General features: G+C 42.7%; 1 protein-coding gene and 1 pseudogene across 3 annotated transcripts; both read left to right on the top strand.

Moving 5' to 3' along the window:
* The first annotated feature begins 12,690 nt into the window (after window positions 1-12,690).
* LOC121150367 lies at window positions 12,691-12,784 on the top strand (annotated as a pseudogene).
* Window positions 12,785-14,121: 1,337 nt separating this feature from the next.
* On the top strand, window positions 14,122-69,167 carry MAP3K2 (mitogen-activated protein kinase kinase kinase 2). 3 transcript variants are annotated; one of them, XM_040971204.1, is made up of 17 exons: window positions 14,122-15,044; window positions 32,166-32,233; window positions 34,788-34,906; window positions 35,469-35,509; window positions 38,114-38,213; window positions 45,766-45,879; window positions 48,832-48,919; window positions 51,598-51,728; window positions 52,544-52,623; window positions 55,424-55,491; window positions 56,624-56,716; window positions 57,411-57,617; window positions 59,389-59,537; window positions 59,892-60,023; window positions 61,249-61,378; window positions 66,060-66,237; window positions 67,935-69,167. In XM_040971204.1, exons 2-17 carry the CDS (start codon window positions 32,227-32,229, stop codon window positions 68,158-68,160), a joined length of 1,863 nt encoding a protein of 620 aa, XP_040827138.1. In that variant the 5' UTR covers window positions 14,122-15,044; window positions 32,166-32,226; the 3' UTR covers window positions 68,161-69,167. The 3 variants fall into 3 exon arrangements, with proteins under 3 accessions (XP_040827138.1, XP_040827140.1, XP_040827139.1); XM_040971206.1 differs by lacking the exon at window positions 14,122-15,044 and adding an exon at window positions 28,507-28,722; XM_040971205.1 differs by lacking the exon at window positions 14,122-15,044 and adding an exon at window positions 28,507-28,725.
* Window positions 69,168-71,432: the final 2,265 nt, after the last annotated feature.

Here is a 71,432-nt window from a genome sequence, read left to right as displayed (position 1 = left end):
GACCCGGACGGTTCTCGGCATTCCCCCTCGGACGTCCCTCACCCTCAGCCAGCGGGGGACCTTGGGGTGTCCGGCCGCGACCCCCGGAGCAGCGTCCACCCCGGAGCCGGGGGGCGGGGCCGGGCCTGGGAATCCCCGCGCCGCCGGCCAGTGCGCAGGCGCCGCGGCGCGTCCCGCGGCCGGGCGCGCGCTCGCCGCGGAGTGACGCTCGGGGAGGACGGAGGGCTGCGCGTGCCCGAGCCGGCTCGGCGGCCGTGACGTGCGCCGCGCTACGCTCGACGTCACGGGTCCGTGTGTAGTGGCGGCGGAGCTGCCCTCGGCCGCGGCGGCGTCTGACGAGAGGGTGGTGTGGCTAGCCGGGCGCGGCGGCGCTCGGGGGTCGGCGCGGCCCCGAGGACTACCGACTGCGACGTCCGACGCGCCAGGCCGCACGGCCGCCGCTCCCGCCCTTGCTCCGGCCTCCGGCGGCGCCGGCCCTCGGCTTCCTCCTTTCCTGCCCGGCTCCCCGAGGGCCTCGGGGCTGCGGCGGCGAGAAGAGCACCTCTCGGGGCGCCGGCGGGGAGGCCCCCTCGGCCCGGCCGCCTCGGGCTGCGCGCCTGCCACCCCGCCCGGCCCGGGATCCATGTGAAGGAGGCCCGCGCCCGACTGCTCGCGCGCCCCTCCGGCGCCGGGGGGGCCCACCCGTGGCCTCCCCGGACCGGGGGCCGCGGTGACAGGCCGCGCGGGGGCGGAGGGGCGGGCTCGGGCCTGCGGCTCCCTGCGCCTCGGTGGAGCGGGCCGGTACGTGGCTGTGTGTGAGTGTGCGGGGCGCGGGGCGCGGGGCGCGGGGCGCGCTGGACAAGCCCGGGCCACCCCCCTCCCGCTGGCATCGCGAGCCGCGCGGCTGTCAGATACGGGCTCGGTGCAGGGCTGTTAGCCGCTGTCGCGTGCGGGGCAGGCAGGGATGTTAACATGGAGTGCTGTCCCCAAGTGCTGGTTCCATTGACGAGGGGTCGTTTCTCCTGGACGGAACACGTAGCGCGTGTTTCCTGCGCCCGGCCCCTGTGCATTCTCTGCTCTCATCTTCCCAGCGCGGTGGGGGTAGGGAGGAGGTGGGTGCGCTGTCGCCCCATTGCACAGATGGAAAACTGAGGCTGCCAGAGAGGAAAGCAGTTACCCAAGGTTATGCAGCTGGAGCGCATCTTCCTGTAAATCTTCGGCTTACAAGGGAGGAAAAGGAGAGGAGATGGGTAACTTTGCTCCCAGGAGGTGGATTTTGAATGTATGGGTACATGCAGTTTGCTTCTCCCTTGTGTGGGCAGTGCGATGTATTCAGCAGCCTAACTAGACCATTTTCTTTGCCTTTAGTTTTTAAAATTATAAAATGGCTTAAGGCACTTTTTTAATGTAGCAGGACTAGACAGACTTACCCTTTAACAAAAGGAAGAGTGTATGTGGTGAAATTACGTGTTTCGTGAAAAGTCACAGTGTTCATTCTGGAGTTCATTCTCGATGCAGACGAGGAACTTGCAGTTGGGTTGTTTGCTTGGGGTTTCCGTATTGCAAAATCTGTTGCTGGATTACGACACACATAATAATTTGTGCGTTGTCTTAGGTAATATTTCTGAGTTTTGGTGTCAAACTTTAATTTATAGATTTTTTTTTTTAATAATGGTGAGATTTTGTTTTTCCATTTGTGTGGCGTGCTGCCAGCCAGTGTTGTTGGTAAGCTAGCTGAAAAGTGACCATTTTGGCGTGGGTGAATGGTATTGATTTAACACTGGTCACGGCCAGAGCTTTTTTACAGAACAGAGTGTTGATGTGTTCCCTTGGGTAATGGAAGCTCCTTGGGGGGAGGTGTGAGTGTTGGAGAAACCTGTTGATGCCCAGTTGGGATACTCTGTGTCAGCTCCCTAGGACATGGGCAAGTTGAAGATTTGTTCTTAGAGTCTGTGTCTCTCTGTGGAGGACAGAGCACATCACAGAGTGAATAGGTGAATGGTCCGCAGAATAGTTATGTGAGAGACCTGGCTGTTACAGGCTTATCTTAAGTAAATAGCTGGTACACGATTGCTCTCTCACAGGCGCTGCTTGAGCTAGAGCCTTCACTCCTACTTTATTGGTACCAGAGAGGTTAAGCGGCAATGCAGTCCTGTCCGGGACTCTGCGTTGCCTGTTGCTCTTGGTCCTGGATGATGTTCTTTTTTTTCCTCGTGTAGTTGATGCTCTGAGGCCACCTATCCCCTCGACTTCTTATGATGAACCTGTTTTAAGCATTCAGGAAAATCAGCAGTAGTGAACGCTCGTGACGGATCCCTAGATGGTACATTTGCTCTGTCTGTAAATGTGTAATTTTTGGCTGAACCGTTTGAGCTGTACGCGTTGTGGTAGTTTACCCCTTACGATGTTATCTGCATTTCCTAAAGATAAGAACGCTTCTAACACGGCCAGAATGCCGCTGCATTCTCAACTGTGGGCATGGAATCTCCATTTACACGGAAAGGGTTCCATGATCTGTTTTCCCTCCTACACACCAGGATCACAACAAAATGTATTCCTCGCATCTGATAATTAAGTCTTTTTTCTTTTTTTTTTTTTTAATCTCTGCAAAAATGGCTTCATCTCCTTCTTTCTTTTAAAGTTACATAGATCTAAAATAAAAAGTCAAGGAGAGCTGTCTCATACAATGATTCGCATTGTAGATTTGTCAATTTTTCCCCCTCTTCGTGGTATCATTTAGCTCCCACTCGCCCAGCAATCTGTTATTTGTAAATTAGGTTTTACTGATGGGTTAGTTTCAGAATAGCCATATTGGGTAAGACTGCCTAGGAAGTGATGCCTTCATATCACCTCCCATGCCGACACGCACTGTGCAGCCTCATTGTCCATGATGCGGAGCTTGGTCGCTTGGCCCACGGCGTGAGGTAAAGCCTGTTTCCTGTTGTGGTCAGCGGGTCGTCCGAGGTGGGTCAGGGAGCACTGGACGCTAGCTCGTGCTGCAGTCATCCTGGACCTGTCCTGGTAGTTCTGTCGTTGACTTTTCAGTTTCTTTTCAACAATCCTTTTGTTGGTGTTTAGATGGAAACAGAATCACAGGAGTTGTAAAATATCCCGTTCAGATATATTAAGTCAGAATCTGATTTACAGTTTTTTAGTGATGAATTCAAGCTGTCTCCACTTAGGAATTGTACAAGAATCCTGGCTTGAAAATGGGGGGAAAAAAAATCAGTGTCTTTTTCTGTATTCTGAAGGAGTGTGTATTTTAAGATTTATTTATGTTCATTTGAAAGGTAGATTTATAGAGAAAGGAGAGACAGAAAAATCTTCCATCTGCTGGTTCACTCCCCAAATAGCTGCGACGGCCAGAGCTGAGCTGATCAGAAGCCCAGAACCAGAAGCTTCTTCCAGGTCTCCTGCGTGGGTGCAGGGTCCCAATGCTTTGGGCTGTGCTCCCCTGCTTTCCCAGGCCACGAGCAGGGGAACTGGATAGGAAATGGAGTAGCTGAGACATGAACCAGTGGCCATCGGAATGCTGGCGCTTGGAGGGGAAGGATTAACAATTGAGCCGTCATGCCCGACCCAGCAGTGTGTTTTTCTTAGTCAACACTTGTTCAGGGAATGGCCAGATACAATGTGAGAGCAAAAGAGGAGTGAGTCTGGTAGAAAGCATTTTGGAAAAACTGACCATTTTGTGTTGGGACAGCAGAAGCGTCACATTGGCAATCCGAAAATCTGGGTTGTAGTCTTAATTCTACCACCCTGTGAGGTTCTAGAATTACAGATTTTTAGACATTGTATTCTCATTTTGTAATGACTGTGATAAGCACTTGTGAATAATAATGAGTTTGTGATAATGAGGTGTGCTGGCTATTTAGTACCTATATATTTTTTTATCAAGTCAGATATAAATAACCAGATATATAATATATGAAATAAACCAGATATATGTAAAATGAAATGCAGTTTGTCAGTAGATTAACTGACATTTAATTGATGATTGCTTGATTTTTTTCAAAGATATACTCACTTATTTGAGAGACAGATTTACAGAGAGGAGGAAAGGCAGAGAGAGAGAGATTTTCCATCCGCTGGTTCTTTCCTCAGATGGCCATAGTGGCCAGAGCTGAGCCAGGAGCTTCTTCCAGGTCTCCCACATGGGTGCAGCTGCCCAGGGCTTTGGATCATCCTCTGATCTTTCCCAGGCTACAAACAGGGAGCTGGATGAGAAGTGGAGCATCTGGGACATAAACTTGTGCCCATATGGGATGTCGGCATTTGCAAGGAGGGAATAGCCATTTCAGAGATCATGCTGGACCCAGTTGTTTCATTTCATAATAAAATTCCTGTAGGTAATAAATTTGTGAAATATGTCTGTATGCACACACACTTAATTAAAAGAAATATGTTCTAACTCTCCCTGTCTTTGTAATTTTGCCTTTCAAATAAATAAACCTTTTTATCTTAAAAAATCATTTTGAACTTTTAAAAAAGATTTCTTTTATTTATTTGAAAGCCAGAGTTGGAGAGAGAGAGAGAGAGAGAGAGAGAGAGAGAGAGAGAGAGATCGATCTTTCTGGTTCACTTCCCGAATGGTCGCAATGGCCAGAGCTGTGCCAGTTGAAAGCCAGGAACCAGGAGCTTCATCCAGGGCTCCAGCAAACACTTGGGCCTCTTCCACTGCTTTCTCAGGGAGCTAATTCTGAAGCGAGCAAGAGGGAGTATAACTGGCACCCACTGGGATGTCAGCATCTCAGAAGGTGGCTTTACGTGCTGTGCCACAGCACTGGCCCCAGTAAAATATATCTTAAAAAAAAAAAATGTAGTTTTATGTGTCACGCAACATGGTGGAGGAATCCACGGTGGGGGGGGGGAGAGTTATGGGAGGGGTGGTGGGAATCCCAGTGCCTATAAAACTGTGTCACATAAAAAAAAATATGTAGTTTTAAAAAACAAACAAAAAAATTGTAGTTTTGTGTGCTGTCTTAGATATCCCTGGGATTTATTTGGAATATTGGTTGACTGTGTGTCCTGAGGACTAATCACAAATTTCCTTTATAATATTTATTGTATTGTTGGGCCCGGCGTGGTGGCCTAGTGGCTGAAGTCCTCACCTTAAATGCACCAGGATCCCATATGGGCACAATTTCTAATCCCAGCAGCCCCACTTCCCATCCAGCTCCCTGCTTGTGGCCTGGGAAAGCAGTCGAGGACGGCCCAAAGCCTTGGGACCCTGCACCCACGTGGGAGATCTGGAGAAAGTTCCTGGCTCCTGGTTTCGGGTGGGCACAGCACCGGCTGTTGCGCTCACTTGGGGGAGTGAATTAGCAGACGGAAGATCTTCCTTTCTGTCTGTCTTCTTCTCTGTATTTCTGACTTTGCAATAAAAATAAAAATAAATCCTAAAAAAAAATATTTCTTGTATTGTTGCCTGTATTGGAACTTAACTCTTAGATTGTTGAATTTTCTTTGGATTCCTGACTAGCATACTGCCTCAGGTATGAGTGCCTGATAGTTAATTGTGATCCATAGTGAAAAACCGTGAGACTTATGGCAGAGAATAAGAGCTCCCGTGTCAGGTCCCTGTCGGCTGGTTCACTCCCTAGGTGTTTACAATAGTTGCTAAGTGGAGCATGGGCCGGGAGCTGGGAGCTAGCAGCTGGCAGCTGCGAGTGAGCCGTCATCCCAGGTTCTGCATTAATAGGTAGCTGGATTCAGGAGCCGGAGCAAGGAGTGGAACCCAGGCGCTGTGATGTCAGAGGTGGTGTACAAACCTCCAGGCTGAACGCCTTCGTGGTATGTGCTGGATACTGATCGTATTAGACCCACTCATCCTCACGGAGTCCAGATGCTCCCCGAGCATGCTCACACCTGCCTCAGCCATCACACTTCCACAGTGCTCAGCAGTCCCCTTTGCATCCTCCAGCAGGAAGTTAGATCTGCAAGGGCAAGAGGGTTTGGCTCCTCCGTGTCTGTCCCAGTGCAGGCAGCAGGGACTTCCGCTGACTACTCTGTACAATTATTTTGAAGATGGTGTTAAAGCTGTTTAAAGAATAGCTCCCTGATTCCATCATCACTGTAACCACTGAGGATTTGCTGGTTGAGTTTCCTTTGTTTTTTTCTTCCTTAGGATAGTATGCATTTTATTTAGCAAATGTAATTTTCTACATTGTAGACCTTGACTTACGTACTACTTTAAAGGATTTCTTTTTTTTTTTTTTTTTTTTAAAGATTTATTTTTATTATTTTTTCATTGGAAAGGCGGATATACAGAGAGGAGAGACAGAGAGGAAGATCTTCCGTCCGATGATTCACTCCCCAAGTGAGCGCAACGGGCCGATACTATGCCGATCCGAAGCCAGGAGCCTCTTCCGGGTCTCCCACGCGGGTGCAGGTTCCCAAAGCTTTGGGCTGTCCTCGACTGCTTTCCCAGGCCACAGGCAGGGAGCTGGAAGGGAAGCGGGGCTACCGGGATTAGAACCGGCGCCCATATGGGATCCCGGGGGTGCAAGGCGAGGACCTTTAACCACTTGCGCCACCGCGCCGGGCCCTTAAAGGATTTCTTAAAAGACTTATTTGCGTATTTATTTGAAAGGCAGAGTGACATGGAGAGACTGAGGGGAACGTTCCATCTCCTGGTTCACTCCATTCCCTAAAAGGCCGCAGCAGCCAGGCTGGGCCAGGCACACGCCAGGGGCCTGGAGCTCCCTCTGGATCTGCCTGCCAGGCACATTAGCAGGGGGCTGCATTCAAAATGGAGCAGCCGGGAATCTACCCAAAACTCTGACATGGGATGCCGTTGTCACGGGTTGGCAGCTTAACCCACAGGCACCAACTTAACCCCTGTAACAGCATGGTTACTTAGTTGCTCTTAGTGTGTCCATACTACAGATGAGGAAACTGAAGCACTGTGATAATAAGTAATTGGCTTGTGTTCATACATCTTTCACACATCCTGTCTGTGGTACAGCTAGGACTTGAATGCACAGGCTGCCTCTAGAATCATTGCTTTTTTTTTTTTTCTTTTTAAAGCTTTATTTGTTGATTTGAAAGGCAGAGCTACACACAAGAGAGGGAGAGAGATCTTGTGTCTGCTGGTTCACTCCCCAAATGGCTACGGTGGCCGGAGATGGGCTGGTCCAAAGCTAGGAGCCAGGAATTCTCTTGGTGTCTCATGTGAGTGCAGGGTACCAAATGCTTGGGCTGTCCTGCACTGCTTTCCTGAGCACATTAGCAGGGGATGGAATTGGAAGTGAAGTAGCTAGGACTTGAACCTGTGTCTTTGTGGAATGCTGCTCCCACAGGCGGCAGCTTTTCTCTCCTCAGCACAGTCCCAGCATCAGCATCTGTGCTCCTAGCACGCTGCCTTCCTGCTTTATCTGGGCATTGCAAACACTGGATTTGTTATGCTAAAGTAGTAGTGTTCATGAAATACTTACTCTGTACCAGAGGAGAATGTTTCCAGAGTAGGCAACGATTTTGGTAAATTAGCAAACCCTCTATGTTAACTGATTGTTCTTATTTTGGAAAATTTAAACATATAGAAAAAGTAAAAGTAGTAACTAATTCAGAGTATGAACTTGGGATGCAGATCTGAATGTGGATCTCAGTTCTGCTGCTTAAACCTCTGGAAGCCTCCGTTCATTTGCCTGTAAAATGGGGATAATGGCCCCAAAGTCAGGTTTGTTATGAGTGTAAATGGGTTTATGTGTTTAGGACCAAACCTAGCAGCAGTGTATGGTGTGTCCTTAGAACATTAGCTGTTGCGCAAATCTCCAGCCATCCAAACTGATCATGTCTATTGTGATGTTTACATGGAAGTTCTTTTATTTAACGGTAGTGTTTAATTTAATACAAGATTTGTTTAAGAGAAATAAAAATGATACTTTTTACCTTAGACATGTAAACTTTAAGCAGTCTGTGATCTTTCTAAGATCGCATTTTCCTGCTTTTCTGATTCCTCTATTTGTAATTTAACATTAAAAAATCTTTTAAAATGTTTTTCATTTTCATGGAGAAAAGTCTTTACAGTCAGAACTTCATTGGTTCATGTCATATTTAGTTAAACTGTGATTCTAATTACAAAAATGTAACTGATTCTTGGTAAGCTGATGGGAACAGAAATGTATTAGTTTGATAAAAAGTAAGTTTTACTAGTGATCAGTGCTCGGCGATTTTGGCAGGCTTCATTGGGAGAGTGGAGAGTGGTGGTTAACTTGCCAGACTGGACTGTTGAGCAGTTTGGCTGTGCTTGCCTTGCCATCCAGTATCTGAGTGTAGGGATGCATGCATTGTAGATGTACACTTGGAGAATACACAGTTATATAATCATAATATTTCAATCTGTATTAGCTCCTTCAGATTGTCTCTCTTTATGCTTTTTTTTTCTTTGTATTCTGATTCTTTGTAGATAGAGTTTTTAGAGTAGATTTTAATTTATGTTTTAGTAGAACTTCCTGGGTTTAACCTTCATAGCAGCATCAGCAGTCCTGTTCTTCATACTTTCCAGGATCTTCCAAAAATGATTTTTCATCCTGTATTGCAATTTTGCATTCGAATCTATTATCTTGGCGTCCATTTCACTTTGCAGCCCGACCTGATCTCCCTATTGACTTTCTGTTCCTGTTTCATGAACCTGTGTCCTCTGGCAGTGAGTGCAACACATTGTTTCCTGTAACTTTCCAACTGTGTGTCGGGAGAAAGGAGAAGTGAAGTGATATTTGAATGTCTCTTAGGTGCCAGAAACCTCATATCATTTTTAAAGTAGATTTATTTTATTTGAAAGGCAGAATTAGAGAGAGAGAGAGAGAGAGAGACAGAAACAGATCTGTTCACTGGTTCAGTCTCTGAATGGCTGCAGCAGACAGAGCTGGTCTAGGTGAGAGACAAGTGCTCAGCGCGTCCCTGTGTGGCTGCAGGGGCTCAAGCACCTAGGCCCTCCGCTGCTGCTTTCCTAGGCGTTGGAGCAGAGCGCTGGGTCAGAGCTGGTGCAGCCTGGGATCCTCAAGGGGTGCTGGTGCTGCAGGCCATAGCATCCGCCCCACAACACACATTTTTTAACCTCATGATATTAAACTGACTTTGCAGGTGAGGAAACTGAGGGTCAGAGAGGAACTGCAGTGTTGCTCAGTGTCACTGAGGAGTTGTGTGTGTGTGTGTGTGTGTCTCTTCCAGTTACAGTACGGGATTTTTGATCGCTTTGCTGCCTCACTGTTTGCGTATTTGCATCACATGCAGCAACCTCTGTATGAATGTGTGTGCTGGAGTCTTCCGTGGATGGGCTCAACATGGCAAAAAAAAAAAATTCCGATTTATTTAAAATTGTTTGTTTATGAGGCAGAGACAAAGGCGCTCGCACCTGTTGGTTCACTCCCAGATGCCTGTAACAGGCATGGTTGGGCTGTGGCTGATGCTGAGACCAAGAACGCAGTTCAGGTCTGCTGTGGACAGCAGGAACCCAAATCCTTGAGCCATCACTGCTGCCTCCTGAGGTCTGCACCAGCAGAAAGCTGGAGCCAGGTGTCAGAATGGCTTCAATGCTTGTCTGCATGCTGCCTCCTGAAATTTAGGTGATACTTTAATCCATCTTTCACAGTCACCCAAAGAGTGCTGAAAAATACTTGAGTAAATTGAAATGGTGTCATTATTTATACTGTGTGTACAAATAAGCTGGTCAATTTTAAATAAATGGTATGGGAGATAGGTTTATTTTTCTGTCTTTAGGGAAGTAATATAGCAACGTTTAATGTCCATAAACAGATACAGTTTCTTATAAAATGAACACTAGAAATTTTTAGTGCATTTTTAAGAAGTATCAATCTGAGTATGCTGTGTAGACTAAATTCCAAATCTCATGGTCTTGAAAGAAGAGAGATTGATTTCTGCTCACTTGTGTTCAGTTGGGAGCTTCTGCTCAGTGTTGTCATCTTTCCTTTGGGTCCCACTTTGCGACCTCACTTGGCAGCAGCCAGTCTGGATCATTACTGGTTGCTAGGATGGAGAGAAAATAAAATGTGTCAACATACGCTGTGGTGTCTAAAGTCTTTACCTGGAAGGAACATCACTACTTTATGCATGAAGTTCTGTCCAGGAGAGGCTCCTGGCTGGCCCTGGGGTCAGCGGCAGGAGGGACTGAATCTTTCCTTACGCCCAGAAGGAGAAAGCAGGTATTTCTGATCAGCCCCTCATGAGAGAGAATGTTTTCTGTGAGTTGTTTGTAAAATCTACTTTAAGAATGATTAAATGGAAGCCAGTGAGAATGAGTTGAGATTTATTTTTTATTAGCCTTTGGGAATACATTGCTAGTCTAAAGTGAAGTCGGTTGTGTCTGTTAAATGTTCCCAAGTCATATTTTAGATTTGTCATTTAAAGATGCTTCCTTATCATTATTTGGTGTGTGATTACTCTGTTTTACATTTTAATGCTATTGTGGAGTTTTGATCCAAAACATCTTGTTCTTTTGTTTTGATGTGATAAAGAAATGAGATTAAGTTTGAGAAATCAGTGTGATTTAAATGCTGACTTTAATATATTTTCTAAGCAGCCTAGGCATTTTTAAATGGCCTGTTAAATCCTTAAAGTACTAATATCTTACTGTATTATGCATATAATGTATAATATAATGTATGTCAAGTAGTTTTAAAATTTTTAAGATCTCTTACACATTATAAGGGAACAAGAAGTAGGCATTTCTTAGTCTTAATATTTACAAAAATCTACTTTTGGAGATATATGATGCTAACTTAGCTAGTTAATGGTTAGTGTATGGCTGCATTCTGATGACTTAATCTCCAAGCCACTATACCTATGCATATGTAATCTTATCCTGTGATTTGGGAAAGGGTAGGTCAGTTATGTTTTCTGAGGTCAGTTAAGGTATGTTAATATCGCAAAATTATATCCCCTAGTTGTGGATTGAAGGTGATGTGCCTGAGCGGTTTCTTGACTAGAGTCTTCCTGAAAGAAATGTTGCAAGCCACCTTTTGTACTGTAATGGTGGGCAGGCAGCCTGAGCTCACTCTCTCTTCAGACTGACAGTAATTAGGAGTAGATTGTGACAGAGCAACTTCAATATTTCTGAACTTAGGAAAGTAAGGTTGCCCGGGGTGTTCTCTTGAGGATCTGTCTGTGTTGTGATTCAGTGAGACCCACGACTTAATGGTAGAGAGACAGAAGAAACCCAGGGATTTTTGTTTGGAACATGGCTGCCGTCTGTGGAAGCTGTGTGATGAGAGAGCATTTGGAAGGAGGATAAACAGCTCTGTTTAATGTGATTACTTGGAATCTGAGTGAACTTCCTTATTTAAAGGTATTTGATAATACTTTAATTGACCTGTACTTGATAGGTGGTAAGTTGTCAGTAAATGCTTCTTGAAAGAGTGAATGGGGACAGAAAGATAGTAAATGTTGAGTCCTGGAAATAAGAGAACTGAATGATTCTCATGTTATGAATGGAAAACCAGAATAGGAAAGCATGCTTTTGAAATACTTAAACCAAAGGATGGAGGATGTGGAAGATCTGTTGGGAAAAGAAAAAGGAGATACTGGAAAAATTATACAGTCTTCTGCTCAGTAGAAACTTTAAAAAAAATTTTTAAGGAGATACTTGAGTAACTCCAAAATGGCTTTTTAAAGAAGTGAAGATTCCCTACTTCATTGTGGGGGAAAAATCACATATGGGACAAACTACATTAACAAGTATTTTTTTTCTTAGAATTGTTCTTTGCTTCTCCCACTTCACATCTCCAAACAGAGCTCAGAAGGTCCTTTGCTTGTTCTTAGCTGATGTTATTCCTAAGTTTATACATTGGTACTGCCATGTGTCAATCTGACACCTCCTATAGTATTGTCTCCATTAAATCTTTACAAATGGGAAGTGATATGGTTTGTTTGAAACAAGGAATACCTCAGTTTCATTGATTGAATACGGCTTGAGGGGAGGCAATGAAAGGACTGAGTGGACAAGATTTGGTCATGCAAGAAAATCTCAAAAGGGGAAGTGGCAGAGATTTCTTGGTTAGAGGGGTGGGAGGAGGCTTGAAAACTTGCATCATTTAAAACTTTTCTCAAGGAAACAGATGCTATGATGATGTGTGACTTGTCAGCGGAATAAGACGTTACTGGGAAATTGGAGTTTGTTAGGGCAGATGGGATAAAATCACTAACCAGTTTTGGTGCTTTGCCTAGCTGGGAGTTTACAGGTGACATAATGCCGGCTGTGGGAGCTGGGGCACCTGTAGAGAGCTGGCACCTCTGCAGAGTGACCTTGTCTGGGGTTGCACTCAGGGAAGCAGACCTGTAAGCAGAGCAGGGGAAAGCAGACATGAGATGTAGCCATCATCTTCACAGCACTGCTCTCTTGGTCCACTCTAACCTAGAACCTGTGGGAAAAGGATTCTGGGAAATGTAGTTAGAACTCAACACAGTACTCACAATCACAGCAGTTAAAGGGAGAAAAGCCACAGTAGGGGATGAGAGTTCGCAGTAATGTTTTATAAGCATCTAGATTTAGCATTAATGGCAGAGAACAAATGGCCCAAGCTCCCCAGGTCCATTTTTCTGATCTCTAAAAAGGAGAGTGCCTTCCTTATAGGATTGTTGTAGAGATTAAATGAAATGCTTGCAAAATATTAGTAGAACGTCAGCCTAATACAAGTAGTAGCTTTTATTTTTAGTAGTTATTGTACAAGGAATGGAAAAGATTGAGAAATAAGAGTCTCACTTGGGCAGTACATATACTAAAATTGGAACAATACAGAGAAGATTAGCATGGCCCGTGTGCAAGGAGAAATAAAAAGAGTATGTTTTGAAAGGAGAGGGGCCTGTCAGAGGAAGATACGAGTGGACAGAAGAAGATGCAAGATGCATTGTGCTTGCATTTGAGGACACTGTGATGTTGCTGCAGAGAACACATGTAACTACACGGGATAGTAATGGGACTGTTGTTTGAGGTGATGTCTGTTAAAGATCACTTTGGCCAAGATGGGTAGAAAGATATCAAGTGCTGTCATTCCGGTGTAGACAAGGTGAAGTGAAAATGTATGCACATTGTGTGTACTATTTATTGTAAATTACACTTCAGCTTATCTCACTTCCACAAAGTAAGCATTTTATTCTCATTCTGTTGAGTAAGTGTTTGTTTAAGTTTCACCGCATTTGCCAATTTCTGGCATTTGTTCTCTAAAAATCACTTTCCTCCTTTATGAAGTGTATCTTTTTTTAAAAAAATATTTATTTATTTTTACTGGAAAGTCAGAAATACAGAGAGGAGGAGAAGCGACAAAGAGGAAGGCCTTCCATCTGCTGATTCACTCCCTAGGTGACCGCAATGGCTAGAGCTCAGTCAATTCAAAGCCAGGAGCCAGAAGGTTCTTCCAGGTCTCCCACGTGGGTGCAGGGTCCCAAGGCTTTGGGCTGTCCTCAGCTTCTCTCCCAGGCCACAAGCAGCGAGCTGGATGGGAAGTGGAGCAGCTGGGATATAAACTGATACATATATGGGATTCCAGTGCATGTTAGGTGAGGACTTTACCCACTAGATTACCGTGCTGGACCCGCAAACCTAGTTTAATGATTTTTTTTTTTTGCTTGCATTTTGAAGGTATTCCATTTGATTTTCCACGATCAGTAAGAACTAGGGAGCTATATGGTTGCTTTACTAGTTATATTTTTATACTGTTACAACATCATATGTAATTGGCTTTTGGGTAGAAGTATTCATATTGGTTTTCCCTTTTGCTTGCTAGTTTACTTTCAAAATTTGCTGAACATTTATTGAAAATCTTACAGAATATCAAAGGGTGTCAAATAAATTTTGAAGAAATTTGTAATTTAGTTGTAGATGTTCACTTTCATAATTATTACCAAAATGCTTGATTGCTTTCCGTATATTACCAGAGAAGATAAACAGATGAATTTATCAGCCATTGTGTATAATCATAGAACTTCATTGTGGCAGAAGAGTTGGACATATTAGGGTATGGCCATATAATTTACTTTTGAATGTAAACAGAGATTGTTTTAATAGTTTTTATGGGGACCAGTGTGGTTGTGTTTCAGGATAATCCTCTGCCTGTGGTGCTGGCATCCCACATGGGCACTGATTCATTTCCTGGCTGCTCCACTTCTGGTTCAGCTCCTTACTGTTCCCCTGGGAAAGCAGTAGAGGATGGCCCAAAGCCTCGGTACCCTGTGCTTGTCTGGGGAACCTGGAAACTCCTAACTCCAAAAATTAGACTGGCCCAGTTGTGGCAGTAGCAGCCATTGGGAGACTGATTCAATGGATGAAAGATCTCTCTGTCTAATGTTCAAGTAAAATAGATAAATCTAAAATTATTATGGGCCATGTATTATGCTGGTTTTTCCACAGGTATACTTATCTCCAGGCTCATCAATTCGTATACAAAATTTGTACAGCTTTTTTATGTTAACTATTCTTTAGTAAAGTTGTTTATTTTAAAAATTACCCCGAGTTAATAAGCATAAAGCGGGACTATCTTTAGCAAGCAGGAATGTGTGGATCCGCTTCACATTATATGGTAAATAAAGTGCTTACAAAGTACCAAAGATTTATTTAGCATATAAAATCTTATAAGTATATTTGAAATATTAACACCAAATACATATTAGAAGTAGCATATTCAAATACTGAAACTTTAATTAATGAGTGATAGGCAGTAATATTGTTGCTATTGTAAGGACTGAAGCGTAACTATCATTTTAGCCTAACGAATACAAGAAGTGTATAGACAGAACCCTCATTTTGACCCCCCAAAAATTTATTTTCAAGTTGGATAGGTATAAGAAATCATACCCAGAAATGAATTGCAAAGTGCTTGACGTGGCAGTTAATTGGAAATGATTTTGTGAAGAAGTTACTCACTCATTGAAAGAAAAAGAAGAGAGTCCTCATCCTCTCTCCGCCTCCTCAAATGCTCAGAACCATTGGAGGGACTGATGCTGAGTCTCCTCCGTGGGCAGCAGGAACCCAGTTGTTTGAGCCAGCACTGCTGCCTCCCAGGACCCGATGAACAGGAAACCAGGATCACGAGCCTGCGCTGACATCAAACCAGGTGCTTTGCCAGTGTGGGTTTGAACATCTTACTATACTGTAAATGCCCACCTCAAATAAGTAGGCTTGAGGTATCTGTTAAGAGTAAAGATTGTTAAAGAAGAGGCAGATTCAGGGCACAGGCAGGATCCAAGGCCCAGGAAGTGGGATCAAGCATGTTTACAAAGCAGATAGATTGAATTGACTCATTGTTAGTAGGCGAGCTATGTGAACAGTGCTGGAAGTGCTGTGGGAGAGACAAAGGTATCTCAGTAATGTTTCTTGCTCACAGTGCGCTTCCTGTATAATAAAGATAGCCAGGTGCAATAATCTTTCTACAAAGTTCGCAATAAAAATCATTATGAAAATTTATTTATGAGAATTGGCTAGCCTCCAGTTTTTATGTTAGAGTTTGAGGTCTACAGCGTGTTTGGACCTCAGAGTTCTAACTGAAAAGTACTATGGTGTGATTGGGGGTTTTGATTTATATGATAAGCAGCAGAAAGTGTTAAACTTATATCAACAAAATATAAATATGCTGTTGAAGACATTAATATTTTGGAACTTAGTGTTTTATCAGAGAGCGTATTGGTACCCAGGAGGCAAGTGTTTCTAAGGTTGAACAGTAAATGAGAAGTGATGTAATATAGTGTGTTAGAGTGTCTTCTGATCACGATTGGGTTCAAATGCTGAACTTAATAAATCTGGCCTTTATTTTTTGGAGTGCTCACTATGCTTTGGTATTATTTCAAGTGCTTTACAGGCATTTCATTTAACCCTTGTAACATATGAGGCAGGTACAGCATTCTGCAGATAGGAAAACAGGAGTTTTGTAATACTGTCAGTGAACTTTAAGTGATGGTAAGAGCAAACCCAATTATGCTATTTTTGCTTTTTTCTAGTGTTTGACAGAAATGTTCGAGCATAACACTCAGGGTGCAGATACTTTAACTTCACCAGCCTGATAAGATTTGATTTAAGAGGTTTTGTTTGTTTTGTTTTGTTTTTTTCTTCAAAGGTTTATTTATGTATAAAAGGCAGAGAGAGGAAATACAGAGGGGGTGGGGGGAGAGAGGTAGGTCTTCCCCAGATCTGGCATTTCCCAAATGGCAACAGATTGCCAGAGCTGAGCTGAAGCTGGAAGCCAGGAGCTTCTTTTGGGTCTCCCATGTGGGTGCAAGATCGCAAGGACTTCTGCTGCTTTCCAGCACATGAGAAGGGAGCTGGGTACAAAGTGGAACAGCCAGGGCCTGGCGCGATAGTGTAGCTCCTAGCGCGATAGCGTAGCGGTTAAAGTCCTCACCTCAAGTGCACCAGGATCCCATATGGGCACAGTTTCTAATCCCAGCAGCCCCACTTCCCATCCAGCTCCCTGCTTGTGGCCTGGGAAAGCAGTCAAGGACGGCCCAAAGCCTTGGGTTCCTGCACCCATGTGGGAGACCTGGAAGAAGCTCCTGGCTCCTGACTTTGGATTGGCTCAGCTCCAGCTATTGCGGCTGCTTGGGGAGTGAACCATTGGATTGAAGATCTTTCTCTCTGTCTCTCCTCCTCTCTGTATATCTGCCTTTCCAATAAAAATAAATAAATCTTTAAAAAACAAAGTGGAACAGCCAGGACTCAAACAGGCATCTGTGTGGGATGCTGGCCCTTGCTGGTGGAAGATTAGCCTGTTGACAGTGCTGGACCCTGTCATTTTTTTTTTAGGATTTTTAAATTTTTATAGAAAAATCAGATTTCCAGAGAGAAGGAGAGACAGAAAGACCTTCACTGGTTCACTCCTCAAGTGGTCGCAAGAGCTGGAGTTGGGCTGATCTGAAGCCAGGGGCTAGGAACCCTGCCTGGTTTCCCACATGGATGACGGGCTCAGCCACTTGGGCCGTCTTTGCTCTGCAGTGATATCCGCTGAAGCTGGATTGGGAGCAGAGCAGCCGGACTAACTGGCACCATAATGTGGAATGCCAGCAATGCAACTAGTGGTTTTAACATTAGCCCTGCCGCAGTGCTGGCCCCTACTCTTGTTTTTAAAGATAATCTAATGAAAAAAAAAAGCTTAAGGGTTTATAGACATTCAACAGAAATTTTTCAGCACTGTTGCCGTGGTTTAAGAACTGAGAGGGAAGGGAGACTCCCTGAGTGTATGTGTCTTAGTCTGTTCTGGGCTGCTGCCGCAGAATGCCAGAGAATGTGTGGTTTATAAGCAGCACGGGGCTGTATCTGGTTAGTGGCTTCTTGCTGCATCCTAACGTGGTGGAAGGCATCACAGCAGAGTGTACAAGAGACTGAACGTGGAGTCCCCAAGCCACTTTCACAGTGCGCACCGAGCTGTTCATTCCTGTGGTCTAATCACCTCTCAAGAATTCCACCTCTTATCACTACTGTTAAATTACACTGAGGATTACATTTCCAACATATGTTTCTGGGGACACATTCAAATCATAACAGCTTAAGAACTTTATTTTGCTTAATGAATATTTGCCTAATTATACTAAATACCATAATATATTATGTGTTACTATATTACTTCTAAGCACTTTCCAAGCATTCGCTTGTTTAATTGCCTTCCCATAACAGTCTGAAGTTCTCCAGTTTATGGGTAAGGAAACAAAGGCAGACAGATAAGGTTATTTGCCCTAAGCTCTCATACCTGATGTATCTCAGATGCAGATTTAAACCAAGTACTGTGACTCCCATCCTATGAGTCCTGTGAGTTCTTTTTCCTTTTGCTTTTTTTTTTTTTTAATTTCGTTTTATGACACAGTTTCGTAGGCTCTCGGATTCCCCCCGTCCTGTGAGTTCTTCATCATTGTGCTTACTGTCTGTTTTTGTAAGGAACATGACCCACTGGGAGAGAAAATGTGGATGACTAAGAAGGAATCTGTTACAGATTACAAATATGTTGTTTCTGTGTAATATCTAAAAAAGGAGAAAAATCAGAGCTTGATATGCCTTTAGCCATGAGTGGTTTGGAGGGAGAGGAGGGGACTGACATTTTCTGGTCCTGGTTGTTCGGCCACTGCATCTGTGTGGGAGACAGAGGTTCAAGTCTTTGCCACTGCTTTGGACCTGACCCAGCCCTGCCGTCACAGCTCTTTGGGAAGTAAACCAGGAAACGGCAGATCTCTTTGTATCTCCCCCCGCCCCGCTCTCTCTAACTCTGCCTTTGAAATGAGTGATGATAAACACTTGTCTAAATGAGGGTCTCTGTGTCCAGTGTTCATGATAGGTGTGCACTTGCTATGTGTGCGTGCACCTACATGTGATTTGTTTTTTTTTTTTAAAGATTTATTTTTATTATTTTTTTTATTGAAAAGGCGGAGAGACAGAGAGAAAGATCTTCCGTCCGATGATTCACTCCCCAAGTGAGCGCAACGGCCGATGCTATGCCGATCCGAAGCCAGGAGCCTCTTCCGGGTCTCCCACGCGGGTGCAGGTTCCCAAAGCCTTGGGCCGTCCTCAACTGCTTTCCCAGGCCACAGGCAGGGAGCTGGAAGGGAAGCGGGGCTGCTGGGATTAGAACCGGAGCCCATATGGGATCCCGGGCGTGCAAGGCGAGGACCTTAACCACTTGTGCCACCGCGCCGGGCCCATGATTTGTTTTTTAAAGATTTATGTATTTTTATTGCAAAGTCAGATTTCCAGAGAGAAGGAGAGACAGAGAGAAAGATCTTCAATCCACTCGCTCACTCCCCTAGTGGCCTTAACAGCTGGAGCTGAGTTGATCTGAAGCCAGGAGCTTTTTCCGGGTCTCCCACACGGGTGCAGGGTCCCAAGGCTTTATGGGCTGTCCTCGACTGCCTTCCCAGGGCCCAGGCAGGGAGCTGGATGGGAAATGGGCCTGCTGGGATTAGAACTTGTGCCTATATGGGATCCTGGCGCAATTGAGGCGAGGACTTTAACTGCTAGGCTACTGTGCTGGGCCCCAATTATGTATATATTTTAGAATTTATCTATTTGTGTTGGAAAGGTGAAGCTGCACCAATCCAGAGCCTCTGCTTGATCTTCCATGTGAGTGCAGGGTCCCAAGGCTTTGGGCCTTCCCTGCTCCTTTCCCAGGCCATAAGCAGGGTGGCAGAAAGGAAGTGGAGCAGCTGGGACACAAACCTACACCTTTATGGGATGCTGGTGCTTGCGATTAGAGGATTAGCTAGTTAAGTTTTCACGCCAGTCCCTAAACTGTATATTTAAAACACAATTTGGGGAGGGGGTGGCACTATAGCTTAGCGGTTAAAGTCCTCACCTTGCATGCACCAGGATCCCATATGGGTACAATTTCTAATCCCAGCAGCCCCACTTCCCATCCAGCTCCCTGCTTGTGGTCTGGGAAAGCAGTCAAGGACGGCCCAAAGCCTTGGGACCCTGCACCCACGTGGGAGACCTGGAGGAGCTCCTGGCTTTGGATTGGCTCAGCTCCAGCTATTGCGGCTGCATGGGGAGTGAACCATCGGATGAAAGATCTTCCTCTCTGTCTCTCTTCCTCTCTGTATATCTGCCTTCCCAATAAAAATAAGTAAATACTTATAAAAAAACATAATTTGGTGAATTTTATTATATGTATACCTGTGAAACCACCCATCTCAACGAAGTAAGCAATATCACCTCCAAAACTCTGTGGGCCTGCACTGTCTTGCCTCTATTCATTATTCCTAACCAAGCAATGATCTCTTTTTTGTCATCATAAATTATTTTGCATTTTTTGAATTATAATGTAGTCTTGTAGAAGATACTTTGTGTGTGCTTATAGGGAAAAGTTGGCTCCTTTCACACAGTGTCTTTGTTCTGGATCACTAGTTTATTGATATTTAGTTCCTATTGAATATTGTATATTTCATTACATGGATATACCAAACTTTGTATCTGTTTATCTAGTGATGGCTACTTGGGTTTGCAGTTTTGAACTATTGCTATTAAATATAAGAACCTTGGTGTGCAAGTATTTTTGTGGACATCTGCTTCGTTTTTCTTGAGTAAATATGTAGGAATAGAATGGCTGAGTCATATGCCAAAACTGTTTTCTTGGTTGACTGTACCATTAGCATGATTTGCTGGAGTCAGGGGTAACATCTTTGCCAACACTTCATATGGCCAGATTTTAGGAATCAGTGTTTTTTTTTTTTTTTAAGTGAACAGAGGAATTTTACTTTTTTATGACATCTATTTGTTTATTTGAAAGGCTGAGTGACATGGTGGGTTGGAGGGGACATAGAAATCTTCTGTCCACTAATTCACTGTTCCAAATGGCTGTGGTCGTTGAAGCGAGGCCATGCTAAAGCCAGAAGCCTGGAACTGCATCTGGGTCTGCCATGAGGGTGGTCAGGTGCCAGGTGCTTGGGCCTTCTGCTGCCGCCTCTACTGGTGGAGGGTGGATTGGAAGCAGAGCAGCTACGAGTGGAGCTGGTACCCAATACACGATGCAGAGTCCCACGCTGCGGCTAACTCACAGTCCTCATCTTCGTGTTTCTTCTGCTTGAGTTCATTGGACTCTTTGGGTCTTAGGTGTCTAATTTCCACAAAATTTGGAATAATCTTGGCGTTTCTTGAAATACAATTTGACTCATCTTGCTCCCTCTTGAGGAGTTCAGTTACAGGCATATTGGGCTGCTTCACATTGTCTTCATATGATTGAAGCTCTGTTCATTTTTGCCAGGTTTATTTCATTTTTATCATTTTATTATGTGTTTATCTTTCCAATGTAAGTTTTCAAAAAAAGATTTATTTAAAGGAGTTAGAGAAAGAGAGAGAAAAAGGGAGAGATCTCATTTGCTGGCTTATTCCTCGGGTGGCTGTAACTGGCCAGGGCTACGCCAGGCTGAAGCAAAAAGCAGGAAGCTCTTATGCAGTTGGCAAGGGCCTGAGTACTCCAGCCATCCCTGCTGCTTCCCAGGGGAGCTGAATCGAAAGTGGAGCAGCTGAGACATAAACCAGCATGCCCAGCGTTATAGGTGGCCATTTAACCCACTGCGCTGTAGCACCAGCCCCTCAAGGAAGCATCCATTGTTGTTAATCTCACGCAGTGTATTTTTCAACTTAAGACATTGTGTTTTTCACCTGTAAAAATTCAATAAAAAAATCTTGCATGCCTTTGTTTAATATGCCTTTGTTTATCTCTTTGAACATATAAATATAAAGTATTGCTATGATAGCTGTATAGTCAGCTTAGATACTAATTCTGTCATTTGTGTCATTTGTGGATCTACTTACTTTGATTCACATTTTCCCGCTTCGCTTCAGATATGTTGCTACTGCAAATATTAGTAATTTTACTTTGTTGGATATTTTTTGTATTCCTATAATATTTGTTCTGGGATGCAGTTAAATTACTTGGTTACAAAACTTACTGTTGTGTTAGAACTGTAATGACATCTAGTCTGCTACAATTTTATATTTAAAAAAAAAAGATTTATTTATTTTTGTTGTGAGGAGCTCCTCACTACACAGGAGCGCCCATGCTTGTCCCATCCTAGGCTAGCAGCAGGGAGATGAATTGGAAGTGGAACAGCTGGGACAGCAGCAGGCACGCACATGGGATGCTGGTATCACAGGTTGTGGCTTTACCCCTGTACCATAATGCTGACCCCAAGATTTTCCAACAAGTTTTTTTAAGTATCCTTTTTATTTCCCTCTGTAAGGTCTACTTTCAGTTTTGAGGGGTTGTATTCCTTTTTTCTGTAAAGAGAACATCGTTAAGTATCCTTTGTAAGGCAGGTTTGGAAGAGGCATATTCTTTTAACTTTTCTTTACTGTGGGAGAATTTTATTTATTTTCAAAGACAAAGGAAAGTTTTGCTGGGTGCGTTATTCTGGGCTGACAATTTTTTGCTTTTAGAATCTGGAATGTGTTGCTCTATTCTCTTCCAGTCTGTAGTTTCCTGTGAGAGGTCTCCTGTGAGCTTAATTGGCATTCCTTTTTATGTCAGTTGATTTTTTTTTTCATGTGCACATTTAAGGATATTTTCCTTTTGCTTGATTGAAGAGAGCTTGATTATCATGTGTCGTGGTGAAGATTGCTTTTGGTCAAGCCTGTTGGGAGTTCTGTGCCCCTCCGGGATGTTGTTTGCCAATTCTTTCTCTAGATTAGGGAAAATTTCCCTTATTATTTCATGGAATACACTTTTAATCCCAGCTTCTTTTTCTGCACCTTCTGGGACTCCCCTAACTCTTATATTTGGCCTTTTAATAATGTTTTTCAGTTCTTGAATACATTTTTTAGCTTGACACAGCTCTGCCTCCAGGTTTTTGCTTTTTCCCCCCTGGTGACAGGAAATATCTTCCAATTCTGAATCTTTCTTCAGCCTTCTTCATTCTATTTTGGAGACTCCATTGCACTTTTAATTTGCTCTACTGTATTCTTCATTTCTGACATATTAGCTTTCATTTGATTCATTTCCTCTATGATATCCTTAAATTTCTTGAAATTTTTATCAGATTCGCTTTAATTCTCTTAAATATATTCCTAATGATTGCCTTAACGTCTTTATTAATGTTGTCATCTGGGCTTACTCGGAGTTAATTTCTGTTTATTTTTAAAGTTTCTTTGAATTATTTATCTAACTTCTATTTATTTGTATTTGTTTGAAACGCAGCCAGAGATCTGCTCTTTTCTGGTTCACTCCTAAAGAGTCCACAGTGACAGGGCCTGGCTCAGTAGGAGCTGGGAGCCCAGAACTCATCCTGATACTCTTGCATGGGTAGCAGGACCCCAGAGACTTGAGCCATTGTGATTTCCTTCCATGGTCGGTGTTAGCAGGAAGCTGGGGTCAGGGGTGTTCCGGTGGAATGCAGGCGTCTGAACTGCTGGGCCATACCTGCTGCTGTTCGCTGCACTCTTGCACACAGACGGTACATATTACAGCAGCTCCGGGATCTGATTGCCCCTCCCTCTCCTCCCGGCTTTCATTTTAAACTGACATGGTTCTGCTTCATCTGTGGAATATGTTATTCCCGTGCTTGCCTGGGTGACTCTGGTGTTTGCTTAGTTATTTATGTTTGTTTGCTCTGCTGTTTTGTTTTTTAAAGCAGGCTTCCTGTGGGTTGCCTCTTTGGCCGCATAACTTGGTAGCCAGCCAGTAATTGTGCAGTGGTTGCACTCGTATGCCTCAAGCCTGCAAGGTTTCAGTCACTTGTCGATAGGTGTGTATGAATTGGAAAACACAAACTGAAGGCAGCTTTGAGGTGTGATTTTGTTTTTCCCGTTGCGTTCAGCACTGCTGGTGCTCCTCCGCGCAGACACATGGTTCTCCTGTGAGCCAGTGACTTGTGCAAAGCCCCTGTAGGTATTTCGTGGCTCTCCTTTTCAGACTGTTTCCATTACCATGCTGAGTGATCCGCCCATCAGATTTGTCTGCCTTTCCCCACCCCCGCTAAGCGAGGCCCTGTACTCCTCCAAACAGCACATTCCCCCCACTCATTTTCACTTCCAAAACATTGTTTTATGTATTTGACAGGCAGAGAATGGAGAGCGGAAGAGAGAGAGGGATGATGGAAGGGAGAGAGATAGTTGGTCACTCCTCAAATAACTGTAAGAGCTGAGACTGGGTGTTGCATAGAGCCGTGTGCCAAAAACTCAACCCAGGATTCCCACATGGGTGACAGAGCTCCAGCTGCTTGGGCCATTGCCTGCTGCCTTCCATAGTAGCATCAAACTGGAATTTGCGAGCAAAGGCAGAGCTCGAACTGCAATATGGTGATACGGAATATGGGGTCCCATGCAGTGGGTTTTTTTTTTTTTTTGTTAAGATTTATTTATTCTTATTGGAAAGGCAGATATACAGAGAGGAGGAAAGACAGAGAGAAAGATCTTCCGTCTGATGATTCACTCCCCAAGTGGCCACAACGGCTGGAGCTGAGCCAGTCCAAAGCCAGGAGCCTGGAGCTTTTTCCAGGTCTCCCATGTGGGTGCAGGAACCCAAGGCTTTGGGTCGTCCTTGACTGCTTTCCCAGGCCACAAGCAGGGAGCTGGATGGGAAGTGGGGCTGCTGGGATTAGAACTGGTGCCCATATGGGATCCTGGTGCTTTAACGTCAAGAACTTTAACCACTACGCTATTACGCCAGGCCCCTGTGCAGTGTTTAAACCACTAAGCCAAGTGCCAATCCCCACTTTTTACATTTATTTATTTAAGGAGTGACAGAAGGAGAGACAAGGAGAGGAAGAGGTTTTCTATGTTTACTCACGGATCTTCTGGTTTATTTCTCAAATGAAGCAATGGCTTGGGGCTTGGGCCAAGTCTCCTGCACAGAGGGTGACTCCATCCAGGTCTCCCGCATGTGTTGCAGGGTTTACCTTTGTTGCTTTCCCAGGTGCACCAGCAGGGAGTCAGAAAAGAAGCAAAGTACCTAGGCCCTGAGCGGCACGTCCATGTAGGATATTGGCATGGCAAGTGGTGGCTTACCAGGCTTCACAGTAATGTCAGCCTACTGCTTTTTACTTTGATAAACAGTTTTGTTCTGTATGGATTTCATCTCTCTCTCTCTCCAAATATAGTTAATTCCTTCTTGCAACAGAGATGCTGGCTCTCAAGGCCCATTCTGCTTGTTGGAAGTTCTTATGTAGATATAGGTAGCCGTAGTGATAGGAGCATGTCCACGTGAGAAGCCCAGAACTCTCAGGGCCTGTACCTGAAGTCCTAGTGGTTTTTTGGGAGTAAATACTTTTGTTTTCTTTGGGTAATTTCCAAATCCCTGACATAGTTTTATGTTTTTGGAGATTTGCTGACTATCATACTGAAAGCTGAACCGGTACATACTTTCCCTCCTTTGTTCCATATACACCTTGCATGCATCATTTTGCTTAATCTTCACTGCTGCCATTTTTTCTCCTTGTGTGGGACCTGAAGTAGCCTTGTAACTATTTTTTTTCTTCCTTGGTTGTCTTCTTACATTTGATTCTTTCAAATAAGCTTTTTAGTTTTAAGATTGTATTTAAGTATCTCAAAGAGTTATAGAGTGGGAAGGAAGGAGGGTTGAGGAGGGAGAGAGAAAGAGAGAGAGGTACAGAGAGAAAGAATCGGCATCCATTCACTCCTCAGATGCCTGTAATGGCCAGTCATGGGTCAGGCTGAAATCAGGAGACTAGAACTGCATTCGGGTGTCCCGTGGGGGTGCAGGGGCCCACACACTCGGGCCATCCTCTGCTGCTTCCCCAGCACATTAGCAGGGAGCTGAATTGAAAGTGCAGCAGCGTGGACACTAGCTGGTACCTATGGAGGATGCTGGTATTACAGGTAGCAGCAGTATGTGCTACACCACAATGCCAGCCCTGGATGGAGGGTTTTTCCCCATATTCTTGATATTAACCCCTTTTCAGAGAAATGGTATGCAAATATTTTCTCCTGTTCTGTACATTGTTGATATGTCCTTTGAAGCTGAAGTTTCAATTTCGATGAGCTCCAATTTGTAAATTTTCTTTTATAGTGATTTTGTTGTCATTTGTTTGGTCGTCAGGTAGCTTTACTTCCCTTGTACCTGCGATATTTCTATAGCCTGCCTTTGATTTTTATGGTGTTGTCATTTTTTTAAAAAAAAAACTTTATTTATTTTCATTAGAAGTCAGATTTACAGAGAAAAGCAGAGACAGAGATCTGCTGGCTCACTCCCCAAGTGGCCTCAGCAGCCGGAGCTGGGCCAATCCAAAGCCAGGAGCTAGAGCTTCTTCCAGTGGGTGCAGGATCCCAAAGCTTTGGGCCATCCTCTACTGCTTTCCCAGGCCACAAGCAGGGAGCTGGATGGGAAGTAGAGCAGCTGGGACACGAACTGGCACCCGTATGGGATCCTGGCACATGCAAGGCAAAGACTTTAGCTACCAGGCTACTGCGCTGGGCCCATAGTGTTGTCATTTTTGAAGAATATAATCTTTCTGATTAAATACAATGTTTCTTATTTTTGTCTGAAGTTTCTTTATAATTATGTTTGGGATCTATGTTATCAGGAAAGTGTTTAGTTAACTGTATCCTAAATGTATCACATCTGAAGATGGAAGGTCTGAAAAAAATTGCCCAATTTCTCCCTTGTATGTTTAGTGTCTGCCTTACATTTGTTTGAGTGAAATACCTTGAACAAGCCCAAGGGGTGAGGCACAGACTGGAATAAATGTACCCAGTGAAGACAAGCAGCCACTTTCCAAGAGAATAGAGTGGGGCCAGCACAGTGTGGTAGCAGGCTGTCCTCTGCAGGTAGTGTCAGCATCTCATATGGACACAGGTTCTAGTCCTGGCTGCTCCACTCTAATCTGTCTCCGTGCTGATGGTCCTAGGAAGGGATGGCCCAAGAGCTCCTGCACGCACCTGGGAGACTGAGAAGAAGCTCCTGGCTCCTAGCTTCAGCTTCAGACTGCCTGGGCTCTGGCCATTGCAGCCGTTTGGGGATTGAACCAGAGAATGAAAGATCTTTGGTTCCTTGCCTCACTATTGACACTTTCAAGTTAAAAAAAAAAAATCTATCTTAAAAAAAGAGACTAGGACCTGGCATGGTGGCCTCTCGGCTAAAGTTCTCACCTTGCACGCACCAGGATCCCATATGGGCGCCAATTCTAATCCCGGCCAGCTCCACTTCCCAATCAGCTCACTGCTTGTGGCCTGGGAAAGTAGCCGAGGATGGCCCAAAGCCTTGGGACCCTGCACTCACCTGAGAGAACTGGAGGAAGCTCCTGGCTCCTGGCTCCTGGCTCCTGGCTTTGGATTGGCACAGCATCAGCCTTGCAATGGAAGATCTTCCTCTTTGTCTCTCCTCTGTTAATCTGACTTCCTAGTGAAAATAAAATAAATCTTTAAAAAGAGAGACTATGTCACAGTTCCCATAAATTAGTGAAATGGTATTCAACATCATTAATCACACAATAAAGTAACCTGAGAATTCAGTACTGTATTAATACAAGAACTAGTGTGACTGCTGTGGAAAAACTGAAGCTTTTCGTTTGCTGGTGGGAGTGTATAAATTGGGAGCAGACACTTTGGCTGTGCCTGCTAAAGCAAACAGCAAGCGTGTCTTTGAGACCCTGCAACTCCTTTAAGGCTGTATGTCTGACAGAAATATGTGTGTGTGTTTGCCTAGAGGTGTGCTCAAGGAGATGCACGGCACCGTTATTCACAGTGGTCAGAAACGGGGAACGGCCGCCTCCATGTCCTGTGGTAGGATGGGTTACTTAGTTAAGGTATATGAACACAATGGAATGTTACACAGCAATGAAAATGAACAAAGTCCTAACGTAGATGATGTGGGAGAGTTTCAGAGATACAGTAAACATTTAGTGAAAACAATGTATGTATTGTGTAATCTGCTAGCTACAAAAAGGAAGATTGAATCTGTAATACTGAACGTCAAGAGTAACAGCTCCCCTGTGGAGAGTGGGCAGGTGTACAAGGGCATCTCCCTGAGTGCTGGCTGTCTCCTGAGCTAGTTGGTAGTTTCGCAAGCTCATATGTAAAATGTATACCTAAAATTTGTGTACCTTGCACTAAAAAAATCATCTTCGTATTAAGTAGAAAAAATTCCCACCACTTTCTCTATGTTTGAAGTATGTTATGGTTAAGAATAACAATAAGTTAATAATTTTTATTCTCAGTAATCTAAAAGCAAAATTGAATTGTGCAGGTAATTGGCTTTGCAGCATATTCTTGTTCTAGGCTTGAGATGTGATTATACTGAGAACATTCAGAAGTGGAGGAGGAACTCCATACTGCTTCTCAGATGGTCCGACGGTCCTCAGCCTCTTTGTAGAAAGAAAGAAGTCTTTTAAGGTTGCATCTTAGTTCACATTCCTTAGTGGTGAAGAGCTCAGGCTTTACTGCCTCGTTGGAAAACTCACAAGGGAGCTTTTTGTCCTTGGGCCCTCAGATTTCTCTCATGTTATATGATACCCAGATCTGTGTGTCTCAAGTGTTTAAATACATCCTGCGCTTGTTTAAAAATCAGTGATTTGGGGTGGGTGCTATCGTGCCTTTAAAATAAATAAGATAAATCTTTTTGTAAAAATCAAGTATCTGTAAAAATTCATAAATGCTGGTAATACTGGTGTTTCAGTTTCCACACTTAGGCTGTCATAAACAATGCCATGTCATTGATTGTGATTTCACAAGTGTGTTATGAATTCTCTTGGACATACCTATAAGGATAGAAAAGTATTTGTCATTGTGTTTTATGTTGTAGTCCTCCTGCTGGGTGTAAAGTGATATTTCTCTGGCGACAGATGACATATTCTCAAGTGCCTATTCACTGTATGTTGTTGGCTAAATGTCTAGTGAAATCCTCTGCCCATTTTACAGTTGGGTTAGTTGTCTTGTTGAGTTTTAATAGTTCCTTTAAATTCATTATAAATCTATCAGATACATGATTTATTATATTTTTTCCCATTCTGTGGATTGTCTTTTCACTGTCTTGATGGCATCCTTTAATACACAAAATTTTTAATATTGATATAGTCCAATTATTTTGTATTTATTATGCTTTTGGGGTCATATTTAAGAGATGACTGCTTAAATTTCTAAGACATATATATTTGTTCCTTTCTAAAAGCTTTCTAGCTGCAGCCAGTTCTGTATGTGTAGATCTACTTAAGTTTCTTTTTTGTAAGATTTAATTTATTTCAAAGGCAGAGAAAGAAAGAGAAGAAGTCTTCCATCCACTGGTTGACCTGTCTGAGGGCCACAACCACAAGGATTGGCCAGACGGAAGCTAGGAACTAGGAACATCATCCAGGTCTCCCATACAGGTGGTAAGGCTCTGAGTAAGCCATCATCAAGCATGTCAACAGTGAGCTGGATTGGAAGTGGAGTAGCCAGGGCTCGAATTGGCACTCCAACATGGGTTGTGGGCCCAGCCCTTTGGGTCACAATGCCAGCTCCTACTTTAATTTCTTTGTGGTGCTTTACAGTTTTTGGTGTGTAAAACTTGTATTTCTTGGGCCCAGTGGAGTGGCCTAGCAGCTAAAGTCTTCACCTTGAACACACCGGGATCCCATATGGGCGCCGGTTCTAATCCTGGCAGCTCCACTTCCATTCAGCTCCCTGCTTGTGCCTGGGAAAGCAGTCAAGGACGGCCCAAAGCCTTGGGACCCTGCACCCGTGTGGCATACCCAGAAGAAGTTCCTGGATCCTGGCTTCGGATTGGCATAGCATCGGCCGTTGTGCTCACTTGCAGAGTGAATCATCGGATGGAAGATCTTCCTCTCTGTCTCTCCTCCTCTCTGTATATCTGACTTTCCAATAAATAAATAAATCTTAAAAAAAAAAAAAAACTTGTATTTCTTTGTTAAATATGTCCCTAAATATTTTATTCTTTTTGATATTACTGTAATATTGCAAGTAAGTAGAATTGTTTTCTTTAAGATGTGAGGTTTAGGGCCTGTTGTGGTAGCCTAGTGGCTAAAATCCTTGCCTTGAGTCCTGGCAACCTTGCTTCCCATCCAGCTCCCTGCTTGTAGTCTGGGAAAGCAGTTGAGAACGGCCCAAAGCCTTGGGACCCTGCACCCGTGTGGGAGACCTGGAAGAGGCTCCTGGCTCCTGGCTCCTGGCTCCTGGCTTCAGATTGGCTCAGCTTCAGTCACTGTGGCTACTTGGGGAATGTATCAACGGATGGAAGACCTTCCTCTCTGTCTCTCCTCCTCTCTGTATATCTGACTTTACAATAAAAATAAGTAAACTTTTTTTTTTTTAAGATGTAAGATTTATTTATTTGAATGGTGCTGTTGGCAGAGAAAGGCAGGTGATAGAGGCATCACTTCCCAACTGTCTGGCTCATGCCGCAGATGGCTGCGATGATTAGGACTGGAGCAGGCTGAAGCTAGGAGACGGGGGCTTTTTTAGGGTGTCTCACGTGAGTGTAGAGGTCCAAGCACTTGGTCCATGTTCTGTTGCTTTCCCAGGCACATTAGCAGGGAGCCAGGTTGAAAGTGGGGCAGGCAGGATTTGAACCGATGCCTATATAGGATGCTGGTGTCAAAGGCAATGGCTTTACTAATTATACCACAATGCCAGACCTAGAATCGCTTTCTTAATTTTTCCCCAGGCTGCTCATTATTATAGAAATATTGTTGATTCTTAAAATATGTTTAGTTGAGAGAGAGTGCTCCCACCTGCTGGTTTGTGTCTCTTACCCCCCCAGTGGTGCTGCTTTCCTGGCTGGGCTCAAGTGGAGGAACCCCTTTCAGGTGCTGAACCATCATTGTAGTCTCTGCACCGCTGTGTTAGCAGGAAGTTCAGATGTGGGATGTGGACTTGCTTTTTTAAGATTTATATATTTTATTGGAAAGGCAGATTTACAGAGGAGATACAGAAAGAGATTTTCTGTTCTCTGGTTCACTCCGTAAGTAGCCACAACAGTAAGAGCTAATATGAAGCCAGGAGCCAGGAGTGTCTTCCAGGTCTCCCACACGGGTGCAGAATCCCAAGGCTTTGGGTCATTGTCTGCTGCTTTCCCAGGCCATTGGCAGTGAGCTGGATAGGAAGTGGAGCATCTGGGACATGAACTGGCACCCACACGGGATCCTGGTGTGTATAAGGCAAGGATTTAGCCATTGAGCCATCTTATCAGGTCCCAAATGTGGGCATCTTAACTGCTAAGTTGAATACTTGCCCCACGAGTAGTTTTCATTGCCAGCTCTTATATCCTGAAAATATACTGTACTTATTTACCAGTTCTAAGAGCATTTTTGTTAGTCACTTAGAATATTTCGTAATCAGGTTTTGTCACCTGCCTAGGTGTATTTTTACTTGTCCAGTCTGCATTCCTTTACTTAATTTTTTGGCCTCATCTTTGGACTAGAACCCCCTGTACAATATTAAATAGAAGTGACCAGACAGTGAACATCCTTACATTGTTTCTTTTCCTAGGGATAATGCATCCAGTCTCTCACCATTAGGAATGTGTTATTTGTGGGTTTTTCATAGATAATATTTATCAACTTGAGGAGTTCCCTTCTGTTGTTTTGTGAGTGTTAAATGATGTTGAACTCTGGCTGATGTATTTTTCTTTTTTTTAAGATTTATTTATTTTTGGGCCCGGCACGGTGGCACAAGTGGTTAAGGTCCTCGCCTTGCGCGCCCGGGATCCCATATGGGCGCCGGTTCTATCCCAGCAGCCCCACTTCCCTTCTAGCTCCCTGCCTGTGGCCCGGGAAAGCAGTCAAGGACGGCCCGAGGCTTTGGGACCCTGCACCCACATGGGAGACCTGGAAGAGGTTCCTGGCTTCGGATCGGCATAGCACCGACCGTTGCGCTCACTTGGGGAGTGAATCATCGGACGGAAGATCTTCCTCTCTGTCTCTCCTCTCTATTTAAAAAGATTTATTTATTTTTGTTAGAAAGGAAGATACACAGAGAGGAGAGACAGAAAAAGATCTTCCATTTGCTGGTTCATTGCACAAGTGGCTGCAATGGCCAGAGCTGAGCCTATCTGAATCCAGGGGCCAGGAGCTGCTTCCAGCCTACCACATGGGTGCAGGGTCCCAGGGCTTTGGGCCGTCCTGCACTGCTTTCCCAGGCAGGAAGCTGGCTGGGAAGTGGAGCACTGAGACACAAAACAGTGCCCATATGGGATCCTGGCAGGTGCAAAGCGAGGATTTAGGCACCAAGTCATTGCGTGGGGTCTGGCTGATGTATTTTCTATGTATATCAACATGGACATGTTATTCCCCTCCCCTTTATTGTAGTTTATTAGATTGATTTTTCTATGTAGAACCTACCTTTTGTCAGATATATCTCACATGGTCATGGCAGGTAATGTTTAGGATTAAATTTGCTAGTATTTTGTTGACTTTTTGCATATATGTTCACAAGTGATACTCATCTGTAGTTTTAGCTGGTGATGTATTTGCCTAACTTTGGTGTTAGAATAAATAAGCTGTGTCCAGAGTGAATTGAAAAAATATTCTTTCATTTTGGAGGAATATTTAGTATAAATTCTTTAGATCTTAGGATGTATATGATGAAAGGCTTTTATTTCTAAGAACTTTTCTGTTTGTGTTTCCAGCTATTTTTTCTAGGCCTGTCAGGGGTACCGTCCTTATCACCCCCTAATAGAAATCCCCCTCCCCAGCAAAATGTGAATTAATGTTACTTATTTATAATGACTGTGTGTGTGTGTGTGTGTGCGCGCGCACGCCTGATTTATTTCTTCCTTTAATGTGTTCTTTTTTTTTTTTTTTAACCTCCACAGGTAATAAAGAATGCTGACAGAAGAACCAGTCTCCTAATTTCAAATTGTTGAGCCAGTTGCCATGATGGGTAAGTTAAAACCAGAAGTAGTTTCAGCTTTAATTAAAGGCTAGAATGGGGTAGTGACATCTTTTCCTTGATTATTTTTTATGGTAGGTCTGTTTATAAATGCATTTTTGATGTGATGAGTTGACATTTTTTCCTAAATCAAGGTACTTTTTGTGTTCATTGTTTTCGTTTGGGGGTGCGTGTCTAAATAGGATAGTCGTTTAAAATGTGATATGAAGATGGACTTTGGTTTGCATAGAATCTTGTGTCTGAAGAGCTTAAATTTTTCTGTTTGATAGACGGAGAGGTATTTTCCTCCTGGCTCACTTGTTATATGCCCACAGCAGCCAGTGCTGTGCCAGGCTGAAGGCAAGAGCCTGGCATTCAGGTTCTGGGTGCCCCATGTACATGGCAGTCACTCAAGTCCTTGAGCTGTTGCCTGCTGCCTCCTATGGTGTGTGGAATTAAGAAGCTGGAACTGGCAGTAGAGCTGAGACGGAGACCCAGGCCCTCTGGCATCCCAAGCAGCAGGCAGCCCATCTACAATGCTGCCTGCCCTGCCCACATTCTTGACGGAAAGGAGAGCACACTGTGTCCTTGGGGCAAGTGTGTAAGTCAGAACTTCACCTGGTTTCTTTTTCAGTTTCTCTCCCACACTCTCTTTGGAAACTGTCAGAGAAGTGCCCTTCTCTCCAGTCAGCCTCATCTCTAACTCCAGACTGGATATGCTTCTATTTTTTTTTTTTAACTGAATACCTATTGGCTTTGCGTTTTGTTCACTCTCGCTTGCATTCTGGGCTACGTTTTATTCAAAGTGACATCAGTTATTCTCAAATAATACTGCACTGTAGTAAGCAACAAAGCATAATTCTTGCTTAAGAACATGTGTAAAGGTAGTTATGCACCTGGTACCACAACAGAGGACAGAGCACAGAACAAATCGATCAACTACCCCCAGCCAAGGGTTGGCAGTGAATAACTGGGCAAACAAAGACTCTATGGTGGACTGGGTCAATCAGTGACTTCTGGAGAGATTTCATTGTGCTTGGAGTGGCAGTAATTCGGAACCATTGAACTATTGAAACCTCCTGAGCTGGACCCTCAGAGCATGCCCCATGTGGGGCACCCTGGGGTGGTGTTGGGTGGCTGTCCTCCATCCCAGGGTGTAGAGGCGTTTGGGAGGCTTGGTGTGGCTTCTCTCCTTGTCTTTCCCCTTCCCCTAGATACAAGAAGGAAAAAAACAGAATGTGGAAATGGTAATCTCACCCACCTTCCTGTAGCCCTTGATCCTAAACACCCTAATCAACTATCTAAAAATCATCAAAAATAAAAATAATTTATAATTTTTAAAAGAAATGGTAGCCATGAACAGCTGGGACTATTGAAAAGTGTGAGTCACTGATAGTTGAATTTTTGATTGAGGATAATTGTTATTTTTCAAATATAATGAGAAAGTATATGAAATTTAATTCCGTGTTTTTGGCAAAATATTTTAATTTATGTCTCAGCTATTCTTTGGGATTTGTATTCAGCTGACTGTCCTTTTGTTGTATGTCAGAAATCTACTGCCTCTGCTGCGCTTTGGTCAGAGTCTGGGATCTTCTGGTGCCCTCACTGCCTTTTGGGTCAACTCAGGATCTTGAGGACATTGATTATCTGTCTGTCTGTCCTGCTTGATTGTCCTAGAACTACCACATTTTTAAAACATTTATTTGAGGGAGCCCGAAGAACTCGAGCCGAGATTCCTGTGTGGGTGGGAGGAATCCAGTTACACCTCCGCTGCCTCCCCTGCTCTGGTTAACATGAAGCTACAGGTGAACCCAGGTGCTTTGATACGGAACATGGGCATGTTAACTACTAGACTAATTGCCTGCCCCAAAGATGAGAGTTTGTTTCCAACTCTTAACATTGGTGAAGGGAAAGAATAAAATGAAGTCTCTCTTTTGTTTGCAAATGCTAAATAATATACTGAGGTAAAATTGTTCTCATCTCCCCAGTTTTTATTAAGAATTTAGATGCTTTGACTTTATTGGTGTTTTGTTTGGGAATCACAACACATTCATTTTATATCAGACCCATTTTGGTTCTTACCCTATGATGTTAAGTCATTGGAAGAATCAGAATGACTATTTTACCCTAATGGGACTCCTGTGTGGACCCCTATTCTGATACTGTGAGTCTGCACAGTTTTAGTGTTATTTGTCTTCAGAGATTTTTTTTTATATAGTTTTTAAATAAATTTTAACTTTGCTAGTATAGAATAAAAATGTTTCAGGTGTATTTTTTATTTTTTATTTTTTTTTAAAGATTTATTTTATTTTAATTACAAAGTCAGATATACAGAGAGGAGGAGAGATAGAGAGGAAGTGGAGCTGCCGGGATTAGAACCGGCGACCATATGGGATCCCAGTGCATTCAAGGCGAGGCCCTTAGCCACTAAGCCACGCCGAAAGGCCCAGGTGTATTTTTTATTAAACTAATGACTTTTTATATTAATTTTTATTTAAAATGTGCTTGAGGCCTATGATAAATGTAGAAATTTCAGTTCTGTATATGTTACTTTGAAAACCCATAGATGACCAACAGGCTTTGAACTCAATCATGCAAGATTTGGCCGTCCTTCACAAAGCCAGTCGGCCAGCACTGTCACTGCAAGAAACCAGAAAGACAAAATCTTCATCACCAAAAAAGCAGGTATTTGTTTCGTAGTATTTTTAAATTTTATTGTTTTATGAATTAATTGTCCTTTGAATCTGATTTAATTTAGAGTGAACACTCTATACTTTTGAATCAACTATTTTGTATTATATGTTTTTCTTTATAAGACTGTACATTTGGGAAGATGGTAAATTTCATTTTACAAGGTAACTGCTTTGCAAAGCCTATACTTTATTCCATTCCTCAGGCACTTAAGATTAACAGGTTGTGTTTGTTTTTTGCAAATAGAACGAGGATGATTTTGATGCTTACAAGTGAATGTAATTTGGGATTCCTGCATGAACAGTGCTAGTATAGAACTTAGGCATTCCCTGTAATAGGACCAGCAGATGCTACAGAGGCCTGATGCCTTCAGTCAGTAGGTCGGAAGATGCGTATCTTTTTGGCAGACACTGTTAGTTGATTGGAGCTGGCACTGAAAATGAAGCCTCTTTTGCCTTCTGCTCTAGAGGTGGTTAAGAAAAAAAATAACGTAGAAATGCTGGAAATTTTACATGATCTCTGAATGGTATTTGACTGTTTATTAAATTCCTTGCAGAATGACGTCCGAGTCAAATTTGAACATAGAGGAGAAAAAAGGTAAGGAAAAAAGTATTGCCTGGCATTTAGTTGATACAGTCAAGTGTATATTCTTCTCAAGCAGATTGGCAAGGGTCTTCCCAGACTTGAGTAAAATTTCATGGCTTATAAACTGATAATGAAATAATCTTTGGTGATCTTTATTGTGTACTTAGGCTTAAGATAAAATCTGTCAGAATTCAGACTCAACATTAGAAGCAATTAATGAATTTACTTTGCAATATTAGAATAGAAATAAGGTCACTACACATTTCAGGCTTTAAGTATTATAATTCTGTGTTATTTTTAATCATTGGAAATTAGATTTCTCCTTCCCAAAGTTCTATAATTTCTCTATATACATTATAAAGTTTTTGTCTGTGGATTTTATGTTCACAGTTTTGCTTATTCTCCAGTAAACTTGAGAACAGTGAATGGAACAGTGGCAGATATGTAAACCCAGTCTTCTCGGTGTCTGTGCCTCAGTGCCAAAGTGGTGGTGGTAGTTGCTGGCAACAGAATTGCTAATCAGAACTACAGGAATTAAAGAGGATAGGACTTCATGTCTGCTGCTAGTTTCCCATTAAATTAACTAAATAAAAAGCCCTTTAATTTTATATATCTAATGCGATTCACAAACCATATAACATGCAGGTTGTAAGCATATTTTACAGAGGTAAATGAAAAAGTATATAATATAATAGCTATAGAATTATCAGATCCCTTTCCTTGCTAATAAATGTTTTAATGTGTGTTTTCCGAATTCTAAAAAAGGGATTTACCACTGTTTATTAGTATTTACATGTCAGACCTGGGAGGACTAATGTGAATACAGCTAGCATGCTCTCTCCCCTTGTGGAGTGTCAGGTCTAGTATGGTTGTCTTCAGATTTTCGGCATATTCTCTTAAGGGACAGCACAGGCCAGTCTTCTGAGGTATAGGGAGAAAATGGTAGAGATTTGACTAAGAATTTTAATCACTTGAAATGTTTATTTTGGAGTTAGGCTTATATGGTATATATGCCCGAAAATGTTGAGAATAAGGACAAAATTTTAATTCATCGGCCTGGTGCAATTGCTCAATGGCCAGATCCTCACCTTGCAGGCTCCGGGATCCCTTATGGGCGCCGGTTTGTATACTGGCTAGTACATTTTGCATCCAGCTCCCTGCTTATGGCTCGCAACCTCAGTAGAGACTGGCCCAAACTCTTTGGAGCTTGTACCCTTGTGAGAGACCTAGAAAAGGCTCCTGGCTCCTGGCTTTGTTTCAGCTCAGCTCCAGCTATTGTGGCCACTTTGGGAATGAACAAATGAACCAGCTGATGGAAGATTTCTCCTCCTCTCCATGTATCTTGATTTGCCTTTCTAAAAAAATAAATAAATAAATAAAAATCTTAAAAAATAGTTTTCAAAGAATCACTTTCTTCTTTATTTTTAAAAATAACTATTTGAAGGGTTATGGAGAGAGGGGTGCCGGTTAGGGAGACTGACAAAGATGGTCTTTCTGTTGGTTTACTTCCCAAATGCCTGCAGCAGCCAGGTCTAGGCCAAGCTGAAGCTGAGAACCTGGAAGTTAGTTTGGGTCTCCCATCTCTGTGTTGCCTCCCAGGTGCACTTTGGCAGGAAGCTGAGACTTGAATTCAGGCTCTCCGATATGCAAGTGATATTTTAACTGCCTCTGCACCTAATAACCAACCAGAGAGATATCTTTCTTCTGCTGGTTAACACCCTAAATGGCTGCAGTGTCTGGGCTGGGCAAGGAACTAGATAGAAACTCCATCCAGGTTTCCTGTGGGTGACGGTGGCCCAAGTACTTGGACTGCATTGCGAATGGAGTAGCTGAGACTATAACTGGTTCTCTGGCATTCGGCGCCTGCACCAAGCACGATGGCTTGACCCACTGTGCTAGCACACCCCTCCCCATTTTCTTTTTAACAGCTTCATGACATTTTTTGTGAAGATGTGACATGGTTAAATTTAATTTCTTTCACCCTTAAAAATGTTATGTTGTAGTTTAATATCTGTGATGTAAATTAGTTATTTAGTGTAAATTAAATTCAGTAGAAATTTAAAAACTGCAAAAAATTGAAAAATTTTCTTATCAAATTTTTTATTAGAACAAACTTCAGAGTTTTTTTTTTTTTTTTTTTAGCTTTGTATTGACAATCTGTGCACTTGATTGAAAGGGCTGTTTTAGGGGATGGGTGTTGGACCTAATGGTTACCATGCCAGTTATGCCCCTGTCCCACCTCACGTGCACCTGTGTTCAGTTCCTGGCTCCTGCTCGTGATTAGCTTCTGTTCAAGAAGCTTCCGGGAGGCAGTGCTGATGACGAAAGCAGGAGCCCTGCATGGTATACCTGGTCCTAGCCTTGCCCTGGCCTGGTCCTGGCCATTGTGAACACTTGGGGAGTAACCTAGCAGGTGGGAGCTGGCTTGCTCTCTCTTCTGTCTCTCAAATGCTTACATTAGTAACACATGTTTTAAAAAGTAAGTTGTTGTGTTTAGGTAAAGTGAGCGCTTATGCAGTTTTTACTTAATTTTGTATCTCTCTAATGAATTAATTCTTATCAGTACATTATTTATGTCTAAAAAAATAAAAATACTAAAAAATTCTTCCCATACAGAATTCTTCAATTCCCCAGACCAGTTAAACTGGAAGATCTGAGGTCTAAAGCTAAAATTGCCTTTGGACAATCTATGGACCTACATTACACCAATAATGAGGTAAATACATATAATTTAACTTTTAGTACTTCTTTTGGAAAGTCATGTTTTTAAGACTGCATTTAGGATTGTTGTGTTTTCATTTGGGGATTGATTAGGATATGTGTCAGGAATTTGTCAAGTAAATTTGTAAATTTCAGCTGAGTGAAATGGATGTTAGTGTTTGTGGAAAGTAATGGAAGGTATCACTGAGCACATGATTGACTGGAGAGTCTGCTATAGGAGGAACTATATGATGTCAAAATACAGTGCAATAGGATACAGATGTTTAATTTGTACTCTGATGATGAACTGTCTTTTCCTCTCATATTCTGTACTTGGCTAGAGACATTAGAGCTTTGTCAGTCTTAGATAGTTAAAGCATAAGGGATTGTTTTAGTGTTGGTTAGGACATGATTCGTTCGTTAGTGCAAGTAATGTTGAGTGCTTGCCTGGCATGAGGACCTTTGTGTTTAGGGCAAATCCCTTTTCATCTTATATAAAATTAGTATGGGATAAGATGGTCTCCAAGGTTTCTTTCAGTTCTTGACAACCTGTGAGGTTTTGCTACCTTAAAACTCACAGAAATGATTTAATTAGTTAATTGGTTAATTTGTTTTTTGTTCTTAGAAGGTGTTCATTCCTAGTGTTAACAGATATGACATATGAATTACAGCTCTTCACAGAGGAGACATTGTAGAACTGTGCAAGAGGCAGACCACTGAGCAGTGGGCTGCTTAAAAGTAGGACATTCTTTGAAGGAAATGTAGACAGTATAATGATAAAGAATAAAGGCAAAAACAATAGATGTGCTATTTATAAGATTAAGGAAGACCTACACCGGAAATACTGGTGTGAGATAACATGCAGTGTGAGCATTTCAGCTGTCCACAGAATATAATGAAATTCTTAAATATGAAAAATCAGTCCTACAAAGAGTTTCAGAGAAAGATCCTGATTGGGAGAGTGCCTTGAGAGCAATGCATATAGAGATCGTAGGGAGGAAAAGATGTGTGTGTTTCAGGAATAGGAGAAGTACCATGGGGATGGGGTGACAATGGATAGCTTTGTAAAAATTAAAGCAAGGAAACATGTGAAGGCGCTTTGCCAGTGTTGGAACAATAGCACAGATTAAGTATCTGAATGTATTAGATTTTAAAGGATTAAAGAAAATGTTAATATAGGTTATTTAAAGAAACCATGTACTTTGCTAAGATGAATATATTTTGATAAATGAAAATTGTATCTCAAACACTATACTGCAGTGCTGTGTTGCAATTTTATCCTTTAAATGTTTTTTCTTTTAAAATTTATTTTTGGCTTTTAATTTTTAAATTTTTAAAAAGATTTGTTTACTTGAAAGGCAGAGTTTCAGAGACAGTAGAGGCAGAGAGATCTTCTACCTGTTCGTTCACTCCCCAGATGGCCACCGTGACTGGAGCTAGGATGTTCTGGGTCTTTACATGGGTTCAGGGGGCCAAGGCCTTGGGCCATCCTCCACTGTTTTCACAGGGCACTAACAGAGCTGGATAAGAAGTGGAGCAGCCAGAACTGGAACCAGTGCCCTTATGGTATGCCAGCACCACCAGCAGAGGCTTAACATACTATGCCATTGTGGTGGCCCCAAAATAGTTTGATTTTTAGTTAGGTACAAACACATTTTATTGGTCAGCCCCATCTCACCACTTGATATTTCTGTTCATGCTGCTTGATTTCCATCTGCCATTCCTTGAAATCCAAGGCTTTGCAAAAGACCTCAGGATCTGAGGATATGGGCCTCATGTATTTAGAGGTGGTGGTGCTGGTAGATGGGCCTCAGAGTTCGGGCGGGTGCTGGGGCTGCGTGTACCCCGTTACCCCGGGGGTTGGCTACTGAGGTGCATGGTCTTCTGGTCTCCTTCCTTTCTCTGTCTTCCCCATTCTCTGCTGCTGTTCCTGCATGTTTCCCATACAAATGTCCTGAACTGGAATCCGTATCTCACAATGTGATTCCAGGGGAACCTAGAGATGTTTGTACAGATTTAAAATTGTTTCATGGAACATTAAGCCTAATATCGTCTTGACCTACCCATTTAGAAATGGTTTTATTAAGAAGAATGAGACTTGTTTGACGTAGTTTGTCCCTAGAATTGCCGTTTGTTTTTGTTTTTTTCTTCTTCTTCTAAACTTTCCCAATTTGTTTATGTGATTTCTCTGGGGTTTTCTTGGGGATTGACAAAACTGTAGTTTCAGGAACCTTTCCTGTTTTTCTAAAAATTAGAAAATCTATCTTAAGTTTATTTTTCTTACGCTTTGTGAAGGATTTTTAGAAGTGATTTTGCCTTACATTTGAGTGGACTGGTGACAAGAATGTGAAAAGGTTGACATATTTCTTGCATATTTTCTGAGAGTCTGTGTGATTATGTGATTAACCATATCCTTCCTGATTGACATCAGGAAATAGTGTCCTGAACTAAATGCATGACCTTAAATGTAGAGGGAACTAGGAAAACCTTACAAAAGTTTCTAGTTTTGTGGACCTGTGGACAAATGAAAAACTCATTCATACTGCATAACATTCTGCTTAAATAAATACTTCTGGTGTTGTATCATTCACTCTGTTCAGGAAGTTTCTGTTACCCTGTGAACTTGTAGTTTGACAGAACTGAAACAACCAGGAAATTTAGGCTGACTGGTTTGATATGTTAGCTGTCTTTTGTTTTTCTAATCAGGTGCTGACTGTACTGGTTTTTGTGGGAGATTTTTGGAGACCTGCCTTGCTTTAGATGAGAACAAGAAACCCTTTCTGTGGGCTATTCTCATGCTTCACTATGTTCAGTCAGAAAAACAATTCACTCTATTGCAAAGTTTAAGTTCTATTTGTTGTGTTCTTGAATTATTTTTTCCTTTCCAGAAAGGATTTATATTAACAGGCTATTATTTATTTGTTTATTTAGATTTGTTGATTTTTATTTGAAAGGCAGCGTTCCAGATAGGCAGCGGGGAAGAGAGATCTTTGATCTTCTTTTGTACTCCCCAAATGGACACAGCAGCCAGAGCTGGGCTGTTCCATAGCCAGGAATTGGCAGGTTCTTCCAGATCTCCCTCATGCTGCAGGGATGCAAGTGCTTGGGCCATCCCCAGGCACATAAGCAAGGAGCTGGATCAAAAGTTAAGCAGCTGAGATTTGAACTATCACCCATAAGGGATACCAGCATTGCACGTGGCTACTTCAGCAGCTGTGCCACAGTGTTGGCTCCACATAAAACTGTTTTATGAAAAGTAAGCCAGAAGAAAATAGATTTCATGAATGGTGCTGGAATGAGTTTACGAAGCAGGAAAATACTGTTTTATTTAGTATAATTTAGATAAACTGCGACTTGCTCTTGACTCGCATTCTGGTTTTCATCATTTGTAATAGGTGACCTTGGAACATTGGAAGGAACAGGGCTATAAAATAAAGTATGTTGATGGGAGGAACAAGATGTGCCGGTATGACTAGTAATTGGTAGGATAAGGAATAGAATTTAGTTAAGCATGTTAGTAGATCAGACTTGTTTGTAATATCAAGTAGTTAACGATTTTTTTTTCTATTAGGAAAAATTACTTTTTAAAAAAAGGAGCATGGTGCTCGCTTCAGCAGCACATATACTAAAAAAAGGAGCTCAGTTGGTGGGTTACTTGGAGTAGTACAAAATTAGCTGTAAACAGAAATTGGGACTCAAATTGTAAAGTATAAGCAACTGTATGATGGAATTTGATGGAATTCACATTAATCCTTCCTTGTCTTTTAAGATTTATTTTGGCCGGGCTAGGCTATTCTGAAGCCAGGAGCATAGATCTTCTTCTGGTCTCCCGCATAGGTGGCAGGGGCCCGGGTACTTGGGCCATCTTTCTGTTGCATTCCCAGATTCTCAGACATGTTAGCAAGGAGCTGTATCAGAAGTGGAGCATCTAAAACTGGCACCCGTAAGGGATTCTTCTTTTGTAGGCAGTGACATAATACATTGTGCTATATAGCATTAACTTCATTCTTGTTAATTCTTAAAACAAGAATTTTTTTAATGAAGAAGTTAGTGGAGAAAAATGTATGCCGTGCTAGCTAATGGATTGGGGTACATGGATCTATCCATCTTTGGTTTACTGTTTCAAATGGTTGCAGTTGGCTCAGCCTGGGTCAGAATGAAACCAGAGCCTGGAACTCCATCTTGGTTTCAACATGGGTGTCAGGGGCCCAAACATTTGGGCCATCTTCTGTCACTTTCTCAGGAACACTATTCGGGAGTTGTCACAAGTGAAGCAGCTAGGATTTGAATTGGTGTGTGGGGGATGACAGTGTCACAGGTGACAGCTTAACCTGCTATACCCAAAGGCTCCTCTTCCCCTAGAGAACGTTGACCAAGTCTCTTCTCTTGGCTTTGCTTTGTGGTTATTGCCGGTTGGGTGGGTTTTGCTCACAAGGGATTTATACTGTAGAGTGACTCATAGGCTGTTCTAATTATGGCAAGTTAGCAAGTGTGGAATGTGTTCACTTGCAATTCTGTTTGTCTTTCACTAAAATAGAATGTACTTTGAAGTTTTTGACATCTTAAGATTCTAAGTTGACATTTTTAAAGTATTTTTGAGTTTGTTAAATTGTGTGAATCAGGCTTCTTCTCACAGACCTCCCAGGTGCCTTGTCCTCCCCAAACAGTTGATAGTGAGAGAATTGATGAAAGCAGAGTCCACATGTTTGACCTTTTTTTTTTGTGCTTTTAAAAAATTATTTTTAATATTGTCTGTACAATTGTGAAGGATGCATGTCCATGTGGTCCAGGTATGGAGGAAGGTGATTGGGATAAATATTTGAAGTTATTTTTTTCTCTCCCATGTCCACAGAAGGGGAAAGAGAGGAGGCCACTGCTTGCTGTCAAACTACAACAGCCGGGGATGGGGGATTGTCATCTGATGACACCTTAGAGACCCTGATGTAGGGAAGAGTGTTCTGAAGTGTTCCTTGAGTGGTTTTGATAGTTCTGAGACGTTGTTGGCTTCATTGAGAAAAATCTTTCTAAGGTCTATTGACTGACCAAGTCCACCTTAGTGCATCTACAGACCCAGACCCTTACAGCAAAGTTTGGCTAGGAGAATTGTCCAGCCTGTCCTGCTTTCCATCCCCCTGGCCTAGATGAGCTGCTGTCATGTCCCCTGTGTGCACCTGGGCATGCTCTCCACTGCACAAATATCAGCAATTGAGGCCCACTTCTGACTCATGCACTCCAAGGTTAGGCCACATATCTTGTGATTTTCCCTGTGGCCAGGGTTTGACTCCTCTTCTGGGGTGACCTCAGACTTGACTCTCGTGTATATCAGCCAATGCAGGGTGTCAGGTTGTTTATCACCTGTACAAGCCAGCACACACACAGGTGGATGCAGCTGCCTGGTCAGTTCTACCCCAGCCCCATCTCCCATGTGAACTGATGGGTGTTGCAGTCTAGCCCAGCCCAGCCTGACATAGGCCTGGTTCTTGTGCACCAGTGGGTGCCACAACCTAGTCAGTGTGACTCTTAGTAACCCGCACCAAGCCTGCCCCCAACTCCAGTTTTTGCATGTTGCTGGCATGTACTGTGTCCTAGCCCAGTCCATCTTGTATCCCATCTGGCTCTTGTGTACACCTGTGGGTGGTATGACTTAGCCTAGCCAGGCCCTCCCTCAGATTCTGTCCACACATATGCTGATGCCTTGTCCAACTTAGCTCACCCCCAGACCCAGTTCTCATGTGACTTAGCCCAGCCTGTTCCATACCCATTCTGGCTCTCGCAAGTATCAGCAGGTGCTGGGGCCTAGCCGAGTCTGTCCCACCCCCAGGCCCAGCCCACATGTGTGTCAAGGGGTACTGCATCCTTGCCCAGCCCTGTATGCCTCCAGCCCCAGTTCTTGCACTCACAAGTGGGAGCTGCAGCCTAGCAGGGGGATCCCTAAAGTTCCATCCCAGGTCCGTTCCCAACCCCGAACCTTGTGTGTGTTGATGGTAGGTGCCTTGACCCAGCCCATCATGTCCTACACCCTGCACTGGCTCTTGTGCCTGCGAGCTTGTTCCCAGACCTGGCCCACACACATACCAATGAGTGCTGCAGCCTTGCCTGGCCTAACCCACCCCCAGCCCTGGCTCTTGTGCTCCCCAAAAGGAGCTACAGCCTAGCAGGGCATTCTCCAAATTCCTCTCCCAGGTCCACTACCAGCCCCAGATCTCATGCGTGGTGGTGGGTGCTGTGGATGCTGCAGCCTGGCCCAGCTCGGCTTTCTCCCAGTCCAAGCTCCTGCAAGTGTCAGATAGGTTGCGTGATCCAGGCTGACTCTGCCTGTCAGCACCCCCAGCTCTCTGTAAAATGGCAGGTTCTGCAGTCCCACAGGGGTAAGCCCACAAATTCCCTATAGAATCTATGCCCAGATCCATTTCTGTTGTGTTCTGGTGGGTGCCTCACATCCCCTGTCCTGACACTTGCCCTCCGGTAATATGGCCTACCTAGCCCAGCCATGCATGCCCTCCAGCCCCAGCTTTCCTGTACCAGTGGGCCCAGTCAGATCTACCACATGGGTGTGTGTTTTGACCTGACCTAGACTTGTCCTCTGATTTTTTTCCCCCTCCAAAGCACTCCATATCAGCTCCCTCGCCTACCTGTGAGTATAGTGGCCAGATCCGTGGAAGCCCCCAGAAGTCACTTCTCCTATGTCAGATGTGCCCTCAGTGGTTCCCACTTCAATATGTCCCCCGTGACTCCCACTCGTATGTGTCTCTAGACCCCCTTCCCCAGGCAACCTGCCTTTCTCCCATGCAGGAGGTATACATTGTGCCTGGGGACTGAGGCAGCATGTCTCTTGGCCTTCCCCACGTGTCTTTAAGCGAAAATAGAATAGAATAGGCAGCTTTGCTGGCATACTGGTATAGTTAACACAGATTTGGTATTAACCAGACCCAGGATGCCTGCCAGCTATTGGCTGCTTTTTTCCCAGCAGTGTAACACTTGCCCAGGTACAAGGCAACCTAGGCAGTTTCCTACTACAGGGGACAGAGTCCACATTTAGAGTTGATGATATGACTGTTCCATGCAGTTTCTTTAGGTGTCTGGTGGTCGGGTCACCAAGGTCAGAGGGCTGTGCCCAGATGAACTGTGGATTGCATGTGTTGCTTATGGCAGCTCCTGGGTGTTGGTGTGCTGACACGCTGGAAGAGAGGATGAGCCTGTTTACTAATGGGAAAGGCACTGAGAGTTTCATCTTTGCAGATGAAGAGTTGTACTCCTTTACATCATTTGGGGATGAATAGATTGTAACAAATTTAACAGTATTGTGGAGAGATCTTAGAACATTCATTTTAAAGCATGTAATTAATAAGGGAAATGTTTTAAATGTTTAGCCTTATTTATTGAGTTGTCACTGGTGGCAGGATGGGGAGAGCTAAACAATATAGAATCATATGTTTATTTAGACTTTCATTGAAGTAAAATATCAAAGAGCAAGATATTTTGGGATTTGTAATTCCTTGGTAAGAACAGTGGAAGAACTTGATCTGGTGAGATGGTTGCATGATTCTTAATTTTCCTTTTTTGTTTAGTTAGTAATTCCATTAACTACACAAGATGACTTGGACAAAGCTGTGGAACTGCTGGATCGTAGTATTCATATGAAGAGCCTCAAAATATTACTTGTGACAAATGGCAATACACAGGTATGAGTTGGAGGGTTTTTTTTCCAATAGTAATTATAGCATTTAAGCCTGTAAAAGCCAATATTATTATTATTATTATTATTTCAGATGATGTTTACGTAGTTCATCAGGGTGGGAAGGATCTCAGGTTAGGGAGAAGTGTGTGTGATCCTTGTTTCTGAAATTTCTATTTCTTCTTTCCATTTCTGGTGTGAAGGGGGAGATAAGAGGGATAGACCATACCCAGCCTGCAAATTATCCCTGTACCCAAGCATGAGGAAAGACCACCTGATAATCAACCCAGGGTCCCAGTGTGGCACATGGTCCAAAGGTGGCGCATGCCCAGGTGGATGCGATAGTTCTGAAATGCTGTCGATCTCACTGATCTGTGGATAAGAAATCCCTTCCAGTGTCCACTGGCTGACACAGTCAACTTTATAGTCTCCATTTGCCTAGATATTTTGCTGCCATCATTTGGCTTGGATAGTTGTCCGTATGTTCTGTTCTCCATTCTCTGCTATGGTACCAGATGTCCTCTGCAAGCCCCAATCAGCTACCATGTCCTCCATGTGCACCATGGTCTGCTGCCCAGCACTCCATCTTCTATACTGTGGAGGACCACTTCTCCTAGGTGGGCTTATGGACCTGAGTCAGGTGACCTGGGCCAAGCTGGTCCCCGCACCCCTGGAGCTCATGGACCTGGCACCCACCACACAGATGGACCCAGGGACCTGGGCCAGGAGACCCAGGCCCTTCCAGATCCCCACCCCTGGGGCTCACAGATCTAGTACCCACTGTGCAGGTGTGCCCTCAGACTGGATGTAATAGCTTTTCTCTCCTCGGCATCCACCAGTGGGTACTTCAGCCTAGTTTAATCCATTCTACCCCTAGTTCCAGCTTGTGCTGTTTGGTGCTGCAACCTAGTCTTGCCCAGCTTGAGTGCGAACTGACTGGTGTTGTGGCCCTACTCAGCTCATCTCACACCCCATTGGCAATTCTTGGATCTGCCATTGGATGTTGTGAATTGACCCAGCCTGGCCCACTCCTTGACCTGACCCACGTGTATGCCAGTGGGTACTGTAACCTAGTCTGGTTTGGGCTGCTTCTTGCCTTAGTTCTTGTACTTCCTGCAGGGGCTGCAACCTGACAAAGGACTTCACCAAGCTTCTCTGTCTGGTTTCCTCTTAGCAGCAGATCTTGCACATGCCAGTGGGTCCTTGGCCCAGGTTGATTTTGTTCACCTGTTGTCATGGCAGGAACAGTGTCCTTGCCCAATTGGCCCATACCCTTTCCGGTTCTTACTGTTAGGTGTTACAGCCTAGCCACACTTGGTCCATGCCCAGACACAGCTCTCACGTGGTTCGGTGAGAGCTGAGACCTAGCCTAGCCCATTCTATACGCACCCTGACTCTCATGAGTATCAGTGGCTGTGGAGTCTAGCCCAATCTGGCCCTCTCCAGGCTCAATCCACACCTTTGCCGAGGGAGATTATAGCCATGTTCAGCTCAGCACAATGCACCAATTCTGGCTCTCGTGTTCACCAGTAGGATTCCAGTCCATCCAGGGCATCCCCTTAGCTCCCCAACCAGGCCTGTTCCCAGGCACATGTGCCAATAAAGATTGCTGTTCTACATGGATAAGCCCATATACTCTCCTGCAGATTCTACCCCCAGACCTGATTCACTCAGGTTTATCAACTTCATGGCCCAACCTCACAGCACCGTTCCCTTTTCTGACACTTGCTGGTGGGTTCCATGTTGTAGCCCTTCAAGTACAGTGCCTTGTCCATGGAAGTTTCGGAGAAATCATCCCTCAGCTGGACATGGACCCTAAGGCCTCTGACATCCCCACCTGTGCCATCTTCCAGATTCTCTGTAACCCCACAGCTCCAAGTTTCCAGAGTGCACTACCAGGCAACCCAAGGGCTTCGCCCAGCACCGTTGGCACCTGGGCCACTTGGCCCAAATTTCCCCAACTGCGGCCACGCAGCTGGGAGAGTCAAGCCCCAGTGCCTCAGCCCAGACTCACCTGAGCTCCACCCACAGCATGGCGGTGGTAGGTGGAACCAGGGTCCTGAGCATGCCTGGACCTGCTCAAGTTCCACCCACAGCATGGTGGCTGTGGAAAGAGAGATTTCTTGGGCCTCATGCCCGGGGCAGCTCCAGATTTGATCACCTCATAGCATCAGTGGATGGAGCCGTGATCCCAAGGATCTAGCCTGGCCTGGCCTGGTTTCCCCTGGCTGCAGTCACGCAGTTGGGAGAGTCAAGCCCCTGCACCTTAGTCAAGACTCACCATGCCATTGTTTAAAACATAGTTTTTATTCCTTTTTCTTTCTTTCTTTTTAAAAGATGTTTGTATTTATTTGAAAAGCAGTTATATTATATACAGAGGGAGCAATCTTTGATCTGCTGTTTTACTCCCTGAATGGCTCTAACAACCAGGGCTGGTCTGGTGGAAAGCCAGGAGCCAAGAGCTCCTTCTAGGTCTCCCACTTGAAAGCAGAGACCAGGTATTTGGGTTATCTTCTGCTGCTTTTCCAGGTACATTAGCTGGGATCAGAGCTGGATCAGAAGTGGAGCAGCTGGGATTAAAACTGGTGCCCATGTAGGATACTGGGGGTGGCTTTACCTGTCGTACCAAAGTGCCAACCTCCATAGTCATATCCTGTAACCATCGCTATATTTCCAATATAGTTAAACATAAAAATACATACTTTAATTGCTACTGTTTAATAACCTTGCTCCTCAAAACTGAAAGTCAATAATTACAAATAAATATAATATTTTGATAACATGAAGCTAATAGAAACTGATAGTTTGGGAAGAATTAGAATTAAAGTATCAGGGTATCAAATTTGATAAGACCTACAAGCAATATAAACTAGCTAGACTGTATCTATAGGGGAAAGGATTCTATTGAAAAGTCCTAAAGGGGAAGAGTAGCATTAAAGTTGTCACGTTTCCTTTGTAGGTTACTAATCTAGAACCTTTGCCATCACTAGAAGATTTGGATAATACAGTATTTGGAGCAGAAAGGAAAAAACGGCTTTCTGTAATAGGTAAGAAAGTTCGCGTCTGAATCTTGCAGTGGCTGATTCCTCACGTCTTCTCTGTCTTCCGGAACATGTCTCTGATAAACGCTATTCCATTTCTGTACTCTCTGTGACTTGTCTAAGTGAGCTACATTCTATCTAATGTCCTTTGGAAATTCATTTCAGGTTTTGCAAGATTTGCTATCTCTACTTTAAATTCTTTGTCCGAAATATTTTAATATTTGAAAAATTTAAATAAAACCTCAAAGGGGTTCTAATTGTTTAAATGAATGAAGAAAAATAGAAAGGATATAATTCCAGTGTATTAAAATTGATAATATACTAGATAGGATTTTGTTATTGCTAAAGAATGTTGTTAAATTAGCGATGGAATTTCCAGATTATGTTCCATTAGTTTATTGGTATACAGTTGTTACTTGTCACTGACAATATGATGTTGTAGTCAAACTCTTGGTTTAAGGAAATGAGTATCGTGTTTATTGTTTTTAAGGAGGGCTTGTTAATGAGGCTTGGTCTAGGCAGAGGCTCTCTAACAGTTTGCTGCTCCTCCCTCCGTTCTGTGCAGCTTCATCAATTAGTGTAAAACATTGATAATGCACATCTTATATGGTAACATTACTTCATTGGTCAAAAATAGATATATAATTTTTTTTAAAAGTATTTATTTTGAATTGAAATTTTACCAAATACCTTAATCTCAAGCTGTTGATAAATGTTCTTGTTATTTGACTTGAGTGCCAGAGTAGAAAGAAATTTGAAATTGTAAGGACATAGAATTAATAGTTTGGGGTTTTTGTATGTTTCTGGGGAGAAGCGGGGCAAGCCATTCCTCTATACTTGGAATGAAGTTGACACATAACATATGAGCGTTTCTCTTTTCCTTAATTGTTGATATTTACTCCCTTTAGTTAGTTCTTTTCATAAAAGCTAGCACGAGGAAAGCTTCTTTGGGGTGAAGGTGTATGCTGGTGTGCAGATCTCAACTGACTTACAGTTGTCATCCTAGTTATTAACAAAAGCGAGCAAAAATGGGCTGTCAAGTGAAGAGATAAAGAGGTTTTCATCACCTTATTTCTTCACTATCTCCTTTTGATAATTAAGTATATTGACGTCTTATAAATAAGGGCATCTGGAGGAATAGAAGCATTAGAGACCAATATGATCATTGTGGCTAGTTATTTACAGAACCCAAATCTATGCTGACTCAAAGTTGAGCCTCTAATCATTTGATAGAGAAGTGTAGGTGATTTCTTTTATGCACCTCTCTTGGTAATTACCATGCCATCTCTTTGCCTGTCTCACTAATAAATACTAGCATTTTTTAAAAATTTATTTTTATTGGAAAGTCAGATATAGAGAGGAGAGACAGAGGAAGATCGTTTGCCCGCTGATTCTCTCCCCAAGGAGCTGAACCAATCCAGTGCCAGGAGTCAGGAGCTTCTTTAGGGTTTCCCATATGGGTTCAGGGCCCCAAGGCTTTGGGCCACCCTCCACTGCTTTCCCAGGCCAGAAGTAGGGAGCTGGATGGGAAATGAGTCTGCTGGGATACAAACCAGCCCATACAAGCTGAGGACATTAGCCACTAGGCTTCTACGCCAGGCGCCACTAGCACTTATTTTAAATGACCCTTTTATGTAAAGCTAAAGCCTTTTAGCCTTAAATTTGTCTTGCAGTGGCATTTAGCCTATGGGTTAAAGCAGCAGTTAGTACATAGTTCAGTCTGTGTTGGAGGGCCTGGGTTTGATGCCCAATTTCAGCTTGTGATTCCTGCTCCTCATCAGTGCAGATCCTAGGAGCTGGTGGTAATAACTAAGTAGTTGGATTCCTGCCACCTACGTGGGAGACCTGGGTTGAGTTCTTGGCTTCAGCCCTGACCTCGCCTCGGCTGTTGCAGAGGGTGAATGATTAGATGGAAGCTGTCTGCTTGCTTTTAGAACAGATGTTTTGGACTTATTTATTTATTTGAAAAAGCAGCGTTAGAAAGTAGCAGAGATGGACAGAAATCTTCCGTCCGCTGGTTAACTCCCCCAATGGCTGCAGCGACCAGAGCAGGGTCTGATCAAAGCCAGGAGGCAGCAACTCCATATAGGTCTCCCATATGTGTGACAGAGCTGCGAGTACTTGGGCTGTCTTCCGCTTCCACAGGGCAGGTTGGATTGGCAATGGAGCAGCTGGGAAAAACTAGCATTCTTATGGGATATTGGCGTTACAAGCCTTAGTACAACTCTTACCTTCCATTTTTCTAAACTACTAAGAAATTTGGAATCCAGGAGTAATGTTTGCCATGGGAAAAGCCTAATTTGAAGTAACTCAAAATAAAATTAAAAATTAAAAGTTACAAATACTCTGATATGTGGTAAAATGGCTGAGAAGTAGCTTCACTTCAAATTTCTGAAGATTAAAAGTTTGAATGGAAAAAAAATACATAGCTAAATAAACATGGTGTGTGTTCAGTACGAGTGATTGTGCCGTCATGACACATGCTTGGAAGGGAGTTAGTTTTCATTTTTGGAGATGAGAAAGTGGCTAATGAAGATTGGTAATTTTCTAGTTTTACAAACATGAATGTTCTGTAAATTTTATCAGATAGTGTTTTGTTTGCTAAAATTAATGCAGTTCAGAAATATAGCCTACTCAGTTAAAAATTTATTTATAAGAGTCCACATAATTTTTTTTTCTTTGAGGTTCCACTAGTAGAGACAGAAGTTCCCCTCCCCCAGGATACATTCCAGATGAATTACACCAGGTTGCCCGGAACGGGTCATTCACCAGCATCAACAGTGAAGGCGAGTTCATTCCAGAGAGCATGGACCAAGTAAGTGGAAGCTTGATGTTCTTGTCCATCTTATTTAGGTAGGATTACTGTCAGGCACAGGGTGGCTTTTCAGATTTGTGTGAGAGAGGGGGAGAAAGAAAGATTCTTCTCCAGGCCTGTTTCTTCCTTCTTAAAGGAAGATGCCTCCTCATGTGTGCCCTGTATCAATTGATACCAAAAGAAAACTGAAATAGGACTGATTTTCTTATATTGCTCATTCACAAATGCATTATTTATAAAAGTGTTTGTTTGGGAATCCTAGGGTTAGCATTCAAGTTTTTTCTATGTTTGAAAGAGTAAAACTGCAACTTTTATGAAGTGAGAGTGTCATTTTAAAATACTTGCTTTGTTGTACTGAGCTGTCTCTATAGTTACTGTGGCTTCCTTAATTTTGTGCTGGATTCTCCAGGGCTGCAGGAGCTTCACCTGACATTTTGTAGTGCTGAGGCAATCTCCGTTATCTCCTTATTATCAGTTTTTATTTCAGTGAGCTGTGTTCAATATCAAGTGAGCAAAATTATGTGACATATTTTAATTATTTAGCTAACCGTCTCTAGAGAAAGTATGTTTTCTCTTACAAAGTTCTGAAGTCGTGGTTTACCTGGCTTTGGGGGATAGGCTTTCTTTCAGAGATAGTCAAAATGTTCCAGAACTGGTAAGGGTGGCACACTGTAAGTGTACTGGAAGCCCTTGAATTGTATACTTCAAATGGATGAGTTTTACATTACATCAATATAGTTTACAATAAAGCAGTTTGAAAAAGCCATCTTTTGGCTGTGTCAGATCAAATCATGATAATTTTTTTTTTCCCCCAGATGCTGGATCCCTTATCCTTAAGCAGCCCTGAAAATTCCGGCTCAGGGAGTTGTCCGTCACTTGATAGTCCTTTGGATGGGTAATTGATAATAGTTTTGTTTTTTTAACATATGTGAATAAATGTGCACGCATATAGTATACTGTCAGTAACTTCTGTGCTATTTCTGGGTGAATAATTAACAGCTACTTGTCTACAGGTACCTCATCTTGATAAATTTGCAAAGTTTAAAGGACTCCGTATCTTCAGTATTCTTTCTTGCCAAAAATTGCCAAGATTGTGTGATTGTTAAAGGCAAATATGCATTAAAATCTATGTGTGTTTACTATTATTATTTGAGATTTTTTGAAGGTTTATTTATTTGAAAAGTAGAGTGACAGAGGGAGAGACAGAGAAGTCTTCCTTCCACTATCTATTCCCCAAATGTCTGAAGTGGCCATGGCTGGGACAGGCTGAAGCCAGGAATCTGGTACACTATTCCGGTCTCGCACTGGACCGTGTTCTGCTGCTTTCTCTGTCACGTTGGCAAGGAGCTGGATCTGAACTGGAGTAGTTAGGCATACACCATCACCCTAGTATGGAATGCCAGTGTCATAGTGCCACAATGTCCCCCTACATTTACTTTTGGAAAGTCAGATATATAGAGAGGAGGAGAGACAGAGAGGAAGATCTGTCCGATGATTCACTCCCCAAGTTAGCGCAATGGCTGGTGCTATGCTGATCCAAAGCCAGGAGCCAGGAACTTCTTCCGAGTATCCCACACGGGTGCAGGGTCCCAAGACCTTAGGCCATCCTCGACTGCTGCTTTCCCAGGCCACAAGCAGGGAGCTGGATGGGAAGTGGAGCTGCTGGGATTAGAACCGGTGCCCATATGGGATCCCGGAGCATTCAAGGCGAGGATCTTAGCTGCTAGACCACACCGCTGGGCCCTACATTTACTTTTAAAACATGTTTGTGAAACTACTGCCAAATATTTCGTTAAATGTTTGAATTTGGAGGGTTTCTGAGTTACTGCACTTATTCAGAATTATGCTGTTTCTGATACCAGGCTCAAATAACTTAGATTCTTGATCACTGTGGCCCAGTGTGTTGCTTATCATTTCAAATATGTAAGCTTTTTGTGAGGTAGCTGTGGAAGAAAATAGGCAGCTGTGAGCTGCTTATTCAAGGTACTTCTTCTCCTGGTGTGACAAGGGTGATGTTGATTGGGGTTGCCTTGTAGCACCGCTCTGTACTAGAATCTGTGTGAAAGCAAATTCTGGAAGAGGACTAACACTCTTGATAATGTCCACTGAGCTTTTTCTTATCCGTATATATGAAGCTTCTGTGTCAAATTCCTCAAGGCATTTGACATTTGCGAAGCTCAGAGTGAAGGAGTGCCCCCCTCCATATCCTTCCCTGCAAGCACAATAGGAAAAAATAAAAGCTGAAGCCTGTATTGCACACACTTTCTTCTACACTTGACCCTTTCAGAAGCCCGCATGGGCGTGCATCCCTCTCAAGTATGTAGAAAATATTAAAAAGAATATAAACATTTTTTTTAAAGAACCTCAAACTGATGATACTACAGTTACGTGTTGAGTGCTTAATGTTTGCAAGACACTGTCCTGCACCTCTCATTGTTTACACTTGATGATGTGGACATTATGTTTTATAAGAAGCAATCTCAGGATTGCCAAGTTTACACAGTTAAGTGGCAGAGCTTGGATTGAAACACCGGTTTTTAAATGCTAGTGAATAAAAAAAAAATTCATCATTCTTACCATCCTATTCTACAAATTAATGTTTAAAGTAGCTATTTGCCTACATGGACTATGTGTTTAATGAGTTTCTCTTTAATTATGTTACCATTTCTGAGTGAGGTCTTTCTTAAACACATATCTGAGGATATAAAATAAAAGAAACCCAGCTTCATTTTCTCCTAATACACTGTCCTGACACAGAAAGTGTCTGGTGAAATGTATGGGAGTTTTTTTCTTCACAAACCAAACAAGCAGTGAGTTATAGTGGTCACCAGTTAGTAGGCTCTGATTCAGCTTTTCCCACAGTGTACCTGGAGGCTGTCAGATCCTGCAGGCTGCGGGCTGAGGTCCCAGGTTCCAAGACTGCCACTCCCACCAGGCCAGTGTAAGCCCCATCTGACAGATGAGGATTTCAGGTTCCTATGGCTCCTGTTCAGGTTCCATTAATTTGCTACATACAGCAGCTCAAAGAACTTGAGGGAAACACGTTTACAGGTGAAGAGATATGTGGGGCCAGCTATTAGGGAAGGAGGGGGAACCTCCAGGCCTTCTCAGAACACAGCAGTCTCTAGGATACTTTGTGTGTTCCCATACAGGATGCTCTCCAAACTCTGTTTCTTTTGGGTGTTTATAGAAGCTACATTTCTTGGGTAAGACTGAGTATCTAACAGACCACTGGTGGTTAATAATTTTTTTTAAGAAGGCAGGGTTACTACTATTTATTTCAGTCTGCTTGAAAGAATGACAAAGAGAAAGAGATGCCATTCTTTGGTTCATCCACAGTAACCAGGAGTGGCAGAAGCCAGGCACCTAGACCGCTCCATATTCCATCACCTGCCACTCTGCAGGGTGCGTTACAAGAAGCTGGATCAGAAGTAGAATAGCTGGGAGTCAGACTGGCACTCTGATACAGGGTGCCAAGCCAAGGGATGGCTTAACCTGCTACTCCAGGGTTCCTACCATCATTCATGTTTGTACTTCAACCCTTTTCATGGAGGTATTTGATGGGACTTACAGATCCCAAAGATTTTAGGTACTGCATTTCTGAAAATAAAGACCTAATGGAGGTATTATTTAAAGGCATTTAAAAATTATTGTATTTATGTACTTTACCCTAATGTAACATTTTTTATTTTTAGAGAGAGCTATCCAAAATCCCGAATGCCTAGGGCACAGAGCTACCCAGATAATCATCAGGAATTTTCAGGTTTGACTATTGAAAATCTATTGTTTGTACCATTGAATTATGTTTGGTTGGGAGGAAAAGGGTAGCTGTTTGAAAAAATCAAGTTTTTTTTTTTTTTTACAAACATAATTTTATTCATTAGAAACTTTTTTTTACTTGAAAATCAAAGAAATAGATAGATCTTTCTTCTGTTAGTTCATTCCTCAGAATCCCAAAACAGCTAGCAGGATGCAGTGAGGAGCCAGAAACTAGATGTGATGTTGCTAGCAAGGATCCAGCTCCTTAAGCCGTCACCTGCTGCCTCCCACGGTGTATGTTAGCAGGAAGCTGGGATAGAAATCTAGTCGTTCTGATATACATTGCAGAGGTCCCAAGCCACAATCTAACCACTGTACCAAGTGCCTGTCTCCCAAATAAAATGCAGGGTTTTTTACAGCCTTGGAAAATTGTTTTTCAAGGATAAAGTTACTTCCTTTCCTGATTTTTTTTTAAATAAGATAATGAATTTTATTTATTTGAAAATCTGAGTGACACAGAGAGATGGCCACAGTGGCTAAAGCCAGGAGCCAGTAAGCTGCATCAGAGTCTCCAACATATGTGGCAAGGGCCATCGTCTGCTGCCTTCAGGCACAGGAGCAGGGAGCCAGATTGGAAGTAGAACAACTGTGGTGCCAACTGGTGCTGTTGTATGGGATCGGCACCATAGAGCACAGCTGAACCTATTGCTCCACAACACTGACCCTGCACACACATTTTTAAAGAAAGATTCATCCATTTTTATTGGAAAGGCTAATTTACAGAGACAAAGAGACAAAGATCTCCCATCCACTGGTTCACTTCCAAGTGGCTGGAGCTGATCTGATCTGATCTGAAGCCAGAAGCAAGAAGCTTCTTCCAGGTCTCCCACATGAGTGCAGGGTCCCAAGGCTTTGGGCCATCCTCTGCTGCTTTCCCAGCCCATAAGTAGGGAGCTAGATGGGAAGTGGAGCAGCCAGGACTACAACTGGCACCCATATGAGATACCAACGCTTGCAGGTAGAAGGTTAACTAGTTGAGCCAATGTACTAGTCCCTAAAAAACTTTAAAATATGATTTTCATCACTAAAATATGTAACTTTTTGACAGCGTATAACTTTCTTATGTTTTATAACAGATTATGATAACCCCATCTTTGAGAAATTTGGAAAAGGAGGAACATATCCAAGAAGGTATCATATTTCATATCACCACCAAGAGTATAATGATGGTAAGAATATTTGCTGAAAATATCAAACTTTTAAAAATTTTTGTCCATGCCTACAATGTCAGAATACACTTAAACAGCAGAATGACAGACTTAAGATTGATTGTGAAGGACATGGGGAAAGTTTGTGGGAGGAGGGCAGGAAAATTTCGGAGACTATGGAACTGTATTATGGAATAATAAAATACATTTTTAAAAATTTTCAAAAATAGTGAAATAAATGCAAAAATTTTATCTTGTATTTGTGTGATACTGTTAGAAATAAATTTGTTACAGGGTAACTTTTTTGTTTAAAAGACATTTTTTAGAGGAAATGATAAAGCCATCATTGTAGCTTCATGTCAGCTTAACCAAAAATACTTGTCTTTCCCTTGGAAGTAAAGGAAACATTTAAAATGATTTTTTAAAAAATCATTATTGGAAATGAAAATAAATATTTTTCTCCTTTCTGTCTAAAGACATTAATGTTCTGTTTTAGTATTCTCATGTGTATACATCTTACTCTAAGTGATTGTTTGAATTTGAATAAATTCCTGTTAATACCCCACCAAACACACATCCTTGCCTTCTTCAAGCTGCTATTTTATTTTCATAGCCTAATAGAACAAATATATTTGCTATGTTATAAATTTAAACATTTAAAAAATATAGTGTATTGATGAAAGGCATATTATAATTTTTCTTCTACATTTTGTAGGCCGTAAAACTTTCCCCAGAGCCAGAAGGACCCAGGGGACCAGCTTCCGCTCTCCTGTGAGCTTCAGTCCTACCGACCACTCCCTAAGTACCAGCAGCGGAAGCAGTGTTTTCACTCCGGAGTATGACGACAGCCGAGTGAGAAGAAGGGGAAGTGACATAGAGAATCCTACTCTGACTGTGATGGACATCAGCCCCCCTAGCCGTTGTAAGTATAGCGGAGTCCTTACTCAATTGTGGCGGTAAGAGGAATGCATACCAAGCAAGTCCAGGTGAGACCAAAGTATCAAAAGGAGGTAACAGTGTTTGTAAAGGTCGTTGGAAAGTGAGCTCTAAGCATAGTCTTGCTGCTTTTATTAGGACGTTTGTTGCCAATGTGGCATTTTCTTTTTTTTTTTTTTTTTAATTAGGCATTTTCTTTTTCATCCACTCATTCTGTGTGTCTTTGTTGAGTGTCTAGTACTGAAATTTCAAACGTGACCTCATAAGACACAGTATAATGGGGAGAATGATAAGTGGAGAAATAATTATAGCCTAGCAACTTAACTAAATCCTCAAAGTGGGTAGAAATTCACCAGTTCAGGAGGTGAGGAGTGTGAGAAACTATTCCATAGTCTAAAAATGGGGAGCAGCTCATTAATAGGGACATGAATGGGAGAAATCTTGCTTGAAATTCTGGGAATGGAATTATAATGGTACCTAAGGCAGTTGCAAGAGTACTTCAAAAAGTTCATGGAAAGGTGTAATTAGAAGTTAAGATTTATTTTGGTGCAGAAAATTCTGAGATCCTTACATAATTTCCTATGATACACATTTTCCATTTTTTTCAAGCTATCATATATAAGCAGTATGTAAGCAGTGCATGTTAAAACAGAACCCGGAAACCCCTGGCCCACAGGCCTTAAGGCCCAGGAGATCATTTGGTCTGCCCTGCCAAGGCAACCTCAGGTGGGGCTTGAAATTCAATAAATCTGTAGCAAATTCATTTTTAGGTTGGAAATTTTACATGGCCCATAAGTTATAAATACCCAAATGGCCCTTGGCAGAAGAAAGATTGCCCACGCCTGAAGATCCATGCTCAGAAGTATTTACTATAGCAGCATTTGCATTTTCTGTCTTCCTTCCTTTTGTGCTAGTATTGTCATACTTTACTTTTACATCCATGACTTGATGCTGCCTTCCTATGACTTTTGCTTTAAAGTGATGAGAAAGGGCCCATCGCAGCAGACTAGAGGCTAAAGTCCTTGCCTTACATGCGCCCGGATCCCATATAGGTGCACTGGTTTTAATCCTGGCAGTCTCGCTTCCCATCCAGCTCCCTGCTTGTGGCCTGGGAAAGCAGTCAAAGATGGCCCAAAGCCTTGGGACCCTGCACCCGTGTGGGAGACTGGAAGAGGCTCCTGGCTTCTGACTTCAGATTGGCTCAGCTCCAGCTGTTGCGCTCACTTGAGGAGAGAACCAGCAGATGGAAGATCTTCCTCTCTCTCTCCTCCTCTCTATATATCTCACTTTCCAATAAAAATAAATAAATATTTAAAATAAAAAATTTAAAAAACAGAATGATGAAAAAAGTAGCAGGGTTCTATCTTTGTGTTTGTTTTATGTAAGCCTTCAGTCGATCCTTCTGTAGATCTGTGTAATGTTGGTGCAGGAGATCATCAGGTATCAAATTCTTTCTGCTTGAAAATTGCATTTAATCTTAGAAAGACTGCATCTTAAATTAGTGGCATGTTAGATTGAGTGAAAGATGCTTTTGCATTTTATAAAAAAAAATAACTAGGACATGTATGAGTCCTTGGGATATTGATACTTATTTCAGTTTAGAATCCTCAGAAAATTGAAGAGAAATTTGGGTAGTCATTATTTTTCCTTATGTCCAAATACATTTAATGAAGACCATCACTGATGCATAGTGTCATTTAATTCCTGTTCATGTGCCAACTGATTATCCCATTTTAAGAAAGTGTTGTTTTTTTCAGCACCTCGAGCTCCAACCAACTGGAGATTGGGCAAACTGCTGGGCCAAGGAGCCTTTGGCAGGGTCTACCTCTGTTACGATGTCGACACCGGAAGAGAATTGGCTGTTAAGCAAGTTCAGTTTGACCCTGAGAGCCCTGAGACCAGCAAGGTAATAACCGCTGCACAGGCTGCGAATGAACATGACAAGAAGCTGTTGTACTGAGAGAAAGCGCATACTGCAGAGTGGGACTTCAGCATTTGCTTTAGTGCACACTGTTTGCAAGCCAGCTGATTGGATGTTTTGTCATCTTTGTACTATGGATTTGTCTTTACGCTTTAGTCCTATTCCTTTTCTAACTTAACATTGTTTCCTTGTGTCTTAAAGGACTGTTGAAAAGGTTTTTGGTTTGAGATTTTAAAATACTTGTTTTGCTTCATGAAATTGGGGGGAGGGAGGGGCGGGCGGCGCTTTTTAAAATGATATAAAGGCAATGAGTTCTGTTTTGTTTTGCTTTTTTTTAAGGAAGTAAATGCACTTGAATGTGAAATTCAGCTGCTGAAGAACTTGCTGCATGAGCGAATTGTTCAATATTATGGCTGTTTGAGGGACCCCCAGGAAAAAACACTTTCCATATTTATGGAATATATGCCAGGGGTAAGTTGGTGTGTATTTTTGAAAATTTGTTTCAAGTATCATTAAGCAAAGAAATTTAAAAACTTTGATTGTCAAATGTTAATTCCAGTTAAAGACATTTTGAAAGTTTTAAATTAGACTTGGATAATATTTTCTTTTTTGTTCATGTTTTTCTCAGTTTTAACTCGCTAATGCTGAATTACTCTAAACTAGGTACAGATATTATGATAGTCTGTCCTCATTGCTCCTAATTGCCCTAATTATGGGCATTGGAGCTGACTTAACACTAACCAGACTCCACAAGCACTTATTATATTTCTTATATTCTCCAATTCTCTTTTTATTATGATGATACAGATTTAACCAAGAAATGGAGATAATGTTTCTGTTAACAGCCCCATCTCAAGGCTTTCCTAATTATATCTTCATGTGCTTTGTTCAGTTTAATCCTTCATCCCTGTATTTTCCCTAAACTCAGTTAAAGTCTAAATTAGATCCAACTTAAGCATTTTTTAATTGCTGCATGATATCCGAATCTGTATGCCTCAAGTTATATCCCATCTGAGAGACTTCCAGATATGCAACTGCAGTTATGCCATCATTTCCTGCTAAATTAGGGTGATTGGCATTCTAATTCCTATACTGTGGTTTTTTTTCTGCAGTCCAGAAAATAATGTGAGCTGTAGCAATGGCATATGTGAACATGGAGTTCCTGTTCAACCTAAGGCTGTTCAGCCTAATGTTTTGACACTGATTCAGTCATTTCATTAGGAGTTGCAAGTTGTGACCTATGATGTATCATTCCCTTTATGTTTTTCCAATCTGTAGAGTGCATTCTAATACCGATAACTAGATGGTGGCTAGTACATGAATTCCCATAATTAAATAAGTAGCATATATAAGGAAAAGAAGTTTGAGGAGAAGGTGTTTGGTACATTGGTTAGGTTGCCACTTGGGGTGTCTGCATCCTGTATTGGGGTGCCTGGTTTAAGTTCTGGCTACTCCACCCTTAATTAAGCTCTGCTACTGTTCACCTCTGAAGGCGGCAGGTGCTGTCTCACCTGCTTCCTTTCTCTTTCTGTGTCCTTCCATTTGTCTTTGCCCATCCCCTTCTGTCTGTTTCTCTCTGCCTTGGCCTTCCATATGAATAAAGTAAGTAAACAAAAAAGAAATTCAAAATAGATATTTAGTATTGCTTTTCATTTCAAGCTGTAGTGTAGTTTTTGTTGTTACTTTTTTCTCCTAGGGTTCAATTAAGGACCAATTGAAAGCGTATGGAGCTCTCACTGAGAATGTGACAAGGAAATACACCCGCCAAATTTTAGAGGGCGTCCATTATTTGCACAGCAATATGATTGTCCATAGAGATATCAAAGGTAAATTGTCGGGTATTTTTTTAAATTTGAATACATGATTCTTTGTGAATGTGAATAAAATGGGTGATATGGTTAAGACATTTAACGTTTAAATTAATCCACCTGTGTCTGCAATGCCATAGGAAAACAGTTCTGCTTTTTCATGGCCTCTCTCCCCTCCCTCAGTCCAGTGCTGGTGGCTTAGGCTCCAGATGGGTGACATTGAAAAAACCGATCAAGTGAGACTATATTTTGATTATACTGCATAAGCCTTGCAGTGGAGTAGTTAGCATAGTGGCTCTACCACCCTACTGCCTGATTCTAAGTCACTAATTGTGTGGCTTAATCTCTGTGTGTCTCAATTCTTTATTCTTATATGACAGAAATGGCAGTTTCCATCTCAGCATTCTTGTAAGGGTTAAATGAGTTAATGCTTGGAATATTCTTAGCACAGTGCCTGATACTTAGGAAATACCCAGAAGTTGGCTATGATGGTAATATACCTTGTGTTGAGATATTAGGATCGTATTTAAAGTCATGGGAATGGATGTCCTTACCTAGGGAAAGAATAAAGAGGAAGAAAGAAAAGAGCCCAAGACTGAGCTTTGGTGAGCTCCAACTTTATTAAACTTACTTTTTAAAACCTAAAAGTAGCTATTTTCAGGGATCAGGTAAATAAGTGAATGCATAAATGATGCAAGAGTGATCTGTTGGGATGTGGAAAACTTGCAAGTGCTTCAAATTCTACTGCAAACTGTATCTGCAGATTCGATTCTGAAACCTCAATTGTGACCCAGAATTTAGGAATCCTATTAGTCAATAAAAACAAAAAGGAAGAGAACCTGTGCGTGTATGTGTACACAGGAGAGAACTCCAGGAAAGTTCAGGGAAAGTGGAATTAAAAAACAAGTCTATTTTGGTGCAAAGATTTTAAGATCCATGTGCAGTTCTTTCTGAAATGTTTTTCACCAAGTTTTTGAATATTTCTTGTATCCCTGAAGCATGTATGTTGTCCTTTGATATTGCTGGGGACTCTTAGGGACTCCCAGGCTTTTACTGTCTCCTCATGGAATGACACATCCTGACTGTGGCCATGTTCAGGCCTGCCAGAACGTGCCCAGCCAGTCTCCAGTGCGACAGTGTGCAGCATGCCTGAGCCCGGCTCGCGGGTCTGAGGGGGGGTTTATCAGTGAGTGTGAAAGCATCTCCATGCTCTCCCCATCTCGGGCCGACCTCATCTGTTAGACACAAAGCCTGCTAGTGTGCAGAACCTTATCAAGAGAGTGTTTGATTAGGAATAATCTCTTTTCAAGTCAGTTTCTTTCTTTTTTTTTTTTTTTTTTTCATGGTTTCACATATATTTGGAAAAAAGAGCAACCAAATTAACACAAACAATAAAAATTGTAGCTACAGAGGCTGGGGATTGAGTGGGAAAATTATGCTCAAAGAGTACAAAATCTCAAATGGAAGAAGTAAGGGGTTTTTTGTTTGTTTTTTTAAGGCCTAGTGTGCAGCATGGTGAATATAGTTAGCAATAGAACATTTAAAAGGGCTACAAAATAAATATCATTTAATTATTGCAAGTTATATTTATAGGGCCCAGCAGAATGGTTCAGTTTCTAAATCTTAGCCTTGTACCCACTGGGATCCCATTTGGGCGCCAGTTCGTTTCCCGACTGTTTCACTTCCCATCCGGCTCCCTGCTTGTGATGTGGGAAAGCAGCTGAGAATTGCCCAAAGCCTTGGGATTCTGTACCCACATCGGTGACCTGGAAGAAGCTCCTTCCTCCTGTCTTCAGATCGGATCAGGTCTGGCTGTTGTGGTCACTTGGGGAGTGAATCAGTGGATGAAAGATCTTGCTGTCTCTCTCTGTCTCTGTAAACCTGTCTTTCCAATAAAAATATAGACTAAATCTTTTAACAAAATTAAAGAGAAACAAACTATATTTATAAATCATAACATCACCTGAAACCCTATAAAAACATGTAAATATAATTTCAATTTAGGGCCCGGCCTGATGGTGCAGTGATTAAGGTCCTCGCCTTGCACACCCGGGATCCCATATGGGCGCCGGTTCTAATCCCGGCAGTCCCGCTTCCCTTCCAGCTCCCTGCCTGTGGCCCGGGAAAGCAGTCCAGGTCAGCCCAAGGCTTTGGGACCCTGCACCTGCGTGGGAGACCCAGAAGAGGCTCCTGGCTTCAGATCGGCATAGCATCGGCCGTTGCGCTCACTTGGGGAGTGAATCATTGGATGGAAGATCTTCCTCTCTGTCTTTCCTCTCTGTATATCCGCCTTTCCAATAAAAATAAAATAAATCTTTAAAAAAAATTTTGAATTTATACTAAAGTTTTAAATATAAAGATAGGATGGTTGTGGATGAGAAGAAAGGGGTGAACGTAATGAGTGTTGCCCTAGGTGTCCTCATGTGGTTAATCCAGATCCCTGTTCTAGCAGGTACAACACGCTTCAGCCTGGCCTCTCAATCATATTAGGTCAGTAAGTACAAGACCATAAGTGGTTTTTAGGTTACTGAAGTAAACGTCTGCAACTTGGTGATTTAAAACAATGGATTTTTATTTTCTGATACATCAGGAGGTTAAGATTTATTTTTATTATTTTTTTTATTGGAAAGGCGGATATACAGAGAGGAGAGACAGAGAGGAAGATCTTCCGTCCAATGATTCACTCCCCAAGTGAGCGCAACGGCCGATGCTATGCCGATCTGAAGCCAGGAGCCTCTTCCGGGTCTCCCACGCGGGTGCAGGGTCCCAAAGCCTTGGGCCGTCCTCGACTGCTTTCCCAGGCCACAGGCAGGGAGCTGGAACGGAAGCGGGGCTGCCAGGATTAGAACCGGCGCCCATATGGGATCCTGGGTGTGCTAGGCGAGGACTTTAACCACTTGCGCCACCGCGCCGGGCCCTCAAGCCAGTTTCTCATAGGCACTCCTACCAAGGCAAGGGAGAGGGACAGGGAGAGCTTTCCCCAAGTGGATCCTTTTCTGGCTGTACCAGAGGGATGAACTACTCTCATCAATGAGGATGGAAACAAGCTGGTTTTAAAGCACTGGCGGGTACATATACTGGTAATGTAAAAAGTAAGTTATAAACATGGATGTACAGTACAATTGGGATCTAGGAGAAAATTTTTCATTTGATTAATGCTGGCTCTGCTGAGTGGAAGATGAATGATATTTATTGTTTCAACATTTTTTACTTTTTCTGTATTTTCTACATTTTTATAAGTAACTTCTAAATGGAAAGAGCAAAGAAAAGATGGTTATTTGGTTTTTGTTTAAGCCCATAAGTGCTTTTGAAACTTAGGATGGGGCCTGGCGCCATGGCCTAGCAGCTGAAGTCCTCGCCTTGCACTCACCTGAATCCCACATGGGCACCAGTTCTAATCCAAGCAGCCCCGCTTCCCATCCTGCTCCCTGCTTGTGGCCTGGGAAAGCAGTCGAGGACAGCCCAAAGCCTTGGGACCTTGCACCTGTGTGGGAGACCCAGAAGAGGCTCCTGACTTCAGATTGGCTCAGCTCCAGCCGTTGTGGAGTGAATCATCGGACGAAAGACCTGCCACTCTGTCTTTTCTCCTCTGTATATATTCTGCCTTTCCAATAAAAATAAATAAATCTTTTTTTTTTTAAAAAAGGAAACTTAGGATAAAAATGGGTTGATCATTGTTGCTAGGCATTGGTTCATTATTTCAAAGAATTTCAAAACTCCTCTATTTTATGCATTTTTAAGCATACTGTACCACTGACAACCAAATAATGGATGAAAGGAGGCTTTTTTACAAAAGTATGTTGAGTAACAGTGGCAAAAGAAATGATTCTAAAAAGTAGCTTTTATAATCATAAGGATTATGTTGACATTCTGTGATGCTATTAGAGTAGTGTAGAAAACGTAATCTTATTCCTTGCTTCCAAAACAGAACCTGAATCTGATTCTCATTGAGTCTTGAAAACTAGCTGTGAAATTGTGTGTGTGTATGAGAGACAGAGAGAGAAAGAAATAGGATCTTCAAAAAGTCAATGGAGTGGGCCCAGCACAGTAGCCTAGTAGCTAAAGTCCTCACCTTGCATGCGCCAGGATTCCATGTGGGTGCTGGTTCGAATCCCTGCCACCCCACTTCCCATCTGGCTCCCTGCTTGTGGCCTGGCAAAGCAGTCAAGGACGGCGCAAGGCCTTGGGACCCGGCACTCGCTTGGGAGACCCGGAAGAGGCTCCTGGCTCCTGTCAAGAACTCAAGCCAAGAGATACGGATTAGCATCAGCAGAGGTTTGAGTGCTTGACAGGGTCTTCATTGTGAAGGCATGTTTGTCTGTCTCGGTCTCTGTTTCCCTGCCTGTCGGGTAGATGGAAACAATGGAATTAGCACGGGGATCGGAGGAGTACGGAGCTGTCTGGTGCAGCAGTCGAGTCTCTGTGTGGGATGCCCGGATCCCATTCCAGAGTGTCTGGGCTGAGATGTGGAATGCATATAACGGCCCATTATGGAGAAAAGCCTCAAGAGAGCAGGGAGAAAACAGTACTAGAAGTTTTTGACCAAGAAGGCCTGTTAGGGCAGGGGCCGCTCAGAAGACGAAAACCCTCATTTTGGAGACGGACTGAAGAGTTCAGGAACTGATGCTGCCATTCTTCTTTTGTACTGTGTTCTCCACCGCTGATAAAATTAATAAAATGAGGATGTTTTTATTTTCAGGTGCAAATATCCTGCGAGATTCAACGGGCAATGTCAAACTAGGAGATTTTGGGGCCAGCAAGCGGCTTCAGACCATCTGTCTGTCGGGGACAGGAATGAAGTCTGTCACGGGCACACCCTACTGGATGAGTCCAGAAGTTATCAGCGGGGAAGGCTACGGCAGGAAAGCAGACATCTGGTGGGTTTGGAGGATGACAATTGTCTGAAAAGTACTGAGTGTTCTAAGTATTTCCACTCAGGAATGAAACCATTGAGCCAGATTTAAATGGTATTTTTAAAAAATGGTTTATTTCTCTTTACTTGAAAGGCAGAGAGAGAAGGGAAGCAAGAGATCTTCCATTGTTGGTTTACTCTTCAGACGCCCCCAACAGCTGGGCCGCACCGAAGCCGGGATCCAGAAGTGCATCCTGGCCTCACGTGGCCGCCTGCCTCCCTCCCTCCCACACGGTAGCAGGGGGCTGCGCTGGAAGCACTGCAGGCACTCGGCACAGGATGTGGCTGTGTCGGGCGGCAGTTTAACCCACTGCGCCAGCACACCTGCTACAGAATTAGCTTTTGTGCTTCTGAAATAGCAGCAGCTACAAGGATCAGTAGTATTTTAATTATATTTCATTCAGGCTTATAGCTGATCATATATTTGGAGCTGTTGGACCTAGCTTTCAGTGTTTAGGAATGATTTTGTCTGAAGTGAATCTCAGCACTAGAAAGCCCTCTTGCTTTATTTCCCTTAATAAAGTAATTAATCTTTTTTATTGATGTCTTAGAATGACTCACTTAATCTTTAATAGCTTGATAATTTTGAAGTAGAACACAGAGTGGCTAGTTACATCTTCTTACTCAGCAAAGAATTAACTAGACATTGATTTTAGGTATCTGAAGGCAGGCATTTTCTAATGCTTCCTGAGGCAAAAACAGGTGGTTTTTTTTAGCCCCAGGTTAGAAAATTGTATAAAATAAAAATGAATAATATTCTCTTGCCACCATTTTGATTAACTTATAGTCATCAAGCTAGATTATTTTACAATGTTTTTGTTATTTCATGTCATTGTAACCTTTTCCAGTCTTGAAACATGAAATCAAGTCATACTTAAGTTGATGTGGGCTTTGGGCCCAGCACAGTAGCCTAGTGGCTAAATTCCTTGTCTTGCATATGCCTGGATCCCATATGGGTGCCGGTTCTAATCCCCGCAGCCCCGCTTCCAACCGTGCTTGTGGCCTGGGAAAGCAGCCGAGGCGGCCCAAAGCCCTGAGACCCTGCACCCACTTAGGAGACCGCGAGAGGGCTCATGGTTCCTGGCTTTGGATTGGCTCAGCTCCAGCCGTTGCGGCCACTTGGGGAGTGAATCGACAGATGGAAGATCTTCCAGTCTCTCTCCTCCCTTGTGTATATCTGACTTCCCAATACAAATAAATTTTTTTTTTAATTTTTAAAAAAGATTTATTTTTATTATTTTTTATTGGAAAGGCAGATATACAGAGAGGAGAGACAGAGAGGAAGATCTTCCGTCCGATGATTCACTCCCCAAGTGAGCGCAACGGCCGATGCTATGCCAATCCGAAGCCAGGAGCCTCTTCCGGGTCTCCCACGTGGGTGCAGGGTCCCAAAGCTTTGGGCCGTCCTCGACTGCTTTCCCAGGCCACAGGCAGGGAGCTGGATGGGAAGCGGGGCTGCTGGGATTAGAACCGGCGCCCATATGGGATCCCAGGCGTGCAAGGCGAGGACCTTAACCACTTGCGCCACCGCGCTGGGCCCTACAAATAAATTTTTTTTAAAAAAAAAAATTTCTATGGGCTTGTTTTTCGCATTTTCTAGCTGAGTAGGCTTCTTTCACGACGCCGTTGCTCCTGTGACCTTTCTTTGTTTTTGCTCTGCAGGAGTGTAGCATGTACTGTGGTAGAAATGCTAACTGAGAAGCCACCGTGGGCTGAATTTGAAGCAATGGCCGCCATCTTTAAAATTGCAACTCAGCCAACAAACCCAAAACTGCCACCTCACGTCTCAGACTACACTCGAGATTTCCTCAAACGGATTTTTGTAGAGGCCAAACTGAGACCTTCCGCAGACGAGCTCCTCAGGCACATGTTTGTGCATTATCACTAGCAGCCGGTAACCTTCCCTGTGCCTCTGCCCAGCTCCGCGTGTTCATGCACCTCTCTCTGACTGCACTTTGCTCTTGGATACTCAAGAGAGATGGGGAGAAAAAAGACAAGAGGGAAAGTATTTCTCTTGATTCTCGGTTAAATTTGTTTAATAATAATAATAATAATAGTAACCTAAATTTTTTATATTTAATCTTTTTTTTTTTTCCTTACAAGAACTTGAAATTTCCTTTTTTGTGTGTGTTTGGTTTTTAATTTTTATAATGTACTGATGTGGTTCCGAGAGATAAAGCACTTTAGTACATAGTCACTCTTTTTAGTGTCAACAGATCATTTGGAATACGTAAAGACTGTAGTCTCTCCCTGTGTCACGGACATCTTGGTGATGAAGAGACGTGGGAAATGAAGAGAAGAAAATAACGTGTAATGTGTAGTTTTTAGTCCTAGTATTTAAAATAGATCCTCATTTGTAGGGTTGGGCCCTAAAACTAGCCTTTAGGGAAGGTACTCAACTTCAAGAATATAGGTTTCTTCTTGTATCTGTATTCTTTAGATCCTAACCTCCGTCTACCAAGCTTTTTGCTCAGTAGGAACCTTGATAGGAGATAAGAATCTCTAAGAGGTATGTTTATTTGTTACTCTTAACCAGTATAATCAGCAAATATACTCTAGTAGATCCATGGTACTGGAATTTATAAACCTGGAGGGAAAGCTTTCTGCTTCAAAGGATATAATCTTGAAGAAATGTGGGAATTCAGCAAACAACAAATTCAAATAAATGACAGGTGGAGTGCGCGTGCGTTAAATGTGTAACCATCAGATGAGGTCATGTTTACCATTCAACAGAAATGATGAAGGGAAAAAGAAGTAAATGTGGTCGGTATATTTCATGTGGTCTTTACTTGAAGAGGAAAGTCCCGGAATTCAGGAAATGGAGAAATAACAACAGCCATGTATACGATCTTTGTATTTCTAGTCCCTGATTCCCCGTAGATAGCATTGTTTAGAGACAACAGAGCATACAGAGAAAGCTAGTGTGTCCTGAGCCGACATCTTTGTTCTTGGGATCGTAGAAGAGTTAAAGCCCCTCACGAAAAAGAAAGAGGAAACAGGATAGATGTCGCTGGAAACTGTGGTTGCTAATGGTGTAACGGGGATCATTCCATCTGGCATCTCGCAGTGCCTGGAGACATTTATGTTTGTCACTCTAAGAGGATTCTACTGGCATCTCGACGGTAGATGCCCGGGAAGCTACTTTATGTACATAAAAACAGTGGCCCTGAACCCCAAAGTGTTGTCCTGCCCTGAATCTCAAATGTGCCAAAGTTGGGGAACCCTGACGTGATGACCAGTCCCAGTTATAAACTGAAACAGCCATTTACAAAGCAGAAAATGCAAAGCAGCAGGTAGCATAATGTAAATTGAGGGTTTTCTGTGAACTGATGCTACTTACTTTTTGAATCAAGAATGAGTGAAACCAACAAAAAGCAAGTAGGAGTCACTTCCTTACCAGCTGCATATCACATGCAAATCAAATATTGGAGCACTAAGTCATTTGAACTCAGCCATTTGTGTGAATACTTTTTATTAATTGGAACAAATGTAACATATCAAAACGAATGTTAGCAATTAGGACGGCTTAAAACTTGGCAGATACCTCTGGTGTAGTGAATCCTCTAAGAGTAACAGCATCCAGTAGAATGAGACAGCTGGGGAAAGTCCCACTAGCTTAAATGGGTTTGTGCTACTGAAAAACATGACCAGTCATTTGGCTGTTTGCAGGTTTTTTTTTCCCCCAGCAAATTACAGCTAATTCTGTAATTATTTCTAGAGGTCTGGAAAATAATTGTCTTCCTGGGTGCCCTAAATATGATATCCTTTATGGGATTCCTAAAGGACTAAGAAACTCTTATTTTTTGCCAAAAGATAGGCTCACTTAGGACCCCTTGAAGGGTAGAGCTTGGTTTTCTGGACTGAGATCCTACCTGGCATTGCCTCTAGGGAGACTTGAAATTCTGCTAGTCTGAGAAATCCAAGCACAAAATTGGGTGTTAATGCTTTTCCATAATCTTCAAGCCAAAGGAAGCATTACAAGAATAAGAATTAGGTGCCCCCTACCCTGGCACATCAGCTGCTCAGCCTTGTGCTACTTACATGCTCTATCAGTAGTGTGGATCTATGGTCATTTCTTTCTCTTTCCGAGTAAGGGTCTCGTTTCCACTCGAGCAAGATCATGGTAACTGGACCAGTGGGCTTTTCCTTCATTTCTTGTCCTGTGTGGTTGTGATTTCCCTTTGGCTCATCTTTGGTCTGTCAGGGTAACCAGCAGTGCAGAATCCAAGACAGATGCTCCTTAGGGCAAAAGCTAGGGAGACTGTGGAGCCCAAAGCAAAGCTGTTTGCTTGTTTAGTCTCCTTTTTCTTTTCTAAGTGCTGTTGGCAAGAAAGGCACCTGAAGAGAAACTACTGCTTCAACACTGCTGCAGAAAACTCTTGCTTTATAAGAAAAATATTAGCTATGGGAAAGTAATGTTCTTTATGTAAAGACTTAAAAATAGACTAATAGTTTACAGAGTTATTGTATAAAGTATGATGTGAATTTATTTCAGACGAGTTGTGAAGGTACCAAAAAACCACAATAAAATAAATAAATATATATATATATATATATATGAGAAAACTACTTAGAACAAAAAAGCTTGAAGGTGGGAGGGGGTCTGGAAGACCAAAAGAAAATAAATAACATTTTTTAAAAGAAACACCTTTATCAGGGGAAATTAAATATAACACTCCATTTTTTTTTGTTTTTAATAATGGTATGGATAACAAATGAAATTTGAACTTTCCAACATGACTCTTAAGTAATTTTGTTTTTTCACCGCACAACTGGTTCTCCTGCGCTGTCATGTTTGTGTGCTGAGGCTGGAGACGGCCAGGCTGCTGACTTGGTGCCTTTAAACGCATTCTGCTTTGGTGCTGCAGAAGATCGCGGAGCGGTGGCAGATGCGTTTTTCAGGAAATGTCTGCTTACGCCTTGAGAGATTCCAAGTAGCACGACTAAGGCGTGGACCAAATATAAGACCTTTTGCATTTGCAAACAAAATGTATTGAATAAAAGAGTTAAAAATTATCCTGAGGAGTAGTGGAAATTTTGATGGGTTGGCAGTTCCTCAAAAGTATATTTTTTAAAAAGTATGCAGAGTGAAAATTTCAGTGTGAACACCTTGAAATTTGTCAGCACTTTTCTTTATAAAACATGTTTCTACCTTAAAAA

Source organism: Ochotona curzoniae, unplaced genomic scaffold (assembly GCF_017591425.1).
Source record: "Ochotona curzoniae isolate NIBS_2020 unplaced genomic scaffold, NIBS_Ocur_1.0 scaffold_4953, whole genome shotgun sequence".
In the NCBI taxonomy this organism is placed as follows: Eukaryota; Metazoa; Chordata; class Mammalia; order Lagomorpha; family Ochotonidae; genus Ochotona; species Ochotona curzoniae.
This window is presented reverse-complemented; position numbering and strand designations above follow the sequence as displayed.

Excerpts from the sequence above, each read along its gene's own strand:
- MAP3K2 (XM_040971204.1), top strand. Across the intron at positions 52,624-55,423 it reads CTTGATAGTCCTTTGGATGG|AGAGAGCTATCCAAAATCCC; the intron begins GTAATTGATAAT and ends TTTTATTTTTAG. Across the intron at positions 60,024-61,248 it reads TTATGGAATATATGCCAGGG|GGTTCAATTAAGGACCAATT; the intron begins GTAAGTTGGTGT and ends TTTTTCTCCTAG.